This window comes from Eucalyptus grandis, chromosome 3, assembly GCF_016545825.1.
Source record: "Eucalyptus grandis isolate ANBG69807.140 chromosome 3, ASM1654582v1, whole genome shotgun sequence".
NCBI classification, from domain to species: Eukaryota; Viridiplantae; Streptophyta; class Magnoliopsida; order Myrtales; family Myrtaceae; genus Eucalyptus; species Eucalyptus grandis.
Window position 1 is genome coordinate 33372284 of NC_052614.1, and position 72089 is coordinate 33444372.

The window sequence follows — 72089 nt, forward strand, 5'->3', positions numbered from 1 at the left end:
TTGGGAATTGCTCGTAAGAGGGTGGCAGAAGAAACCCTTGCGAATATCCTAAGTGACCCTCGTGATTGGGGATTTAATCCGGTGGATGGAAATGATGATGATAAATTATATAGCGAATTTCAACCAAGAATGGGAGTTGCGGCAGAAAATCAAGGAAAAATGGGAGAGTTGTTTAGATCGAAGGAATAGAAGGATCTATACTCAAAATTGCTGAAGCGTGGGGTGATAAACCCTAGGAGTGTGGATTTTGACTTTCTGGATGCTGTAAATGTGAACTTAAGGGAAAAGTTCGGTCATCTTCAACTTGAGAAATTCTGCTCTGACACCAAAGAGGCCTATCCTCAACTAACTGCATATTTCTATTCAAATCTTAGTTTCTTGGATGCAAATAGATTCTCCTTCAGTGGCAAAGATCAAGACTTTGTTGTGGATATGGATATGCTGGCAGATGTGTTAGGAGTGGAGATAGGAAGATATCAACGGATAAAAGTTTCTATTGCTCGTACTACACTGGAACTTGTTAAGGACATGAGAACAGAGGGAAAGATTTCCTATTCAAGGATGAGTGCATTTAACTCTTGCTGCACAAAATTGTAATCAATTGCCTCAGACTGAAATCAACTTCCAAGACTAATGTCTCAAGTTCAGAGGCAAAGTTAATGTATGCTATCATCACTGGGAAAAGGTTCTCACTTCCTCACACTGTTATGTTCCATATGTATAGAGCTGTGATGAAGGACAAAGGACAACTTCCTTATCCAGGTCTTGTGTCGAAGTTATTCAGACATTTGAACATTTAGCCTCCGCAAATTCTTTGTGCTCGATTGTGCGATCATATGGTGGTAGGACTGAAAATGGTGACCAAGATGCGTCTGAAGGAACTAAGCAAGGTATTGGAGAAATTTAAGGAGAAGACTCCAGTCAAATCTCATCAATTCTCTTCTGCAGGAAAAAGGAAAGGGAAGGAGCCCATGGATGCTCCATCCAAGAGAAGAATAGCTCTCCTCGTTGAGGATGAAGATGATGAGGAAAACATCACTATCCATGCTTTGAAGAATCTCAGTCAATCTGTTCCAGAGAAAGAGTCAGAACAGCAGACAGAAGAAAGAGCAGAGAAAGAGGCAGAGGAAAAAGAAACAGAGGAAAGAGAAGAAGAAGAAGAAAGAGATGCTGAGCAAGAGAGAGTTGAAAAAGAAGAAGAAGAGAAAAGAGTTCAAGAAGAAGGAGAACATGAGGAGCACTCTCCACCTGAAGGCATGAACACAGGGGGAGACCAAGAGAAAAGAGGAATGTCCTCAAATCCTGCAACCAAAGTGAGGGAGTCGCCGATCCCCGCAGATCCAGAGGAGGTTTTTGCCTCTCGCCCCGAGGAAGGTCATGAGGTTTCTTCGCCAAATCTGCGTGATTATGCTGATCTACCATTGTCTGCATTTACTCCATCAGATCGTGCTAATGCCAGTACGCAGACCGACAATTCAGCAGACTTTCGCAGAGTGATGGATATTCTCTTGGAGATGCAAGGTCAGATATATGCATTGGGATGTGAAGTTCAGAACTTGCAGAATGCATGACAAGTCTCTTCGGGTTCATTAAATGATCAAATCCAAGCCCTTTCTCTTCAGATTCAGGCTAATGCTAAGGGTGAGGATGTTGCTTAGCTGAAGGAAGACTTTAAAAAGTTGGAAGGCATCGTTCAGTCGATGGGAGATTTCCAGCTTGTTCGTGTTCCCAAGAATCATTAACTTCATTTTTATCTCAATCTTTTTTATGCTGACAAAAAGAGGGAGAGTTGTGAGACTTGAAAAACTTTGAACTTAAAATTGTTGAACTTTTGGCTTGTTTGGTTTGTGGTTTGTTTTGACTTGACTTGTGTGTCTGGATGTGGACTAAATTTGGGATTTAGATTTGACTGCTTATTATTAACTATTATTGATATCTTATGGATGGCTTTACTGCATACTGGACTAACCTATTTTCTGTGGTTGCAGATTCTAGTGTTATTCATTTAACCATTTATCTATAAGATATGCATATGTGTTTGAGAATGTTTTGCAGGTCAAAGTTTTCCAAATCTGCAGGAAAGTTTTGTCACCATCAAAAAGGGGGAGATTGTTGGAGAAATCCTCTTGAAGTGTTTTGAAGTTGACAAAACGTTTCTATCGCCTAGTCGGAAGGCTTGCGACTCGCTATTTAAAGTCTGAAGACCTCCGGACAGCCAAACTCAAGACTCAAAGTCTATCCTCATTGACAGTTTCTAATCCATTGAAGAAATGCTATTCAAAACTGGATGTTTCATTAAGGATGTGGCCTTATCGACTGGAGAAGATCTCTTGGCTGGATATGACATAACGGAACCCTTTGTTTGATCATAATTGATTCAAGATTAAGGATCCGATGATTGGCAAAGTATACTTGGAAGGTTCTACTTATGGAAACCGAGATCCTGATTATATGGGCAAACATGATTGATGGGCTATCGACATGTTCCTTTAATAGCTCGAATGATCTTCCTAATTGATTCCGTCCAACGGGTAGATTGGAGGAATTCCTTTGGTAAGTGCCAACGGGTATGATGGCATGAAGGAGCATATAAGGAAGACGTTCCAATTGTTCGAGGGAGTGCACGATAGAAGAATTCCAAAGTCTAAAGCTCCTTGTCCTTAGTCAATTCATTTGTTGAGCAAAATCGTGTAAACAAAAGAGAGTCCATATTCATGAGAAACCTTGAGGAAGTGTGGTAGAACATCTACACTGTAGAATCAAGGAAAAGCTGTGCTGTAACTTCTCTTTTGTTCATAGTGAAATCCAGCCGGTGGGCTGTTAGTGCGGAAGAGTGGACGTAAGCTTGGAATAAGCCGAACCACTATAAATCTTGTGTTCATTTCTCTCTTCCCTAACCTTTACTTTACTTTGATCGAATTTTCCTTTCTATCGATTGCCTAGAATCGCTTCCGTATCTCGAGAATTTGTTTGTGCACCTATTCACCCCCTCTAGGTGCTTATACTAGCTATCTCATTCATAAGATAGTTCAGAATCTTCTACCTCATCTTCTTCCTCTAGTTTTAAGTCAGCCATGAGACAAATATTTGCTTCCTCTTCATCGCTTCACTCACAATCAGTGTCACTCCATGTTTAAGCTTTCGGCCTTGTTTTCTTCTTTTCAAACTTTCTTTTTATTTTTTTCTTGATAGATGGGCAATTTGGTTTTATGTGGCCTAGTTTTCTACATTCATAACTTATGATGTCCTTACCTTTGGATTTTTCTTGTTCCTATAAGGCTTCTTGTCATTTGAATGTTTAGATTATATTTTTCCTCTGTAGTTTCCTCATTTCCTCATGAAATTCTTGAACCTTTTTGTTAACAGTGCCATATCTTTATCACTTTCTTCTTCTTCTGAGGACATTTCTCCACCTACATCAACATAATTAGCTTAATATGCAATAATGTTCTTCCCTTTTGAGTTGCTTTCCTCATTTTGAAGCTCAACTTCATAGGACATGAAGGTTTTTATCAACTCATTTATTGTGATTGGTTGAATCCTCATTGTTTCTCCTAGTGAGGTCATCATGGTACTCCATTCTTTGGGTAAGACTCGCAATAGCTTGTTCACCTTTTCACCATTGATGTAAACTTTTCCTTGAAGAGCAAGACCATTCACTATCTTAGTGAATTGAGTGAACATTTATGTTATCGTTTCATCAGATTTCTTCTTGAATAGCTCGTAATTCCCAAGCTGGATGTTTAGCTTCATTTCTTTCATTCTTTTTGTTCTTTCAAATGTCATCATGATGTGATTCTAGATTTCCTTAACTATATCACAAGAAGAAATTCTTGTTAAACTCAGTTCATTACAAAGCATAATACATGAGATGTTTGGCTTTGGCATTAAGAGCAGCTCTTTTTCAAGCTTCTTCAATATTATTAATAGCTGCTGCTTCTCGATCGTCTAGGTGAGCAAGAGCTTGTGCAAGAGCTAGTACTTCTATACCATTTGCAGCCACATCTTACATATCTAGATTTGCAACTTCAATGAATGATTACATTCTTTGCTTCTAGTAGCCATAGTTACTTCCTTTAAAGTATGGTGGCTTATTGGGAGCTTGAGTGTCATTAATAAAGAAGCTGCCAAGGTTAGCTATAAGAGAAGATATTTATACTCATGAGAAATACACTTCAAATAAAGAGTAACAGAGCTTTGATACCAATTATTTGTGGCTAGTTATACAACCTAGAGGGAGTGAATAGGTTGTTTTCGAGATTTGACAATCTTTCGTGGAAATTAGCTAATCGCTAAGTAGAAAAATCGTGAAGCAACTTTATGCAAATATGAGTAAATAGATGCAAACAGTGGCACACAGAGAATTGTAGTGGTTTGGCTTTATCCACAAGCCTACGTCAACTCTTTAGACTAATAGCCTCAAGGCGGGCTAGACTCTACTAGTAATGTGCTTGGAAAGTTACAATTGGCTTGCACTTATCTTTTACAAGATAGATATCTTTATTAGGACTCAGCTGCAATTCTTACTCTTATACACTTAATCCTTTGCACAATTATTAAATAGCATGAATTTCAAATAGTATAACAAAGAGCGTACGGTTAAGAGAAACGACGGGAAGTAAGCTTCTTGGTTTTTAAGTAGCACATACTCTCTCATGGCTTTTGAGGTTTTCTCTATTATAGCAACCCTCAATCTATCCATTGTAAATGGATTGGAGAAGTAGATAGTTGTTAGAGAGTTTTTGTTGAGTTGCTGTTCATGGATGGAACTACCCATACATTTATTTTCTTTGAACATTTGTAGACTACCCAAAAATAACAATTGTTGTTGTTTTCTTGCTATAGTCTCCAGACAAACCTGTCTAACAACCTAGTTGCTTTGCTACATGTTTTATCTGGATTCTACTATTGTGCAAATCCAAGACCACAACGGCTACTTAGCTAACTCAATTAACATCTCCCCAATCTTTATAGCTTCGACACAAATATCATCAACTGCTGATCTTTTAGGTTTACTGGTACTGTTTTCTGTACCAAGACATTTTGCAAACTTCTTTCCAATGAATCACATCATGGATATTGCGTGGTCCTTTAGTCTAAATATTTGAATACACCATCATAAATATTATACTAATGATAGTTTGGACATCATCAAGATCACTTGAAGATATTTCTCCAACATATTTAAGAAAATCAAATCAAGTTTTCCTTACCAAATGGCCAAAAATATTCCAGTTCATTTTCATGTTTCATCCAAACATCCAAAAAAATATTTTTATTTTCCTGAAAAATTACTTCGTGAAATTTTTTTTTTTTTTTAAAAATTTCACATTTCCAGTAAATAAAGAGAGCTTTTAAGTAGGTTATGTTTTCCTTATTTAGGTGTCACTAAAAGGGACCTTTTGCCTCCCTAGTTATATCCTTGGTATTGTTGTTGTAATGCATTTAATTAGAATTCTCCTGAGGATTTATCTCCTACTATCTTCTCTTTGTTTTTAATCTTTCCTAATATTGATGAGGGGTCAAAATTTTATAGAGTAGTGTCTTGGAGTCACCAACCAAGGTGATGATTGGGTTAAAGGATAACTAGATTATGTGGTCTCTTCCTTCTATCCTTCATAGTGGGGTTTTTAACCTTACTAAGATTGGAAAATAATTTATTCTATTTATGGCTCGACATATCTCGACATGACATATCTTCTATTCTATCCAATCAAAATCCTGCTAGCACTTGAAATGACCCAATCTCGGGTATTGGGATTCTCAGCCATAAAATCTATCCAGAATTTTGTTTACGTTTGGTAGACATGATAAAAGTTGGGATATGATAAAATCTATCATATCCCGTGTTTAGTTCTTTTTCAAGATAGGATAAAGTCAGATATAAAGTAGATATAGCTCGTATAAAATAATCCTATGGGGAGATGAGATAAAAGTGGATAGACTTTATTATATCCATGGCATAAAATATATTTCTTTTGAATAACAAACTTCTTATATTAAAAAAATTAATATAATGAAATAGAAAATAATATTTGGATTCTAAATAAAAAGAAAATTCAATATAACAAAATAACGATGGACATTATTCATTTTTTATTTATATTTATTTTTAGTATATATTTGAATATCTTTCTGTTTGATAATATATATTATGCATACATGTATAGCATCTAAATTTATTTAGGTATATTAGTATAGTTTATTCTTTAATAAAATATTTATTATATAGGAATGATGGAAGGGAATAAAATAGAGAGGAAAAATAATTAAAAATAAGTTAATAAAAATAAAATAGCAGAAGCCCAATTTTAAATGAACAAATTCAAACTTAAAACGGATCCTTTTAATTCACTCAATCTCATTCTTTTATGTATCTCTTGTTCTTGTTGAAGCTTCACAACTCTTCCGTAATTCTTTATTCATGTCAAAGTTTCGCAAAAACGATAAGAGGGCCAAAGTTACTTCTCCTTCATAACTCTCTACTACATGTCAAAAGTCCACAAAAGCAACAAAAGTCTTCTTTCCAATAGCTCTGTGATTCATGTTGAATTTTCACTGAAGTGGTGAGAGTCAAAACATTATACTTTTCAGAAATATGAAGTTGGATAATTAAGTTTTCTCTCTTTTACTAGATTTGGCGTTCACTAACTGATCTACCTCGTTAGTGTTATTGTAGCCCGTTTACATTTCTTATTATCAAACTAGTTTAAGATGTAGATTGTACAATAATTATGAATTGATTGATGGAGGTTATCTCCGTCGATGCATTTGTGATTTTTTTTTCCATGAATCATGAGAAATGTTTACCATCTTTATTTTGCATTTTTAGGTTCATTTATGTTGATAAGCCATTTATACCAAATAATATATATAATAGGGTATGAAAATATTTAACTTTATTACTTTGATTCACCAAACAATGGATAAGATACAACAAAATCCACAGATTTTATACCTTATCTAATCCAATCCGATCCTATCCTTATAAATGAGAATAATCCCATACCGATTTGAGCAGCAAATGGAATAATAGATGAAATAAAAAAGGCAATATAAGGGTTCTCTTCTTTTTTTTTCGTTAAACAAACTTTCGTCCTTTCTATTTATCTATCCAAGCGGTGGAAGAGCAGTCGTCCCACTACCCAAAACCCATTCATCTTCTATTAGGGTTTGGGCGGGTCGAGTGCCCCTCTTCATCCCTAACTACGACTTGGAGAATCGCGCTAGACCAAATTTGAATCTTGGCTTCATAACAAACCACCTCACCCAGGGGACATGTATGAATCATGCGAAATGAATTGAACCAATACATGGGGACCACGCACGATGTTCCAGCATATAAGAGGAGAGCGGAGAAGAAGGAACCAATGCCCAAGCATATCAGAGAAAGATTCACTCCTTTTTTCCTCTCTTAAAATCGGAAAGTCACTTCTTTTTACAGCAAGCACGAGGATTTTGTTCCGGGAGAGACGCGTGAAAAGTTGCATACATCGAAGCAAGAAGTGCAATACAGTACAACGAAACGAAGCCACTTTTTCGGGTTCAACGAGGATGTGCTCGCGCAGAAAAACATGCGCATTTGCGCGCCTTGCGGGTGACACGCTTCGATACAGTTGGATGAATAAAAAGGCACGTCCCTCGGTTATCCTAAGTAACAAAGCACAAGAAAATTTAAGACCCCATGTTTTGCCATAGAAAGGAAAAAACATCTGCCTAGTGCTTGGCGAAAAGGATTAGACCAATTCGCTTTCTGATAATAAAAAAAAAAAGTTAAATACCCCATCTGATTATTCTATTTTCCTGATGGATACACAAAGCTCTATAAGGGACATGTGGGAAGTTGGGTTCCTTTGAGGTCCAGTATGGCAAAAAATAATTAAATAAATTATCAGGCAACAAATTGAGAAGATTACTCGATAAATGTTAAACTTATTGATTGAATGTTAATTCGATCGTAATTTTTTTTTGTCTATTTAATTTTAAACATTCATGTGAAAATTTAATGTGATCATTTCGGTTAATCTTCGTCAATGACATGCCGGTTTAGTTATTGCCGATTTTCCTTTGTGGCCCACCACCACATTAGCATTTCTGGCAAAATTTGACTGGAAGAACTAATTAGAATTTCATGGAAAGTTTATGACAAATTTGGTAAAATTGGAAAGTTTAAGATTGAATTAACATCCTTACAATAGATTTATAACTGATCAGACAATTTCCATGCAAGAAAATAGTAGTGTCTATATTGGCAAAGGAAAATAACATCTCAACTTGATCAATATTAGAAGAATTTATTGCATGGTCTATAAAATCAAAATCACATGAAAAATAAGTACAATCTGAATCATTAATTATGTGAGTCTCATCATGGGCTCTCATAAATAGCTGTTCAAATGGCTTTAATTTACATGGTCTGTAGATCATATGACGTATTTATTCCCGATATATGGAGTGAGCCCGAATTTTCTCGTTGACTTTGATTGCAAAATATGTTCATATATCACTGGCTAACATTTTTAAGCAAACATTGACCTACAAAGAAAACACAACAAAATCAAATTTAAACAACATGAAAACAATACTTAACGGTATGCTAATTACATATGTTAATCAGAACCAGGCGATTATCCGGAACCAATTCGATCTTCAGGGTTCAATGGCGCCGCACTTCGATTCAAAGATCGCAAAGTCCTGATTGCAACTGGTGTGGGGACGTCGATGGTACTTTTTGTCCCCACTCGAGAAGCGGCAATGAAGAAATCTCAGCTATATTCAACTGGCTCGACAGCCTGGAAACCCTTCTCCATGGAGGCCTTCACTGCATCCATCACCAGCTGAGTCATTCTACTTATCTTTGCCCACTCCCAATCCGGCTTCAAACCCTCCCCTCTGATTTTCGCAACCGACTTTGCAAATTCGTTCACCATAAGCACCTCCTGAGGAACCTCTGATCCGACACGGTGCTCCTGCGGCACGGGGGCCCACCGGCCGGGCTCCAGGTGGGCAAAATCCGACTCAGAAACCAAGCTGAAAGACCCGTAACTTTCTTGGAACGGGCTGACGAGGTCGTTGACCCGGAGAGCCCCTTTGGTTCCAAGGACGGTGAGGTCGAACGTCATGTGCGACAGGAAGGAGCAATAAAAAGTCGCCACTTTGCCATCTTCCCAGTATAATGAAGCTCCTGTAGACAGAATCACTCCTAAATCGTTGTAGACGGGCTTGTGCATGGCCACCACCGTTTTGGGGAGCTCATAGTCAGCTGCCCAGAGGATTGACCTGATGCAATACCATCCAATGTCTCCTAGGGCTCCAAGAGCATCCAAGTCGGGTTTGACCCTAATGTCATTCTTTAGAAAGTCTGGACCGGCATTGTAGCCAAGCACACTGTGTATCTGTTAAAAATTGAGGAAAAATAAGATAGTAATTACGAGTATGAAGACCATCTGAATAACTCTTCTTAGGGACATCGATCGAACATGATTACGTATGCATATTTACATCATAAGCAGGAGCAAGAAATGCAAATTGGAAATGGTTTTCTTGCTCGATGGGACCTTGAAATTTCAGAAGTACCATTGTATGTTAGACAAATCAATAGTTAAAGCAGAGACAATCCAAGCGTGTACAACTTAAATTGATAAAAGTGAAGTATCATCAAATATTTTATAGGTAATATATCGTTATGAAAAGTGAACTTGTATAAATTCTCAAATATCACGTCCTTGTTCATCTAAATCAATTATTACATATCAAGTGACATGCATATTGTTTGTTTTGATTTAAATAAATGAAACTCGATAGGTATCAAATTATTCCGGTGCCCCAAAAAACCTCTCCCATAGGACAAAATGTAATTTCTAGAGCAAGAAGATTCACAATCAAATAATTTCAGTCAACATCATAAAAAAGACAAAATAATTTCTGTTGACTCAACAACATATCCGTAGATTGGTTCCAGAAACGCGCTTTTTTTTTTTTTTATAATTTTTATCAATCTCTTTGTGGATGATGATGACTTGCACGTTGAGTCAAAAAATTAGTTTACAACACAAAAGATTATAGCGGATTCTCTTAATCGTAAAAAAGGGTTCTAGCAAATATAGTATTCCACATAAAGTGCTGGAACTATAAATTCGCATCCAAGTCAAAGATCAACATCAAACATTGATTTTCCTGGCTAAAACAACAAAACTGGCACACACCCGCTGTTCATCATGTGGGTTGAACCGGGATTTTTAGTAAAGTTAAGCGGAAATGAATCATTTCGATGACAAAAGCACCCGACTTTCTATACGCATCCAACCAGGGATGGCTTAGACTTAGGTTGTCCCGTCAGGCGCAGTTGCTTCTCTCTCCAAAAACCAATAATTAGCCAGTTTCGTCATGAACAGTCGTTCCAGAACGATCATAAGAAATGGAAAAATCAAAACTTAGAATTTAAAAAAGAAGGGCTAAACAAAAACAAAAGTAGACGTCGCTAACGAAGTAACCATCATACATGTCATATGCGTTTTCCCCAGAAAATTATTGTATACGCAAGATAAAATAATTCCACACACAAAACCAATCCAACATGCATGACCCAGAAGCGTGTTCAAGCACGTGTTCAAACAGTGTAAAGCACGTACCAACTTGAGTTGACCAAAGCACCTCTCGTCCCCGAGCGCCTCCTTCATCCGCCCCGTCCGCGGGTGGTGCACCCACACCGTCCCGTCCATGAACTGCACGCCGTTTGATTCGCAGGCCTCGAGGATCCGGTCGAGCTCCGCCACGTCCAGTGCGACTGGCTTCTCCAGCAGCACATGCTTCTTCTTCTCGGCGGCTGCCACCGCCCACTTCACGTGCAAGGTGGTCGGCAGGGGGATGTAGACAGCGTCGATGTCCGGGTCGTCGAGGACCTCCCGTACTCGCCATAGATCTTGACCGTCGAGGGAAGACTGTTGTCGGCCACGAATTTCTCGGCCTTCTCGACCGAGCGGCTGGCAACGGCACAGAGGGTGGTGTTCGACGACAGCGCAATGGCCCGGGAAAGCTGGCGCGCTATGTTGGCGCAGCCAAGAATGCCGAAACGCACCGCCGTTTGAGCCATGTTTTGCTGTGGGAGAAGTTGTGGGAGAGGAGAGCCGATGGTACTTATGGAGTTAGTTAGCCGACATCGTGAAAATTGATGATGGCTTCATATTATTTAATAAAGAAGGAGGAGCTTTGTGATGTACACACATATTATAACACAATTATGCTATGTTAATAAAAAAATTTGCACTTAAATTATAAAAAAAATGTAGCAGGAATGCATTGACCTATTGTACCAGTCCTTCAAATCGTGGGCTATGTTTTCCTTTAAACTGGATTGGAGGAAATTTTCTCCAACCGAACTCCTATTGGCAGATCGCAAACAGGCATGTCGCCAACACGTAAGTTCAATTGGAAAATCAATACGCGCCTGCACCCAAAAAAGACTAATGTCTAGTCATCCTCGCCCATTCTCCTGCTCTCAGGGTAGATAGGTTGCCATCTTAGAACTGGACCAAATTGAACTGATTTGGTTCCCAGGTGGGTCCAACAATCGATGGTGATGTCTTTTCCTGTTTCCTATTCCATGATGTTGCATAGTCTAAACTCTCTTTTTCTTTTTCTTTTTTAGTGTTTTGGATATTTAATCAATAAAAATCTTAGTGGAAAGATGCTAAATGTGTAATAACATATGACATCAAGTATAACAAAAAATGAATGATTTGAAAAAAAAAAATTCAAAAGATGATCACTTGTATCGATTAAAAAAATGAATGAATGGAAAATTTTAAATTGTTCACAAAATATTTAGACATAAATTGTTATTGATAATAAAAATATATTTCATTGGCTTATTGTTTCAAGTGATACAGGTGATCTGTTTTAAGATGATACTTTCTTTGAATTATTTATTTTCTGTAAAACAAACGGAACCGTGGATTCAGAAAAAAACAACACTGACATCAAGCTGTAACTGAATTAGAACATAACCTGAGTACATGGAACTTAGGAATTTCTTACCTAGCGAATGCTGGGGATAAACACGGTCGACGGACGGAACCAGGTGATCGCCTATGGTACCTTGCGGTTCCTCCTCCTTCTCTTTGTCCGAGCGCAGCCTCCTCACAGTTTTCACTCCACCTCTTGCTCCGATTTTCAGAGAATCTGTGCTAGTATGTCCTTATGAGAGAGCGAATGTGAGTGTTTACGTCTTAGAGAATATGTAAGCGTGCCTCTGAATGTGAATCCCCGAGTCCCTTTTCGAGCGGTCCTAAGATTGCTTTTAGGAAAGAAAAATTCAACCATAAATCATCTTGAAATCCTGACCTTAATTGCCTTTGATTTCCTTCTCTCTTTTGTTCTACTTGCGCACATGTTGTCGGTTTCTTTTGTGTCCACCAAATCTCTCGTTGCTTTTGTTTCTTTATGTGTCTTTTCTTCATTGACCGAGGCTCCGCTGGGGCACCAAGCCGAGCGGTTCTCCTTCCAACTGCCAAAAGAAAATCCCACGTTACCTAATAAAGGCCTCATTTCTCTCTTTCTCGTATTTTCTAATACAAAAAAGTATTTGAGCAAAAGTTTAGGTGTAAACAGAGAAAGAGATAAGGATCTATCCGCAGATGAAGCAAATTCGAGGGTGGCAGAGACGAGATAGGGAGGCCGGACGAGTCAACGGCTGCTCCACGAGATTAATCATTGGCGGGCGGTGCGAGAGTGAGGAGAGAGAAAGAGAAGGAGTGGAGAAGGAGAAGGAGATGGAGATGGAGTTCTTTTTAATGAGTAATTTTCTATGAGTGGGAAACTTATCTATTTCTACAAATTTTTAAAAAACAGATCAATCATGACCTATTGGTGGAAGATTTCTCCAACTGGGCTCCGGAAAAACCTAGCCCTCAAATTCTTACCGATGCTATATTTTTCTTTTCATCCCGATTGGAAGAAACTTCGTCCAACCAAGTCCTTATTAATGGGTTATAAATTAGGGACGTCATCAACATACAAACTAAAGTAATCACGAATATGGAAAAAAAATTGTTTAAAAAATCCTAAATCTATTACACTTTCACTTTTCCCAATTCGGTCCTAAAACTTTTAATTTCATCTATCAAGTAATAAATTTTTTTCAAATTTCATTGATTGAGTAAATATAATTAATTTTGGCAGGAAATCATTAACATAGATAAATTTTATTAATTTTAATTTTTTTTTTGTTTTTTCATCAATTTTTTTAATTTTCATTTTTTTAAAAGAAATTCAATTCAAAAGGACAACGAGGCCATTGACCAGGTGATGGCCACAAAGCCCTCGCCAGATCTGGGGAGGATCGCGAGCCCTTGCTATGGCCAACGGGGGCTTGCGATGCCCTTGCCAAATCTAGCAAGGCAAGGGCATGGTGGCCCTCTCTAATGCCCTCGCTAGCCACAACAATGGTGGGTGAGGGCATGGTGGCATTCGTTAGCCACAATAAGGGTGGGTGAGGGCTGCGGCACCTTCACTGTGGCTTACGAGGGCTCACAATGCCCTCGCCCAAGAGCCAACGAGGGTTCTTGGCCCTTGGTTAGTGGTCAGTAGAGGTCATTGGCCCTTTGCACCAAAAAAAGAAGAAAAGAATAAGAAAAGATAAATATTAAAAAGAATAACAAAAATTTTAAAAATATATATTAAAATATTATTAAAAACTGTTAATATTAGCGCCAACATGTCATATTAGATGATCGATGTTGATTGGACTGCCATGTTTGTGATTTTTATTAAAATTAGCTGGATGAACTTACTTGGTAAATTGAGATAAATGTGTGCTTAGTTCAATTTACCACGTCACAAAGTGCAAACAATTTCAGTTTGAGCCATTTAGTCAAGTTTTGCTTCACATTTGATATGCTCTATGGGTTGGTGGATTATCTTAAGACTTAGAAGTTTAACCTTGTTATTAGAAAAACGATCATCATTTATCAAAGTCACACGGATGGAAACTCGCACGTCAATTCTTAGCAAGTGTACGTTTCAATGATTCCGTCCTTTGGCGTGGGATTTGAGAGGACGAAAAAAGGGCACTTCAACGTTGAACAGTAGGCCTGCTTATTTTGGCGCAAACCCGAAGTGATAGGTTTGCTTGTTTTTGGCTTGAGACTATAAATTCATATCAAAGGAGGGAAAGTAGAAGCCTCTTATATGAAACCAACTGACAAGCTGGTTTAGACTTGAGCGTGTGATACTCCATTTCGAGTCCGGATGACACTGGCAGTGTTAGATTCAATGATTATTTGACGGGCAATTTTGTGAGGCTAAACAATGTGAAATTATTGGTGTAAGTGGGAGTTGAAAATTACTAAGATTATTTGAGTAACTTGAGTGTGATTATAATCTCCATAAGTTCCCACAATCTATAGTGGAATCTTGTTTTGTTCTCCCCATCAAGTAAGTCATACCGTCCAAATCATATAAATCCATCGTTCGATTTATTTCTTTGTTCTACTTGTTTTATTGTTAGATTGCTTATATTTGTAACGATCGGTATCAAAACCAAGCTTGGTTGACTTGAAACAAATCCATAGCAATAGAAGATGAAAAAGTGAAAAATCAACATATTTGAAGGGAATGATTTAGCTTTTAGAAAATGTAGATTGAGGATGACTTAATAAGTTAGACTTATACTACAAATTTCTACATTTATGCTTATTTAAGAAGGTGCCAAAGTTGATGAAGCAAACTGCTAGATAGACAAATGTTAGGTGTTATCAAGCTAATATTGTCTTTGTTATGTCGCATTTAATATTGTGAAAATAAAGATCGCTACTTGACTAATGAATGCCTTGTCAAACATGTATGAGAAGCCTTGCACAATCAACATAGATCAACTTTTTGCAATCCCTATTTCACTTAAAGATGGGCAAAGGTGTATTGGTTGCTCTGCATTTCTATGAATCTAAAGTAGTTGTTAGCTTATTGAATTCAGTTGAAATTGACTTTGACAATGATGAGTTGAACTTTACTAAAGATGACCCATCAAATGCTCTCTAGTGCTAATATGGCTAGGATAATGCATTTAGGGTGCATTTGATTTAGCATTTTGAAAGCTTATTAGGGAAATGCAAAGTATTTTACACTAAAGGATATTAGGGAAAATCCAAAGACTGGTTAATAAATTCTACTTTGTGAAGTAATTTTGAGAGAAATACTATTTGGTAGAAAATACATTCGAAAAGCCCATTTGATGATTAATCTAAGCTTTTTAATTTTTATTTATTTAAAATTAAAAGAAATAATGTTTGTGACTTTTTTAATTTATATTTGACAACAATTTAAAGATGTTGTGTAAACAATTTTATTAAAATTAAAATTTCCGTTTTTGCTAAAAAATATCAAATAAAAAAAATTCATGTGCTCTCTTTCTCAATAATGAGGAGATTACTTTCATTATATTAAATATGATAACATATGTTTGGAGGAAAGAAACTCATTATCCTTAAAAATTAGGGAAAAAGACTACCAAAAACCCTAAAATTTGCCTAAAGTGACAAATTTACCCTAATTTTTTTTAGACATGAAAAAACATGAACTTTGCCAATCGTGACACATTTACCCAAAACTTTTTTTCGTGACACAAAAAACCCTTAATTTCTATCCGTGTGACACATTTAACCAAAATTATAGGGCATTTTGGTCTTTTTACTTTTTAAATTTTCTTTTCTTTTTTTCTTCTTCTTCTCTCTTCCCTCCGCCAACCATGGCAGAACCAGTAGAGAGAAACCAGCTTCCGATGAGGGCTGCCCTCACTAATGTTGGGCGAGGTTCGCCCTTCCTTAGGTTGGCTAGGGCTGCCCTCGCCTGTGTCAAGTGAGGGTGGCCCTTGTCGGCATCGGGCGAGGATGGCCCTCGCTTGACATTGGCGAGGGGTGCCCTCGTCAGATCTGGCAAGGGAGGCCCTCGCCTGACCCAGTTGAGGGTTGCCCTCACAAATGTTGGGTGAGGGCAACCCTCGCCGGATGCCGACTTCCCTCTCGCCGGCTTCACCATGGCCGACGAGAGGGAAGAGAGAAGAAGAAAAAAAAAGAAAAAGGAAAAGGAAAAACATTAAAAAAAAAGACGAAAATGCCATTGGTGGGGTAAATATCTCACAATTTACAAAGTTTAGGATTTTTCATGTCACCAAAAAAAAAGTTGGGGGTAAAGTTGTCACTTTGGACAAAATTTGGGGTTTTTGGTGGTCTTTCCCTAAAAATTATAAACATCCTTAATTATTTCATAAATTCATAGCTATTTGATCACATAAATAAGCCATATCAAATGCTACATCATTATTTGAAGCATTATCTTCCTCATTTACATAATTGGAATCCGTTGTATGTAAATTGAGATCCAAATCTACTCTAGCAAAATGCACATCATTCACGGCATTTTTTTTCTATATAATTGTGCAAAGTCGTTGCTGCTATCACAATTTTCACTTGCTTTATAAATGAATAACTTGACATATGCTTTAGAATCTTCTACTTTTTCTTTAATACAATGAAAGCTTGCTCAATTTGTGATCATAGCGAGAAGTGGGCACAATTGAACACTTCTTTATAACCTATCGATTAAGGACTTCATTAAAATTTAGGCAAATGATATTCAACTTCTTTGTATGACTCCAAATAATGCGTGGGATTTAAAAATCCAACATTTACCAGATAATATTGACTTACACAAAAATGTTGTAAATTTTAATCAACATATAACACACGCATATATTAATGTGTAAAAACCATTAATTAATGAACCTTTCAGAGGATGAAAAAACTGCAAATCATATCTCCTAATGGCTTCATTAAAGATACGAGTATCATGAGCTGTTCCCTCTCAACCAGCCAAAACATAAGTAAATTCTATGTTAAAATTGCACACGGCTATAACATTTTGTGTCGGTGTTCCTTTTCGATCTATAAAACGAAGTTGATCACTCGAAAGTACAATCGCTAGAATATGAGTACCATCTATAGTTTCAAGACAATTCTAAAACAAGAACACAAATATTACTTGATTTATATTTAGTTTATCTTTTCTATTGTATAACCATAACTTACCTTAAAATGTAGAAAAAATCTTGTATCATTCTTGATTTTTTTTTGGAACTTTCCTAAATTGCCGATTGGATGGTTGAATCAAATCTACTCATATTTCACTTACTTTATCCAAAACTAAGGTAAATAACTTCCATACGGTTTCCCCAAAATGTTGAAAGCACGCTTGTGCTAATTTGTTACCTATATTATGTCTTAAGATATGAAGAAACAATCCTAGCATTTCTGTAATGTCATTATTCATAAATCCTTGCAAACCATATCAAGTTACTAAATCATGCATTAAATTTTTAAACATGATTCTATCCATCTAAGCATTTGATAAAAAAAAACTTTCAGGATTAGCATTCATACCCATTGACTTTCTTAACCATGCATTTGCTATATATTATAAGTTCATGCACGGTATTTTTTGACCATATGTTGCCTGATAAACTGCGTAAATATGTGCGGCTGCACAAAGTTGCCAATATTCCTCTTCCTATTTTTCATAGTTTTCCATTTCAAGAAAATCGTCCATAATTGGTTAAAGTAACAAAATAGAATTAGAATAAGAAATATAACAAATTATCTAGATCATCCATCGACAAAAAAACACTTATCAACATTATATATATGCAAACTCCATTCAATAAAAAGAATACCAATTAGAAATAGGTTGTGAAAAATGTCTTGCCAACTAGTACAAATAAGTAGTTCAAGTAGGTCTCACATTACAACAACGTTGCATATGAAAAAATTCAAATAAGTAGCTAAGATCCTAGTGATGATTACTCTGTGTGAACTTATACTTGAGTCATGTGACCTTTTTTTTTATCACCATCCAAGTCCATGAAGATTTGCCTATTGTCTTTCTTTTTAAAAAAATAATATAGTGCAAAAAAGTAACTTTTGATCTTACTTAATCTTAGATATAGCTTTCAACATCTTTATGAGTTCCTTGTAAGGATCACTCTCTCTAGCATAGCTCCTACTTTCAGTAGTTGAACAAATTCTCTCCATTTACATTGCTAGCTTATTAGCTATACTCAATTTCTTTTGTTTCTTTCCTTGAGATTGCCTCACCAAACTTTGCAATGTTCTTTTATCACATTGAGGTTGTTTATTAGTCTTTTCATCCACATTGCACTCTATATTATCATCAGTAAATTCTGCATAACCACCGATGTTAAATTATATAGCCATAACATCCTTATCAATACATAAGTCTTGTGCACGATTCCATGTGATGCTTTTAGTAGCAATAGTTTCTCTAAACATTCTATCTAATAGAACTTGAAGATCCAAATGTATGCCTTTTGTTTAAAAAGTTCTAACTTGAGGATTTTCCTGTTATAATAAACATTTTTGTGAGTTTTATAGAAAAAATATGAACTTAAAAAAAAATTAACAAAAGAATGGGAAAAAACCTAAATTTTCCTCTCCTACCAGTCATCATTTGTATCAATGGTATTCTTTTTTGGATCCCATTCTAATCATGTTTCCTTTAGGACTAATGTGCTCAATCTTTTCCAATCTTCCTTAAGATTATCTCACTTACTCTTGATTTGATCTTTATCATATTTTTTCTCCCTTAGGTCCTCAAACTTCTTAATTATAACTATTCATCCATTCCTTTTGTTGTTTGCAAGATTATTACCATTGTCAATTTGTTCAATGCACAACTTACAAAATTTTTCAACATTTCTAGGGTTTCAAAATACCTTTTTCCTTCAATGAACTTACCATCTACTAATAAATGCAACATAAACAAATACATTTTGAGTTTAAAGATAATAGACTTAAACGTTCACATGAGACAATATTTCCTAGATATCTCTTCTCAAACTCAAGAGGTTGCTTTGTATTGCAATAAATTGGAATTGTAATTGGCAAACATAAGAAAACAATTGCTCCTAACAACTTTTTGAATATGCATGTCTTGCATATGAAGAAAGCTAAAAGTAAAAAAAAAATTACCATCATACAAATGATAGAAAGTACAACTATATATAAAGCAGGACAATTGAAGATAGATGCAATCCACACTGAGCTGCTTTTTTTTTTTTTATGCATTCATAACCTCATGCTAAATTCAAGAGTGACCAGTCAAGAGACAATAACTTTTAAAGATGTCAATTTGAACTCACGAATCAACATTTGTCATGTAATAAGAGTGGTAAAAGTTCATTTGCCCCAAAATTTGGTATCTTATTCATCAAAAGGTATTAGCAAGACTAGGGTAATCTTCAGGATCCTTAACATTAAATAGAATCATAAAGAAATAACCTAGGCAAAGCTTTGTCAATCAAGGGTTTTGCAAACAAGAGTTGAATATCGGCTGGTTTTCTCATAGTAATTGCTTATGACAAAAACTGGACATACAAGTGTATTGTTTAGTCCCCACATAGATCAAATATTTCAATTGAAAGAAAAACTACATGTAAATAAGTGGCAAAATAAGCTTTTATCTACTCACTAGTAAGTAACAATGGAAAGAAAGATGATGTTTTACGGCATTTGCTATTAAAAATTAGTTGCAAATTGTTGTGAAACTGCACATTCAAGCCACGAATTGAGTGAACTAATATTCTATAATCAAACAAACCCTTCCTTAAAACGTATCAACATCAAAGCCTAGGGAAACAACTACTCTCAGAACAAAAGAAAAGGGACTTTGCAAAATTCAAATAATCCAAACCAAATGGAATCCAAGAAAAAGTCATTTTGCAGAAAGGGGAAATTAGAGAAACACAAAAACAAACTCGAGGATACTCTCGCATTCATATTACGTTACTCATCAAACCCATTGCATGAAATCTAGCAAACAAACCAATCGATAATGCTTGAACTCTCCCCTTCCATTTTAGCTCGTCATCCATTCCAAAAAGCGAAACTCGCTCGATACCCACAAAAAAGTCTCCAAATTCATCTCATGCAAGCATTGCATTAGCAATAAAAAGCAACATAGCTAATTCCTATCAACAAACGAATTCACAACCTAAAATCTAGTAAAAAAAAAAACCCCACAAAAGAATGAGAAAAATAATACCTAACCAAGATTGCACTACTAGTAAAACTCCTCGACTTTTGCATCATAGAGTAACAAAAGGGAGAGAAAAAAAATAAGACCCAGTAAACCTTTTGTCACGCCTCGAACCTCAAGCGCACGCACATCCCTCGGAGGTTGATAAAATTTGCAATGTCCCAAGACACGTCGCCGACCCTTTCATTTTATTGCACATGTGGAATCGTATAATAAATTTCCAGAAAACACATTACAAAACACTTTTCATTAACAAGCTGAGTTTATACACAACCCTAGACTATAAACAAAGGTCTACTCCAAAAAGAAGAGTCACCTAGCTAACTAGGCACATGACTTCTCAATTGAGACCTCTGAGACCTTTAGGAGATCTGGGTCTTCCACGACACCATCAGAGATGTCGGTGTCGAGGGGGCAAACCATCTCCTCACCCTTAATAGCGGGTGCGTCAAAACTATACAGGGAACCTTCCTATTCTCCGTTAGGCCCATGACGATACCATGCTCTGAATCAATGAGGTACAAACTCAAGTAAGCCCTCATCGACCAAGATCGTAGACACCACGAGCTCATGGAGCCAGGAAATCTCAAGGATGGGGAAAAAGGTACTCTACTCACCAAACCCCTTCGGTTGCCTAAAACGTACTGAAGGTACCGCCATCTATGGACCTGAAAAGAATTGAGCCCGCGACATGGTGAGACAATGTTTCAGCAAGTTCACCCCCATAAACCCCAATTAGAAATGAAATACACCTAGGGGTGTCCTAACCACACAACCACAGAGGCTTACCTCGCCTCAATTCCTCCCTACACGTCAACATAGTTCATATACTCAACCATATGCAGTAATAAAACTCAATCAATTGGAACGCCACATCTCAAATCTCAAACAACCATAGGAGTTCCAATTATAAGGCCAAATCATTATAACATGTCCCATATCATGCTACACAATTTTGTCCCATAATCCAAAGCGTCAATTTCACTTAATCATGCGTTCCAATTTTATCACGACCCAATGGCCACGGCCAACTTGACGTTCGGCGATCTTCTGGCATAACCATGCATCGTCTCACTCCATTGAGCATGGCAACGTCTCACCCCATTGAGCACAGCAATCCCGAAGGAGCATCGGTCCATAATCTACTATGACCGGCATTCGTTGACAAGGGCATCCCATATAGAGGCAACGTCCACCCAACTCATCTTGGGAACAAGTTCTCATAACCATTCAAGCACCCATTTAATCTCAGCCAAAACATCGTATTTTGCACTCAAATGTCCTAATTAAAATAACATACTTGGCCTAATTTATTCGTATTGAAAACACACGGTACAAATAATTGTGTGTGGGTACACGATCAATTTAAACCAGAAAAATTGATACAATTCCTTTTAAAATCCTACTATTTGGTATAATATCTAAAACTATTTCGGTATCAAAACCCAACACCCGGTAATTTCTAAATAATTACCAAAATTTCCAAATTTTGAATTAAATACTCAAAATTTCAATCACAACTCAATTTGCACAATTTAACACTTAATTGCATAAATTAAGCACATTACTGCAATTAGCACGAATTTCGATCACCGGCTATCCCGGTATAATTTTCGAAAAATAATAAATAATTAAATAAATAGCAAAAATAATTATATAAATACCAATAAATCCAATAAATGCTAACCTAGGCCAAAAATGCTAATCTAACCACCTAAACGGGCCTAGAAAAATAATGTATCTATCCACATAAATAGTACAATCTATCTAGCTCTTAATTAATCTATTCTAACCACCTAACATGCATAATTAAATAATTAAATTACTAATCTAAACTAACTAACCACATAACCTCATCTTAGGCTAAGCTAATTATCTACTAAGCGTCATTAACTCCATAAGCATAGTTTAGCAAGTAAACTCACCGGTTTAGCGGGCCGGTGAGTCCACGGCTACGACGACGCGGAGGTGAGCAACAAACAAGCCTGTGGGGGCACCAACGGAGGTCTGGACAGGCCTTAAAATTAGCCTAGAAGTCCAAAAACCCTTGCCGGCCTTCAATTCTGTCCAAGGACTAAATGAGTTGGCCGAGCAGTTGGTTAGCGCGGAAACAACAAGGCGGGCGGCTAGGTAGCTGCAGCGGTTGAAGGTAGTGGTTTTGGCTGGCTGGACAATGACCAGGCGAGCTATGATGGCTAGAAGGGAGCTTAGGACAGTAGCTAGGCTCGTGGGGACGTGCGGACAAGCAGGACACGAGCAGGGGTAGGCGAGCGGTTCTAACGAGCTCGGGTGGTAGTGACGGTGCTTGGATGGTGGCTAGGGGCTGTCGACCGCAAGGGGGAGGAGTGCTAGCTGTTCTCTGGTTCTTTGAGCTCTCTAAACCCACAAAAATGGAGAAAGAAGCTGCAAAAGGAAGAAGGTGGCTATTGCAAGAGGGGGCCACAAAAATATCCAAAGCTCTCAAGTTCATGCCCCACGACCCTTGGCTGTCATCCTCATCCAACTAGCAGCATCCAAGCTTCCTTAGCAAGCTTCCAATGAGTCCAAATGTTGCCCACCCCTTGGTCTACGAATTTGGACAATTGCCCCTCAATTTCAATTCAATTTTTCTCCAATTGAGCTCAATTTGGTCCCCATAAAATCAGCCAAGGTGTCATCGTCCATCTGATAATTTTTTCTCATCAATTGAACCAACTTGATAGCCAAAATTACGACAAAAAACAGCCTTATAATTTTTCCGGTCCAAAATAGCCTTATTTTGAATTTTCGCCGAAATCTTGGGTTTGTAGAAAAATCTTCGAAAGATGAACTGACGTTCCAAAAATGAATCGTGACATGACATAACTTTCAATTTCTAAAATCAGGTTTAAATTCATAGTTAATTTCAACCGAGCACGATTTTAACGTGACCTAACCTATCGGATAGCTTTTAAGAATTTTTAATGAATTGACTCGTGGTCGATTATTTTCGAGCAACATTGTGCATCTTTGACTCATTGACGACTTTCGATTATCGTGAAAATCTCAAGATTTTAAATACGAGCACAAGGTACATAAATGACAGAAAAATCGATCTAGTGTCGTTTGATGAGAATTTTGCAATTAGGTACAATTACCCACATTTTAATCACATACCTTAGTTGAACCAACCTATTTCTAACCTCTGATCAATTTTGACAGTGCGATATTGACTCTTGCAGATTAGCATGGTCGAACAGTCGATTTCTGGTCAAATTCTCAAGCTTATTGCGTTAAAATCCCTTAACGGCTTCACCAGATAAATTAGTTATCTCATGAGTGATCAGCTCAGAGAAAAGAACTATAGGTGCGTCGATGAAAAGCCTAACTCTTTCAATTGAAAACTGAATTAAAAAAATCAAGATGTCACACCTTTCGTCAGAAACTTGAAAATGCAATCCTAGAATAGTGCAAATACTTGAAGTTTCTCCAACCCATTTGATGGCACATGATGTAAAAAACTTGAATATGCGTCAAAGGGATGGAAAAGAAACCCAAAAAGCAAAAATACAAGAGGAAGGGGCATACCGGTGGTGAACTTGTAGAGGAGTAATTGCAAGCACGAGGGGACTTTGGGAGGATCCGCAAGGGAGCAAGGGAGAGCAAGCGTGAGAGGTGGTGAGCAAGATGTGAATAAGGGGGAGCAAGCGTAAATTGTTTTATGGAGGAGCCGCAAGAGAGAAGGGAGATAAACGAACCTTGGGTTTTGTTCTTTTAAAAAGGGCTAAACTTGGATTTCTAATGAGGACATAAAAGGAACTCCACAAAATTTCAATAATAGAGTCCTTTAGTATTTTGAAAATGTTGAAAGCTCAATGCTAGTCCCTATTAGCATTGAGCTTTCAGCCTTTTTAATGCCAACTTTCAACCTAAAACTCCGTAGGGAATGGTTGCCAAACACCCCAATTTTTTCTCAATGGGCTTTCAAAATACTAGACCAAACCCACCTTTAATATGGTGAGCTACTTAAATAGATCCCAATTAACTATGAATGGATGTTTGACACTTGAAGAAGTGTGAAGGTAATATTGTTGATTATTCTATTCTTAGAGTATTTGGTTTCCTATATTTTGTTGGAATGAGTAATGGCATGCTTGATGGAAGAGAAGTGCATATTTTAAAACTAAAAGGTGAGCAATGCTACCAATTGTGGTTCCGATGATTAAATTTACCTATTGTCAGTAGAAAAGTTACATTTTACTACTTTCTAATACATCTGGGTAAGATCAATTTATTGTGGTAGTTTTTATATGGATCTAGATAGTTCGACTCAATGTAGAGTTGCAATTGGAAACTCTTGATATAATGGGTACTTGTAAGGTAATTGGCTCATATGGCGCTCACAACGAGATAGAGCTTATGGAGCCAATAATTGTTGTAGCTACTTTGCTTGATAAGGTGCATGTTTGATCTCTTGAAAAGTATGGATGTAAAGCTAGTTTGGCTTTATCTGTGATAAAATTATGTATGAGAATCTTTGGCTAGTGCAAATAAAGATCATGTCTTGATACAATCCATGGTTTTGGCGAAGTTCAAGTGTGACTTGGGCTTTTGTATTCCTTTGTGAGATTGAATGTTTGTTTTGCAAGGATTTCTAGGTAGTAATTGAAGATTGTTGGGAATACAAGCAATCAAATATTGGGGAGTTACTTGGTGTAATTGAAGATTATGAATCACTAAGAGTTTTTTACTTGAGTGTGGTAGTAATGTTTGATATATCGTGTGATTTATAATAGAACCCTAAAATATTCTCCCCCTAAAGTAGGTCCCACAAATTAAATCAAGTAAATCCGACATGCAATCTGTTTTTTTTTTTTTGTTATGTTTACTATCATGTTTGATTGCTTGTATTCCCAACAATGCCTCTTTCCCTCCCTCCCTCCCTCTTGAGTCTATTAAAAAGACCTTTGCCAATGATGATGTTAATGAAGTTGGTAAAACCTGGAGCTGAGTACTTATCGCATCAACAATTATTTCAGAGTTTGACCGTTGACAAAGCATGACTAGACCATTGACTTGTCCTCTATGGCCTATGCTATGGAAATTTCCACATCCTAAGCATGACCCAGAGAGAGAGAGAGAGAGAGAGAGAGAGAGAGAGAGTAGTGTTAGTGGAGGTAGAGCTGGCTATATAGGGCAAGCAAGGATGGCTAACCTTTGGTGGTGATGACTATGAAGAGCGCGGAAAGGACACTAAAAGTGTCATAAGTTATGTACGACACGAACTTTAGTTCTCAAAGTTTTTGCCAAATCACTTAAGTACTAAATCAGAGAAAAAAATAATCACTTAAGTGCCGATGGCGAGAAATTCCAGCCAAAATTAATGTGGCTTTTTTTAATTATAATGTAAATATGAATCGACACTTTTATAGAAAAAAACATCTATGTGAAATTTCATGTAGACATTTCTCCTCCTCTCCCTCCACGTCATTTTATTCTTTTTTCTATTTTTTTCTTTCCTTTTCTCTTTCTGCACCCTCATTACTCATGTGTTTTCTTCTTGTTGTGGCCAACCCCATATGCCAACAACCTTCACTAACTCACCATTCTTGTGGCCAATCACAGGATCGTCACCACCAAAACATTATGTCGATCACCATTTTCGTTGGCTAATAGGGATCCAAAAATAATGGCCTCAAATGATGGGCATCATCAAAAAATGGGCAGGGACTCTGATGTAGGTACTCATTCGTGGCTAGCGCCGAGAATCAAAGGCAATGTCATAAAACCATAGAGAATAACGGATTCAAACATAGTTTTAGGTATCAAGGAAGAAATCATAATCAATCCTAACTCTGAACATCGACTTTATGAAAATAACTTTGTTAGCTCTGTCAGGCAAATAGTCGAACACATGTTATCACGATTTGCTCATGAAACCCTAGAATGGTCATCCTCAAGCAAGACTACTAAAGAAGCGCCAAACCCTCACCAAGGAAACCAACAACCAACGCATATTCAAGTGCTCCAAGATCGAGCAAAAGCAAATCTAGAAACTTTGCGGGCAAGAGAAGCATGAGCTCGAGGCCAAATCCCACCATAATCCTCCTCCTTCGATGTTGCCTCCATGCTCAATCCTTCCTCCTCCTTCATGTGATGTTGCAGAGCTCATATGCAAAAATGAAAAGGAGAGGGAGGGAGGGAGGGAGGGAGGGGGAGGAGAGGGGAATGATGTCATTCAACACGAAATTTCGCCATGTTATTCTGGCAAACGACATCGTTTTGGGTTGGACAAGTAGATGAAACTGGTTAAACAACGTCATTTTGTGCTTATTATGCTGATTCAGACCTCCAGTAAGCCACGTTGGCTAAAGATATTAATAAAAAAAAAAAGGCCACATCAAATTTCTAGTCAATAGATCAGAGTTGGCATTGAAAAGATCATTTTTTCAAAACTTTAGTGATTCAAAAAAAGACTTTTAGCATTAAAGTGAGCGTCGTACATAATTTATGATACTTCTAGTGTCCTTCTCCAGAAGGGCTAGTGTTTCTCTCTTTCTATATAAAAAGAACATGTGTTTTAGCTATTAGGGTTTTTACATGCATTTGATTTTCATGTGGATTTGGATAAATTAAATGGACATGTCTATCTTCTAATGGAGATTTTAAGCTAAAGTTGGACATACATCACTCACTTTACTATCAAAACTTTTCGCTTAATCACTTTAGTGCTGTATTAGAGAAGAAAACGATCACTTAAGTGCTTTTGGTGACAAAATTTGACCCAAAGTCTTATGCGACTCGTAACATCCTTGATTCCAGGCCATAACAATAAGGTATGAGAGCCAATCATGGGAATCAATGACATAAATCTTGGATGGACCAAGGCATGGCATGTTCGTCCATGGACCCGGTCCACTGACCGAGACCCGGTTAAGGCAAATAACCAAGACTAACCACAAAGTTTATTTTAAGACATCCAATGGACCAATTCTAATTGAAAATGGTCATGAACAAATTTAAGAAGGCTACTGACTTAGTCACCCTCATTTGGTTAAAATTTAGTACATTTTGGCATGAATCTCGATTCTCATAGAACCGTCGATCGTGTACAAATATGAATGACTTCCCTAATTATGCGACACACTATGTTAGTCTCATGATTGCCTTGGATGAATTTTAACACAAATCAATTAATGCGGGGATAAGTCATTGGACAAGTGTCAAGAGGTAATTAGGGGTTCTAGAATCTTCCATAACCTTTGACCATAGTCCATCCTTATCTATTATGTGCCCCATGCCATTTGCAAGAAGAAGGAGAAAACTTGCATGTCAAGTAGTTGGCAAAAATATGCCTTTGGATCTTAGTTCATAAATGACATGGATGAATCACCTACTTAGTCATCCTCTAGAATCTTAGATGAATCTTTGGGCATGATGGCCTAGATTATAGCCTTGATGAATAAGGCAAGAACCAACCAATTAGAAAAAGACATTAGGCATTAAAGGGGCTTATGTGTCCCTTAGGCGCCATAGACAACAATGAGCCTAGAGTGAGCCTTGGAAGATAAGTAAATAGGTGGATCAATCAAAATTAAACACAAATAAGCATAGGTGCCAACTAAGGAAGCTAGATAGACCAACTCATATTTTAGGCTTAATCATGAGTTTGCATAAAATCTAAGAGGAAGAGGCCTATAAATAGGAGAAGGAATCCTCACATTTTAAGAGTTAACCATTCTCTCCTTTCCTCTCCCTTTCTCTCCTCTCTTTCATGCCTTCCTCACCAACCCACCTTAGGAGCTGTCTGGTCACCAAAGGAGCATCTTGGAGTGAGGTTCAAAAAATGTAAGCAGACCTCTCTAACTCTTCAATAGGGTGATGCGCTACGTGTATCGATTTAGGATCTTGTCATCGCTTGCTTGTTTTTACTTGTATATTGTGTTTGTTGTGTGTTGTCAATTACTTGTCTTTGCACCAAGTAAATCATGGTCTTGCGTGAGTGTCAAGCACACCTAGATGGTAAGGGAAGGTCTCGGCAAATTGGATGTGTGTCGAGGTGGGTGCACGGCCCACACTTGATCTCGAGACAACATTGAAGCGTGTTGTTACTTGGGACAAGTATCGAGTTGATGCCCAAGCCAACGCGAATGATTCCAAGTTAAGACCATGAGCTCGAATCGCATTCGGCATGAGTCTAGTAATAGGGCACAAAAGTCATTGATTCACTTTGTATGGCACACATTCAAGCCTTTCATTCGGCTAATAATTCAAGATAAAAATGGATTAATTGATGTTTGAATGCATGGATACACGATAGACTTTTACTGTCGACACTGGGATATGCTAGATCGTTGCTTGGGGTAAAGCCTTGGATGCCATCCCGATATTGAGATTGTGGACGATGTCGGCCTGCGTGAGGTCGATGCCTGGGGATTGCCCTGGATGCCGTCCTGATAATGAGATCAAGACGATGCCGGTTGCCAAGGGAGGGACCAATGCCTGGTTGATACCGGAAGAGTCGATGGATTTCGACTAATTGAACTGATTGAAATAAACTGGAAGTCCACATGTGGTTCATGACTAATGCATGTGTGATGCTTGAATTGATGCTTACGTTGATACCGAAATTGAGGCTTGCAAAAGTTGGGTTTGTTTGATATGCATTGTTGAGTCCTTGCATCAATTTGAGCATACGTTTGCAGCGGGTCACTTAGTGCTTGAATGAGTTTTATGTGATGCACGCATCCCTCTTAGTGACTGGAATGATCGTAAGCCACGGATCTTTGGAGGTCCTATTTTTAAGCACTAACTCCTTGTCTTTGATGCTTGAAAGCACATAACTAATTGAGAGCCCTTCATATGCATAAGCAAGGCAAGGCACAAACCTTGTTATTAATTTTTCATCGACAAGTGGGTGATGATCTTGTTTCCGAGGATTGATGGCAGGACGTCCTCCTATAGGAGAATTAGGGATTTCTACTTACTGAGTCATCAACTCACTTTTGTTGTTTTCACCATTTCATGTGTGGAATGGGTGAACCAACCTTACCCCGCGTCTATCCTGGTCTTCCAATTGATATGATTACTACCATAACAAATGTAGTAGACTTAAAAGAGGACGTCACTTACTAGAAGTATATTATCACTATATGGGTCCAAGAAGGGTTAGACATCTTAGTTCCCCATGTGTAGGAGGTTGGGTGCCTCATTTTTTATGGGGACATTTTAGGTCCCATCCGAGGCCTCATCCTTCTAGTGGGTCTTATGGGAGCATGTAGAAGAAGGGCTTAGGATGGATGCCATTTTTGGAGGAGCTTGATAGAGAAACTAGGCTACCCCAGTTTTTTAATCGTCAATGTGTGGTAATGAAAATAAGTAGCCCAAGACTAAAATGGGCATGTACGCATAATAACTTTTGATATGCTTTATATATATATATATATATATTGTTTTTGTTTGCTTGGCTTGTATACATGTTGCCTGACTTCCATGTTTGTTGTGTACGGGGATTATTTTTAATTTGCTTCCGCATGTCCTTAATCAAAAATAAGATATTTTTGGGATGATCAACGTGCTTGGGATGTCGATGCTGACTCGTCGGGTCACGCTCTCGTAACAGAGGTGGGGCGGAAGTGTGACACAACTTTTTTAATTAACTATTAGAATAATGATATTAAAAGTGCTATAACTTTTATACAACCCACTTTAACATTTCGTTGGATCACTTCATTGCCTCATTGAAGAAAAAACCATTATTTAAGTGCTTCCGGTGATAAATTCTGGTAAAAAGTTTTACATTCCGTTGGATTGTTTTTAATACCTACGAGACTTTTCTCTAAAAAAAAGGAAACAAAGTCCAATGTTGATGATAAGATAGCCCTTCATGGCAAAACGACACCGCATCTTCATAAGTCGATATCTCTTTTTCTGTTCCCTTTTGTCTTGGTCTTTCTCTGTCTCTCAAGACAACCCTCACTGAAACAAAACACAATCTCTCTTCCTCCCTTCCCATCCCAAGGCAACCTTTATGATCATCAAGTAAAGCTCAAGCTTCCCAGAACAAATTTTGACCACTTAAGTCGAAGGTGAAATGGCTCGCTACGATCTGGTAATAGTGGTGCTCCCACCGGATAGCCACTTGTTCCAGGTGGAGTACGCCCTCGAAGCCATTTGCGAGGGCGTTCCGTGGCTCCAACGTGATCTTCCTTGGCATTGTAAGAAATCCGTCGCTAAGCTCTAGGACTCCAACTTTATATAAATTTGAGTAATATTCACCTTCCTCTTGACTTGTTATCGCGAACTTCAGCCACTTGTCTTGCTCAACTCTCAATTACAAAATTCAGCACTTGATTCTGCATCAAAATGCTTCAATCTGAATTAGGGTTTGAAGAAGCGGGAAAGATTAAGTTGATTCATTCCCATTTATATTTGACTCCTATGTTAAAATATTCACATTGGGTTTCCAGCATTCCAAATCAGAGTTGGTTTCAAATGATCATTTTTTACTAAAGTGATATTGAAGTGATCTATTAAGTAATTTTGACATTAAAATGAGTGTCGTTCAAAAGTTATAACATTTTTAATATTCCTTTTTCATCAAATGTTAATGCCTATGAGGATTTTTTTATAAGAAAAGAAAGTCCATGTGAAAAAAATCAAATTTTATTTTGAAATATTAAATAAATAATAGATAAATACAAGCATATGTTTTCCGCAAACACTTGTCTCTCGGTGAGTTGGGCTAGTGTCCCCAAGGAGAGAGAAAACTGAACTGAAACTTCTCACACGTAGAGAGAGAGAGAGAGAGAGAGACAGTCACTGATGCTCTACGAATGGGAAAAATTAAGCAGTAAAATCTGCAGCAACGACAGAGCGAGCACGAGGCACGCTTAATCCGAATTAAAGTTTGAAGAGGAGAAGAGTTGAAAAAATATCTCCAATTAATTTTAATTTTCAAATTATGTTTAGTATAATATTTACTATGAGATTGTATAATGACTATGTTGTGATTCAGGTGGTAAAGATCGCAATATTTCTCGATACAATTTTTTCATAAATAGCACCAACAAACCGAAAGATCAATTATTGTCAATGTTTGTATTGACGTTGCATACATTAGGTCATTGGTTTTGTGGCAACAACGTTCATTTGATAATGCTTGTTGGTTCAACAAACTAATTGTTGTGGAAGTGGATATGTGCAACAGTAGAATCCAGATGATAATAGAAAACTAGATGCTAGGTTGTCTGACAAGTCTGTCAGAAGCTGTAGTGAAGGGACAACAAAATAAGTTATTTTTAGGTAGTCTGCGAATGTTTAAAAAAAAAAGGATCGTATTGGCAGTTCTATATTTTGAAAGCAACATCAATAGTATCTCTAATGGCTCTTTGTTTGTCCAATCTACCTCTAACAAATAGATTTGAAGATGAGTATAAAAGATAAGATCTCGAAAGCCAAAAGTAAGACACGTGCAAATATAGAGACTGAAAATTTGCTATACACTACATTCCATGCAAAACGTCCTCTTTTGATTGTTGCTTTGAGTGTTGTATTTGTGTTGTTTGCGAAAGATTAAGTGTATAAGAGTAAGAGCGGTAACTGAGTCTTAATAGTGTGATCTATTGTGTAAAAGGATCTGTGTTTGCTAATTGCAACTTTCTAAACAAATTAATAGTACAATCCAGCTCAACTTGTGATTGTTAATTGAGGAGTGGACGTAGGTTTAGAGATAAATGTGAACCACTATACATCTTTGTGTGTTACTGTTTCTCTCTTATTATTTCTACAAGCACACAATCCGCATGAGTTTTGAAGCATCACATTGACCAAACTTTTACTTAGTATCGGCTGATTTTCCACTAAGATTGTCAAAGTTTTAAATCAACCTTTTCCCACTTTAGGTTGTAATGTTAGCCTCCAATAAGAAGAAACGGCTTTATTTGTTTGAATTGGGGTTTAAATTTGGGGCAAACTTGTTGAAGTATGCTGACTTAGAGTGCTGACAAGCCATGTCATTTCAGAAAAATGATAAGATATTGCTACATTGGACTTCTAGCATCTCAATTTAATGATGGCATTTAAATGCTCTTTTTTTTTTTTTAATAATCAGAGCAGCACTAAAGTGATCTGATGAAATATTTTGATACTAAAGTGAACATTGTATGGAATTTGTAGCACCTTTAGTGTCTTTTCCCTTATAATATTCTATTTTATTCTTTCCCTTCGACATTTTCCTTAGTGATCTATACAAACCCTGAGTCAAGTACCCCGATGATTAGAAATCAAGGTTAAGCAATTTATCCCTTTCGGAGAAAATTCAGACACGTACAGTACCAATGGCAATCTTCCTTCTCAAGAAGAATAAATTCCGAAGTGCCCAGCCACATCCTACGAACCTTGCATTAAATCAATACTTTTTTTTAATAGAGGCAAAAGCATACAGCCATCAGAAAATGCAAAGTTCAGTGACACAAACTCATAGACAACGTATTTAAATTTGGAGCATAAAAATTTGATGATTCCACGGACATCCATTCATCCCTTTATTTCTCTTTTCAAGGGTGAAATTAAGATCCCTTCACTGTATTCATCTCGGGAATGTCTTGTCTTTCCGAATTCAGAGAGAGAGAGAGAGAGAGAGAGAGAGAGAGGGGGAGAGTTTTTTTAAGAAGTCAACGCCCACATAGAAACTTATTTGCATACACGGAATGAATACTATTCAAGTCTTTTCAGAAGGTGAGTTGCAGCAGAGTCCTAGCTGGCTTTAACGGATGATAAGACCCAGCAAGGCAAGCACATGCATAATTCAGGACGCATTTGTTATTGATTTTGTTTTCGGGATAATTTTTTATAAAAAATTACTTTTTTAATTTTATTCCCGAGAATAATTTCTGAAAAAACGCACTTGGTAACTGTTCAAAATTTTTATTCTTGGAATAGAAATATGTTTGATATGATTCTTAAATTTTTTTTTGTTTCTTTTAATTTTTTAATACTTTTATTATATTTTTTTCTTCTTTTTTTCCTCTTTTTCTTTTTTTTTTTCTCTTATTCTTCCTCCTTCTTGGTAGCCAGTCACCGGCCACCACCGTGGCAGGCGATCGGTTGGGTGACGTCCGACAAGCTCGCTAGAGCCTCGCCAAGCTAGGGTAGTGTGCGATGAGCTGACTGAGGCTTGCCTTGCCCTCCCCAGACTTGGGCGAGGTCAGCCTCGCCTTGCCATGGCAAAGCTAAGGTCAACGAGCCTCACCATGGCTTGGTGTCACCATGGGCTGGTGACGTTTCGGCAAGGTCACCAGCCAAAAGGAAGGGAAGAAGAGGAGGAAAAAGAAGAAGAGAAAATAGAAGAAAAAGAAGAGAAAAGAAAAAAATTAGAATTGATTATAAGAATTGTTTCCGGGAACAAAAAGTAACTTTTTTTTACTTTTGATTTTATTCTCGAAAATAAAAAATTTACCAAACTAATTTATATTATTTGTTTACTCTCAAGAATAAAAAAATAGAATTGGTTGTTATTTGGAGTGTTACCAAACAAGCCATTAATTGCGGGGAGAGATATCTTAATTCCTATCTGATTTGTGGGAGCTAAACTCGCATGCGTCATTGAATGCGATGGGCTCCATTGAAATCCATTACTTTAACACTACATGTGAGTTGGGTTCATATGAACCGAACACGTGCAATAAATGCTTGATGGGAGGGTCCAAGACAAGCCTAAAAATTCAACTCTCTGATGGACTTATGGCTCGCCTTGGCGCCGAAATTTGCGCTGTAAAAAGCCATGTAACAAGGATCTTGTCGCTCTTTGCTTCATAGAAAACCCTTAAAAACCGGCGACTTTGCACTCCATTTGGTTTCATGTTATTTTCAGAGACTTAGAAAAATGTCCACTTATTATTATTATTATTATTATTATTATTATTATTATTAGTGAATGAAAAATGTCCCCCCAAACCACTCTTTCAAGCGGTCTGTTTGAGTTCTGGGATTTGTCCATTCTGAATTTCTTCACTGCACTAATTTGGTGTGCACATGTTTATATTCCATTGTCCTGCTTGCTGCATGTTCCCTTCACTAAAGTTATCTTACTCTTTTATGGACAAAGTACACTACGCAAGGCTGTTGAAGTATAAAGTGTCTAGTTTTGGCTTATCAATTCCTTAAAGTGCAACTAAATTTAGAAAATGCCCCACAAGTATTACAACATTCATACGACATTAACGTGAGTACCATGACTTCTAAAAGATCTTGAGTGCCATTGCTTTCCTTGATCAATTTAATGTCATAACATTTAAAAAAACATTTACTACAAGTACTGAAAATCCAACTTAGCATGACACTTATGGTGAATATTTTTTTAGAAGTTATGGGAGTCAAGTGCTTGATTAAAAAAAATGATATTCAAGTGAACATTTTTAGAAGTCATGGTGCTCAAGTGAATGTTTTCTAAAAAGTATTACAATCAAGTGAATTTCGTATGAAAGTTATGACACTTATGGTGTCATCACCCCCCACTGAAGTTCCTTTTGGTTATCATTTCTAATTTATGGTTTTCATATTATATGGAAGGCAACTATTTAGAATTTGAGATGTCATCTTTGCGGCTTCTTTTGGATGGAATTCATTCCTTTGCTAGCTAGTCTGGGCTCAAACCTAACCTCAACAAAAGCGAAATCTTTCTTTCGAGTGGCCCTGAATCTCTAAGGAATGCTCTGGTGCGTACCTCTGGATTTCAGCTGGGCTCTCTCCCTTTTAGATACCTTGGTGTACCTATTATCTCTTCCAGATTGGGCAAGGAGGCATGTGTTTCCCTAGTGAATACTATTACTTCTCGTCTTCAATCCTGGACAAACCGGTTTCTTTCTTTGGCTGGCAGATTGCAGCTAATCAAATATGTCCTTCATTCTATCCAGGTTTATTGGTCTAGTGTTTTTATCCTTCCCGCCTCAGTCACTAATCGAATTGAACAGATTTTCCGGCAATTTCTTTGGAAAGGCCCGAGCTTAGGGGCTGGAGGTGCAAAGGTGGCATGGGTGGATGTCTGTTTACCTAAGGAGGAATGCGGTTTGGGTATTAGATCCCTTCGGATGAGCAATATTGCTATCATGCTCAAGCACCTATGGCTCCTTTTCACCGATAAGGAGTCGCTTTGGTCTAAATGGATTCATTCCATCTTCTTAAAACATAAAAATTTCTGGATTGTCCCAAGACCTACCTATTGCTCTTGGGCTTGGAAGAAGTTGCTTGGCCTTCGTGACTTGATCCACCATCATTTTAAATGGCAAGTTGGTAATGGGCTATCTGTCTCTTTCTGGTTTGATCACTGGCACCCTCGTGGTCCCCTCTACAAGCTGTTCTCTAACCGTGAAATGTACTGCTCTAGTATATCAAGGCTTGCTACGGTTGCTACTACCTTTTCTGCCTTTCCCCTATCTTCTGCTATTGCCTCCTCTATTAGTAACTGGAATGATCCCCTTCCAACCCTCAATAAGGCCAGTGACCGTCTTCTATGTCTTGGTCATTCCTCAGGAGTGTTTTCTACTGCCTCAGCTTGGAGCCTTCTAAGGCCGAGGGATGTTGTGGTCCCCTGGTCGAGATTTATTTGGAACCCCTCCTTACCTCCTCGATATCAAACCCATCTATGGTTAATCTCCCGCAATCGTCTGCCAACCCAGGTATTGCTATTAGCTCACGAGAGAATCCCTAATGTTACTTGTGCCTTCTGTTCTTCTACACCAGACTCGGTCGATCACCTTTTTTTCGGATGTTCTATCACTAATCACCTTGCATCCTTTTGGGCGGCTAAGTGTAACTTACCTTGGAGGAATCATGCTTGGAACAACAATCTTGTATGGGTTATTGAGCACCTTTCTGATGCATCCTTCCACCAATCCTTGGCTCGCTTTGCCTTTGGTGCCTTATGCTATCTCATCTGGAAAGTAAGAAATAGCATTATCTTCCGCAATGAAAGATTATACCTCCCGGCTTTAAAGGACCTCCTTCGTAAAGCTGTCAATGATAAGGCTTTATCATTTCCCAAGGTCCCGGACAATCCCCGTAATAGAAGGCTTCAACTTAGTTGGGGCATCCCCCCTTCCATCTTTGATTGATTTTGCTTATTGGCGCCTGTTGCGGCCTGGTTTCCCTTCTTAGTACCTCTCCTCTTTTTCTCCTCTTTATTTCTTTTCCCGTGCGGGCCTTTGTGTTGTGTGCTCTTTGCCCTTGGCCGCTGTTTGGCCATCTTTGCTGCTGCTTTTATCTGCATTGTATCTCTCTTGCAGCTCCCCCCCTTCTTTCCTTTCCCTTGGCCCGGCCCCTCCCACTCGTTTGGATTTGTTGTCCTTCGAGTGTGAGTTGGCGCCGGGTCCCCTTCCTTTCTTTGTACTTCTGTATAGCTTTTTGTGCAAAAGTCTATATACCTATTACCTTTTACCAAAAAAAAACTATTTAGAATTTGAGGGATCAAAATATTCAAGACCCAATTGCATTTTGATTATATGGTTTTGAACTTTGTGTTTTGGTGTGGTTTATATTCCCCATCAATAGGAAGACATGGGGTCCTACTCTGCTGGATGAGGAATGTAATAGAGAAATGCGATGTGTTAATTATATTAGAATCCTCTACTGGATGTAATCTTAGTTTAAGGGTCGACCATGATAAAACCTTGTGTATCGAATTTCTTTTTTCTCGTTTTTATTTTCTATTTCCTTGTTGTGCACTGAATTCAAACACTTCGAAGTGAACTTTTCTTATTTTATCACTTATAGAGTTGATGATAACATAAATTATATATTTAACAAAAAGGTAAGTCTGAAAATCATGCTTAATGTAACTCAAGCCAATAAAAAAGAGAGCAACCAATCTTGAGAAAAATGGTCATTTTTTTTAATTATAATTATAAGAGAATAAACTAAAAACATGCGAGTCGCACAAAATGTTTGAATATGGACAAGCATAGTTTACTCTAAATATCTATATATGTATATGTGGATATATAGAGTGATGATAAATGCGAATTAAAAAAAGGGCAGGCTTTTTCCACTCTTCGGATTAAGAAATGGTATTTTCAGAAAAATTTCATACCGCATCTCAAGCATGTGATGGGAGATCAATTGTTCGTTGACTTGTTAATTTAAATTCGTGATTGTGATGGAATATATCCAAAATACTAAATTGGCGTCTCTTTATCTGTCACTGAAAACGTTTGTTTTAGTTAGTGCAAAAATGGTCAAACAAATGTTTATCGAAAACCCGTTCCATGGTTTTGTCACGAGCGTTGACCTTCGGCAGAACAGCTGTCACTCTGGATTTTCACGTTATCATTTTTATTTAAATGAGATTCTGCTAATTGGGCGCGGCCACAAAGGACAAACTTGGTACAGTATTGCTAATACTGAATAGGCAACTTTGATCAACCATGCTATGATGGAACGCCTTCATTTCTGGTTTTTTTTTTTTTTTTTTTTTTTTTAAGTTTTATGAGTTTGCTTTCCTGTGATTTTTTAGATTCCCTTTCATATATCAGTTTAGCAATGAATGTAAATTTCTTTTTTACCAAAAAAGAAATTGGCAACTTTGGTCACTTCGTGAGCTGTCCATCCTTCACACAATAAATGAGGGAGCAATTACTTCTTCCATTCAACAACAAAATCAATTGATGGCCATTGTTCTATCTTCGTTAAGAAATCGATAAGATTTAATCATTAATTTTCAATTATCATCAATAACTTTCCATTTCTATTTTCAGCATTTGACATGAAAAGCAGCTAAAATTCAGTACTTAAAAACCATGCACTTAAAATTCTAGATCTTGTGATAAAGTCACTTATTTTGGTCTGAGAAGTCGTTGATGGTAATTTAAATCTCACTAATGGTATAGTTGAAATCGATAAACAATATTTGTTGAGAAAACCCTTAAGATTTCGAATAATGACAAAATCGTCTCATGTGATTTACTATTCGATGGATGTAGCTGTTATTTCTATTCAGGTATCTATTGATGACTCAACACCATTGAATCTATCCTTGACAATATGCAAAAGAACTTGAATGACTAGAAAGATCTTAAAGGTGAAAAAGTCAAAGAGAACGGGACTTTCCTGAAGATTTGAAAGATCAATAGGCGAACAGATCTAGGGGTCCAATTCACATGTGTGTTTGGGAGAAATCATTGGAGTTTGTTAAACTCAAGAATTGTCAATTGGATCCGAGGAAAGCCGATGGAAGCTACAGCTTATACCAAACTTAGAATAACACTTCTACAAGAGTGATATAATGAAGACCTAGACATTCCCTGTTCATTGTTGAGCATTCAAGGAACCAAATAGCCAATCATAAGTTTGGAATTCCAGATTAATTTGCTTTGAACAAATCTATTTTTAATCATGTTGGGGTATAACAATGCAACCTAAAGTGGAGTGAATAGGTTGTTTGTTAATACTTTGATTGTTTGTGGAAATTGTTAACAACTTTGCAAAGATTGAGTCAAGTAGATATTACAATCAGTGTGAATCAAGTTGTGTGTTAATGCAAGTAAGAGTAAAAAAATAGAAGCACACAACAATATATATTGGTTTGGCTTTATCTCCAAGCCTACGTCCACTATCTATACTAACAGCCACAAGTAAGGGTTGGATTACATTAGTAATTTGCTAGGCAAGTTAAAACTAGCATACGCTGATCCTATCACACAATAGATCACACTATCAAAAATCAGATGTTGCTATCACTTTGTACACTTGATCTTTTACATGATTACAGACCAGCAAAAATGGGAGAAGGATACTAGAAGTGCTATAGTACTCGCTTTAATGCAAAAAATTCTTTTCAAATCACTTAAGTACTACTTTAAAAAAAAAAATGAACACTTAAGTGCCAACTCTGATCTGGGTTGCTGAAAATCTAATGTGACCATATTTTATTAATTTCTCAATCCTACGTAGCTTGTTGACATGCCCACTGAGCAAATGACCCCAAAAAAATGCTGTCTAAAATTTGTAAATAGTGATCGTTTGAGTGTCAAATTTTATTTAAAGTGATTACTTAAGTGCCAATCGTTATAAAAAAAAAAATCATTTTAGTGCCAAGCAGATCACATGGACTGGATTTTTTAAATAATATACCAAGTCATATAAAAATTTTAATTATAAAAGCCACATATTATCTTTGGTCGGAATTTCTCACCGTTAGCACTTCAGTGATTGTTTTTTCCTCGATTTGGTACTTAAGTGATCTGGCAAAAAATTTTGGTATTAAAGTGAGTGTTATACACAACTTTCGATACTTCAAGTGTTCTTCTACCTAGCAAAAACCCTACAGTGAAGAACTTTCAGAGAATGAAACACTTTCATAGCATGCAAATTTCTGAATTCTATGTATTGGGCGTCAAACATTTTGGCTTCAACGATCTTCTCTTACATACTCATCCTTAATCTTCCTATTGGAGATGTTCCAGAGAAGCAAAGAGCTATTTGAGATCCGTTAGTGCTATTGTCTAGACATAGAATTGCCCATGCGATTCTTTCCCTTAAACATTTGCAAGCTAGCCCCAAATAGCTTTTGTTGTCATTCCATCGCCAATGGCTCTAACATATTTGATGGAAAGCTTATTTCCAACTGTGCTTTTCCAAGCGACAATAGTTATATTGAACTTCTGCAACAATCATTCAATATGGTCATTGCTCTAACATCACCATCGACATGATATCTCCAGCGTTGGCACAAACGTTGTTCACTGATCTTTTAGCCCGTTGGTGTTGTTTATAGAAAATTGCATTAGGACACTTTGTGATTTCACACAATGAATACCACGTAGTGCTTGATAGTTGTCATAACATTTGCATTAATCATAATATGTGTATATATATATAAAGGATAGTTTGGAAATTATCAAAATCACTTCAAGATGTTTCTCCAACTGTCTTCCCATTTTTTTATGATAACAAAACTATTCAGCATATTTGATTAGTTGATAATTGATAAAGATGCAATGAAATAAAGATCTGCATTAGTGTTGATCTATCAAGAAAGTTACACTTGCAGATGTTGAAATCTCCATAAAATTTTCAAGAAATGAGGAGACTAAATTCGAAGGATCTTGTGGAAATATGAATGAATTTCTTAGATTCATAGTCTTATGATGATTCATAGGATATAAGATAAGTGAGAAATCGTCAAAAGATAGGTATTGAAAGACAACATGATATCAATTAGAAAACATTATCAATAATGCCCATGACTCTCTCCGTATAACTCCATGTAACTCTCCTTACCTTACTCCCTCTATCTCGATGCTAATGGTATCAGACATAAGTCCAGATATTATAATCACATCAAGTGTCTATATCTCTTGCGCTTTTTTCATCAGCAAAAAGATAATGATAACAATAGTGAGGCAATGTGCAAAAAGATGAACTTCGTTTAATCAAAAGCACAGGAGTACATCGAACATCAACATGAGCACAAAGGATAACAACATTTAAGAGGTGTGAGTGCATTTTCTTTGTTGGGAGGAGGGAGGGGTTCTTGTGTCTCGATGTTGTAACTCATTCACCTTACCCTAATGTCGAGAATGATCACCGATTGGGTTTCAAAAATGAATTTGCAGGTTTAATTCAGTTATACAAGGGATGAAAGTGTGTATGATTGATAAACGAATGCTCTTCATCACTTACAGGCACTCAAATTCTCATTTGAGTTCATCTATAATAAGACCCTCGAAGATTGATTCAAATGAGAAAAAAAAATTTCTTTTCAATTTCCTCACCTTATATGCTATCTTTGCCTCCATTCTGCCGCAATGTGGGATGGTTCTTAACAGAATTAACTTGGAAAGAAATTCTTATAATATTTCAGGCTAAAAAAGGTTAAGCAATGGTTTACTCACACTGTTAATGATAAAGAAATGAAATACCTCCCCTCATATTGGTCTGTGTACCTTTCACGAGAAAACCCTTTACCTTGAGAAATGAAAATTTTCCACTCATCTCTTGGTGTATAAACAAGGGAATGTGTATAGAATAGGGGTTGCCTTTCATTGTCTTGATACATCTCATTTAATATTCTCAAACATTTCACAACATTCATTGAATTGTCCATTTTGACAAATTCCATATAGAACTGGGGAAAACAAGCAAAATTTTATGAAAAATCCTTCTTCAAAAGATATGATCATTTATGAACTTATTGTCTTCAAGTGTGATAATGTTTTTGACTTCAGAACAAATAATTTATAATACTAAAAAATATCATTAAAAGCATGCAGAACATAGTTTTGAGTATACATTTAAAGAATTATTCATGCAAAAAGTGTCAAGCATGGAGGGCTAACAATATAATTTAGAAGGCGGTGAATAGGTTTTTTAAAAACTTTGACAGTTTGCAAAAAGTGCTAACAACTTTGTTAAGATCAGGTCAAGCAAATATTTCAATCATCGTGAATTAAGTTGTATGCTAACGCAAGTAAGAGCAAGGGAACAATCAACACATACCAATGCTATCACATAATAGATCACACAATTATAAGCCAGCAAGAACACAATAGTGAAGATCGGAAGAGAATGAAATGCATTTTGCTAGGAACGCTAAAGTAGCGGATGTTAAGATTTTGGTTTTTGTGCTTCTAATATATGGCCTTCGAGATCTTCTCTTTTATAGAAGCATCTTCAATCTTCCCGTTGGGGATGTCTTAGAAAAATAAGGAGTCGCTAGAGGTCCGTGGGTGCTGCTATCCATAGATAGAACAAACTCTTCAGTCCTTTATCTTAGAACATTTGCAAGCTATCTTGAAATAGGGTTTGCTATTCTCCCATCACTTATGGCATTGATAGTTCTGTCAGAAAGCCTGTTTCTGTTACTCTAAGTCTTCCAGTTGTTCTGTTGCGCATCTCTAGGCGACAACGGCTGTATTGGACTTCTACAACAATTATCCAAAAGGTTGTTGCTCTAACATCACCAATGACATGATATTTCTAGCATTCGCACGAACATCATCTTCAATTGATCTTTAAGTCCGTTGGTGTTGTTTTATGACAGAACAGATTTGTGATAATTTTCCTTTTCGGATATCACTTCTATCTTTTATATATTAACACGAACTTCTGCAAATATCATAGTTGTTATTATCCTAAGGATAGTTTTGGGACCACAAAATTCTTTGAGATGTTTCCCCAACAATCTTGTCTTTTTTTTTTTCTTTTTTTTTTATGATGACAAAACTAATTTGCAGATGTGAGAAATTGATGTTTGATAGAATTGCAGTAAAAGTAAAGAACTGCATTAGTGTTGATCTATTGAAGAGTTTAAGCATTGCGGATATTGTATGTAATATATGTTCATGCACAACAACACACTACTTCACAAATAGTTATTTTTTAAAAAGGAAATTAGTAAGTCTTTTTTATCAAACGAATATTGGCAGAACCTACAAAATGGACGGAACCATCCTATGAATACATAGCCTGCTTTATGATTTTATATCTGACAGTTTGATTCATTGGGTGTTGCAACAAATTTTCATGGGATTAATTTAAAAAAATTATGACGGAAAACAAATTCAAGGAATTTTTATGGGCTTGATAGAGAGATTCGAGGTTATTAAGAAACAACTTAAGATTTCTACAAGATAATCAATCAAACAAAGAAATTACAAAGAAAGAGAGTTGCTAAACGTACATTCGTGCGAGCACCCCTCTCCTCTTAAAATCACTTGACGTTCTTTTTGGCTAGTGATGTGGTATAGATGAAGCACACTAGCATAAGTATGAAGTAATAGTAATGGTGCCTTTCGGACTACAAATTCCCTTTCCCGAACGATTGACAACTAGCTACAGTAGACAGTATAATTAATTTTCTACAACTTAGTGATTTTGATATGTGAATTCTTTCGCTCATTTCATATAAATTACAGATGACAAATTTTAGTGATTGCCTGAACTTTCGAGCTTCCTATAGTGCCCTCACTCGCATTGCTTCGGGCCACGCATCCCGTGGCGACCCTTGCGGCTGTTGCTGCTGCATTGGAGGAGGAGGACGGGTGAGCGCTGTTGAGACTCATCCCGCACAGCCTGTTGCTGTTTCAACAAGGAAGAAAAGAAATGAAGATGCTGCTGTTGTAACAAAGACGAGAAGAAATGAAGTGAGCAAATCATCAGCTATGTCAGCTATGCGTATGCCTGTGTTGATGGAGCCATGTAGGGGACGAGCTACATTGGCCTGTGTTGTGGTGGGCTGAGGTGGGGGGTCAGGGCTTCAGTTAGTGAAGCAAGAGAGAGACTGGCCTTGTTCTATTGATTAGTAAAAGAGAAAAATTGAATTCATGGAATCTCAGTCGCGTGGCCTTTTCTCATTTTTCGGGAGCAAACCTTGTGAACGGCAGCCCAATGGGCTCGCTCAAGCCCGTCCATTATCGGAGCCCTGAGGGACGACACTGCTCAACACATTAGTGAGATCCGCGTCAAATGTTAATGAAGCAGAACAATAAATTATCAATCTTGAAAAAAGAGAAGCCATAATGACAAATGAATGAATCTCAATGTCAACTACTAACAATAGAAATTTGGCTTTTGGACCCAGGCATGGAAAAAGGTTCACGCACCTAACAAAAATCCACATTTACACTTGAATTGAGTCTTAATTTGACGGCTTTATGGATTAAAGGCAAGCTGGATCATCAAAAAATTTACAAACGAAATGAAGTTGGATGATGTATAGTATCTGAATTTTTGCTCCTAAAAGCCTGCTTTGCATTTTAAGATATTTAGGAATGAATTTGTCAACATCGTCACAATCATACCCGTGACACAAATTATTTATACTCATATTCTCGCCTTCTTATTTCTTATTATATTTTCTCGAATTTAGGCGTTGAAGTTTTTGGATCATTGATCATACATCAAGAACAAGTGTGGACGAGAATGTCAGGCTTACCTAAGCCTCGAAGGCTCAAACGACTCAGCCAATAGTATACAAAGCTTGCGGCTCAGCCATGGCGGAGCGCAAGGATGATTATGTGAGCCTTCCTCTTGTGATGGTGTGGCCAAGGATGGCACGGGTACATGAAGACATGCCACAGATCACTCGCTTTCCTTTCCTTAGTCACAATTTGAATTACATTAGAAAAAGGAAATCTTTAGATACCATCTAATCATTTTATTAATTTTACTGTTTTCTGCCATTTCTTTTCACACGTAACTCAGTGCTCTTTCGCTACTAATTTAGAAAAGAGGACTTTGTTCCACATTAACATGAAAGGTTTGTCATAAATAGACAATCTACATGCCCAATTTCGAGGAATGGGTATCTGGGATACTTGGAACCCGGGTTTGGAAGAGCACAATCCCCTTCCAGTATCGAATTGAGCGGACTGATATACTTTCAGAATCGAGAGCAAAAGTATCGGTTTACGAAAAGTTCGAATCAGGAACCTATCTGACTTGTTTTGGAGACGGCTCGAAATAGAGCTACTGACCCTATTCCGACCTAGTCAGTTTGAAATGGACATGGTGCTCGCCGCTAATGTGTGCATGTATTATTTGACTCTTATGCGTAAATTACGATATTTTCTTAATCAAATTGCAGTCCAGTATAATTTTGTGTCAACTTTCTATGAGGAGGGACTAAGGCCCAATATAATGTCCTAAGCATGGGTAAGACGATGCTCACGTAAGGCCGTTTCAATTTATTCTGAAAATTTCAGATTTACATCTTCAAAGGAGTGAGCAACGGGGCTAGTTCCTTTCAAGAATCTGCTCGAACAGGCCTTACCCAGCCAATTCAATACCAGTTCAAAAGGGGACCAGTCTAGTTTCGAATTTCAAAATAAGGAATTGGCCTAAATGGGTTCGGTTTGAACTGACTGATTCTATCAAGAACCTAGAGCCTACAAAGCCAGTTCTAGGATAGAACATGGAAGCTACAAGACCAATTTAAAGGTAGAACTTGGAAACAAGCTGGTTGATGCCTAATCTAAGTATGATATTTAACTCTTTTATAAAAATTGCGGAAATTCTAATTCCAAAAACTAGAAACTGATCATGACATGCTAGGTTCCAAGTTCTATAACTTATCCACCCTAGAATCGATCAACCTTATTTCTTCTTTGCTTGATGTCGGACGGAAGTGATTTATGTGTTGTGGAAAGCTCTTGGTGTCTAGATTTTAAAGAGGCATCGAATTATACTTATCAGTTATTAATTTTTTACGTTGAATTGAGTGTTAATTTGATGACTACATGTTAAATTCAAGTCAATCATCAATAATATATATAAGAAAAAGTAAAGTCAGGAAACTTTTAGTATTGTTTACATCTGTATCTTTGGCCCCAAAGGTCTCCTTTGCATTTTACAAAGTCAATGAATGAGTTCGTCCATATCGTCGAAATGCAACCCTTAACCCTAAAACAGTCGTAATTTTTTTTTTTTTGGGTCCGAAATATAACGATTTGCATTAACTATTCCCAGCTCTAAGACCGAGAGTCAGGAGATTACATCCAGCGGTAACAAAATTACCGGAGATTATGGCATCAGCCATTACAAGATCTTGAAGCATGAAAGGTGGGAAAACATTCTAGTTACGGCCCAGGCCTGTCCGACCATGGGCTTTTGCGGCCCAATCAGCAACCCCGTTCGCTCCCCTTCTGCAATGTTGAAGACGCAAATTAGGGTAAACGCCAATCAAGGTGTGCAGTTCAGTAAAGAGAACCCGTTCTTCCCATGGTGGTTGCTGTGTGCCGTGGAGAGTGTCAATCAAGCGCTGGCAGTCAGATTCGATCAAAATAGGAGCCGTATTCAGTCCAAGGTGCAGCAGGTGATGCAAGGTTAGGGTGAGTGCCTACACTTCCGATTGAAAGGCTGAGGTTGCAGGGAATCGATTCGTGTATACATCGATGAGAAGGCCCTGAAAGTTTCTGCTGATACATGACATAGTCCCTTCTCGAGCTCCTGGATGATAAGATTCATCAATATTGCATTTCAGGTACCCACGGGGAGGAGGTTCCCACGTCTGCCCTGTTTTGACAGTAGTAGTCCCAGCGTTGGGGTGGCTCTGCAGAATAGCTTGGTGGACTTGATCGTGAGATATGGCGTCAGCAACTACCTGCACTGGATTAGGGGGAGTCCTGCGGAAGATCCAGTTGTTGCGTGCACACCAGATCCGCCATAGAACTTGCGCAATCAGTTCGAGCCGAGGTAAGAGTCTTACATTGAGTGCCCTGTCTGTGAGCCAGTCATCAAAACGATGAATGGTGTATGGTGAGAGTGAGATATTCAGCTGCGGGTTGTTCCATATTGTTGTTGTCTAAGAGCAGAAGAAGAAAATATGTTCGAGTGTTTCTGGAAAACCCTGATCACATAACCTGCATATATAGGGTCAGTTATAATGTGACGGTGAAGTAAATTGGCCTTTGTTGCTAGGGCGTTGTGACAAGCGGACCATAGAAAACTGCAAATCTTTGGTTCTACTGGTAGTAGCCATATTCTGCGCCATAGTTTGCGTGAGAACTGATGTGAGGTAGAGGCTACTTGTGCATTTGTTGTCTCTTGGATTTTGCTGATAATGTTTTTATAGTTGCTTTTCACTGAGTAATTGCCATTCCGTTGCATAGGCTGATCGAATAGGTATGGATGTGATTTCCTCAACTGCTACTTCATCAAACATTTGATAGAGAAGTGGAAGTTTCCAGTGTTGATTGGCCTGATCGATGAGGTCAGCCACCATTGTTGGTTCATCTCTAGCTGCTGGTCCATGTATAATTCCCAAAGATAGCCATCTATCCTCCCTAATCCGAATGCTCTTACCATTCCCAACCGACCAACGAACATTAGGTAGTACATTCTCTCTACCGAGAAGAATACTTTGCCATCCCTAGGAAGGGCGAGAACCCTTATCTGCTAAGTGGAACGGTTTGGATGGAAAGTACAGACCTTTGAAAACCTGACTGCACAACAAGTTCGGATCATTAAGTAGCCGCCAAGCCTGTTTTCCTAGCATTGCCTTATTAAAGGCCATCAAGTCTCGGAATCCCAGCCCTCCATCATCCTTGCCCTTTTTAAGTAGATCCCATTTCTACTAATGAACCCCGTACTGTGATCAATTGTCCACCAGAAAGCAGATATTTTCTTTTCTATCAGCTTGCAAAGAGATAAAGGAAGTTTAAATATGAACATAGCATATTGGGGAATTGATTGAACCACTGACTTGATTAAGATTTCCTTGCCTCCCTTAGATAGTAACCGTTCTTTCCAGCCCGCAAGTTTCGCATTTATTCGACCTAATATCTAGGCAAACATCTCTTTTTTTTTATCTTCCCCACTCAGAAGGAATCCCTAGATACTTCCCATATCGCTGCAACACCGGCATTCTGAATACACCAGCTAAATTCTCCTGAAGAGTCAATGGGGAATTTTTACTAAAATACAAGCCAGATTTGTTTCGATTAATCACCTGGCTCGTTGCTATACAGTATTGGTTGAGAATGTTAGCTAGATTCTAGCATTCCGATATAGTGCCGTGTAAAAAGAAAACTGAGTCGTCAGCGAAAAAAAGATGGGAAAGGGTTGGACAAAACCTGTTGAGCTGCATACCTCTTAGATGACCCATCTATATTGCTTGGTGGATAAGAGTCGAGAGAAGATTTGCCACTAAGATAAAGATGTAAGGTGAAAGAGGGTCACCCTGGCGTAAACCGCGAGATGGCTGAAAGTATGATCGTTGTTCTCCATTCAATTTGACACTTAAAGTAGACGTGGTAATGCATTGCATGATCAGCCGAACCCATTTTGGATGAAATCCCAACTTCAGTAGATAGTCCTGCAGGAAATCCCATTCAACCTTATCGTATGCTTTTTGCATGTCCGTCTTAAGTAGAACATTGAAACGACGCTTCCTTTGTCTTATGCGAAACTGATGAAGAACCTCCTGGACAATTAGTACATTCTCCTGAATCTGTCGCCCGCTCACAAAGGCAGCTTGCTCTGCTGAAATGAGATCATCAAGCCAAGGTTTAAGGCGATTTGCCAGAACCTTAGATATAACTTTATAGGCATAATTGCAGAGGCTGATCGGTCGAAATTGATCTAGACTCTCAGGGTAAGTCGTTTTCGGGATTAATGCAATTACCTTCTGATTAAAATCGCGAGGCATTTCCCCCGAACTGAAAAAATCTCTAACCAGTGTGATCAAGTCATCCTTGATTATGTTCCAATGTGTTTGGTAAAAGAGCCCATTCAATCCATCTGGACCTGGAGCCTTCGTTTTCCCCAGTTGGAACGTTGCCCATTGTACCTCCTCGTCAGTGACCGTTGCTATTAGACTCACATTCATTTCCGCAGTAACAACTTGCACACATTGGTCCAGAATGAGACGATAGTCATGTTGACCCACCGAAGTATATAAGTTTGAGAAGTAGGACAAAGTCATCTCTGTTAAGGCCTTATGATCCCTAACCCAGCGTTGGTCGTCATCTTTTAACATTCCTATTCTATTCCATTGCCAACGTTGGATAGTGGTCGCGTGAAAGAATTTGGTATTCTTATCTCCGTAGGATAACCAATTAAGTCTAGATCTCATGGCCCAATATTGCTCTTCCTGCTGCCACATTTGTTTAATCTCCTTACGCAAATAAGAAAGGTTCTCTTTATCTGTCCCTGTTATGTTTGGTTGATTTGTCAGGTTCTAAAGTTGTTGCTGCAATGCTTGCATTCTAAGATGACCATGCTTGAATGTAGATCTGCTCCACCTTTCCAAGGCTAAAGACAACCGTTTCTGTTTTTGAACAAAGCTGGGATTTCTGACCTTTGCAAGGCTAAAACAGTCGTAATTGTCTTCCCACGCTTTGCACTTTTGATTGCATTTTCTCGTATTAGCAAGGATGTCTACGAGATTGTCAGAGCAGCCGAATCCGTCATTTCATTCGTGGGCCCTAGTCAAGCTTAGCTAACAGCCATTGGACCAAGGCAAGGCAAGGCCTACCTTAGTCTTGAAGACCCAAACGACTCAGCCAAGTAGGCTCCCCACAGCTTGAAGCTCGGCCATGGCCGAACCGGAGAGACGCTCATGTGATGGTAGTGGTAGCGGCACCCGGAGTGGCATTAGAAATTTCAGGTAATGGAAAGTAATCGACAAGGGAATTGGTGGGCTGATTTCATGGGACTAAGAAGGAAAGACGAGGTATGATTTCCATCATTCCTCATTCCATGACCCGATCACATACGTTCACATACACGCACACCCCCAACCCAATCGTGTGTATGAGTGAGAGAGAGAGAGAGAGAGAGAGAGAGAGAGAGAGAGAGGCCACGGGAGGGGGAGAGGAAAAAAGTGCAGACGGATAGAATGCGGGAGCGGACGGCGCATTTTAAGTAGGATTTAAGCTAAGGATACTCAGAGAAGTCGATTAGCAAAGAGCCCAAGACCACGCATCATGAAACCATAGGAATCTCAAGAAGCCGGCGCACTGCTTTACAATTCAGGGAAAACAGAGCTGTCCAACCTTTGCGGAGGCCTACACCATGTCACAGGAGACTTCTAGAAACCTTCAGTCCATTTTGCCACTACTTATAGCATTGTGATTTGTTCGCTCTCGCTCAAACTTACGAGCGTTAACTATTGATAACGCGTAGCAAAAGGCGATACCTTCACTTGAAAAGATCGCCAAGAGGGAGTTTAAATCCAAACCCGTCAACATATCTAGTTGGACCAAGTTTCCATAAGCTTACCTTCATTCGGAGAGATCGCTAAGCGGGGATTCAAGTCTGAGTCTATTAACATATTCAATTGGACCAAGTTTCGTAAGAAACTCAAGTCAACGAGTTATAACACAATTATGATATATTAACTACTCAACATTATACAAATTCTCCGATGTCGAACTTTTCTAACATAACTTATGCATATATCCTAACAATCTCTACTCCATGTGTGAGCTCTGGTATTATATTATCTCTCTCATAATTCAAGTATGCTTCTATATCAATTTACTTAAACTTAAATTTCCTAATGCCCAACTTCATTCTTGATCTCTTTCTTCGAACCGAACCATGAAAGTTTGCCATTGGGCTCACGTTGCTACACCACGACACTTACCTATCTAGAAAGTCACATTGGTTACTAAATTCATTCCTTGATATATTCGCCAAACACCAATACACATTGGGAGTGGACTATCAATTAACCATCGGCTTTGATACTAGATGTTAACATTCAATGCACAAACACAACGAAATAAAAAGTAAAGGCCAAATAGAGAAATTGATCTACAAAATTTATCTTAGTTCACACTTAAATTGGGTTACATCTAATATAAAATTTATCATAACTAGCATATCACACCACTCTATACAACCCTCAATTACAAGAGAAATTTTATATTTACCCAATAACTATTCATGAGCCTAAACCTACTTTATCAATAAAATATGGGCTCAAACTAAAAAACCCTCTAGCAATTCAAACTCAAAGGTGTTACTCCGCCAGGACGGCACTTCAACCTATGCTATAGCAGGAACTCCATGTCTTTTGTTTATGGGGAATATGAATCACACCTCAACAAGAACATTGAGATTCAATCTAAAGTTTGATTTGCCATCTATTCAATTTTTGACATATCCACGGTTTTGCTTTGTTGTTTACCTGAATTTTTCAAATAAAGCTATTTTTCTTAGAAATATATATATATATATATATATATATATTGGGAGTTTCGATAGTTATGTATCCACTGATGCCAAAAACGACGTCATTTTGCCATCTAAAATTGTTGGAAATATGACATAACATTATTTTATTAATAAAATTGTTTACATGGCTTGCTAGAATGTTCACTTAGCAATTCTTGTCCCAAAACGACGTCATTTTGCCATCTAATTTTTAATATAAATATTAATTAAATTAAATTAAAAAGGCTGAATTTAAATAATAATAAAAAAGAAAGGGAAATTAGCTAGGGCCTCCACATCTCTCACCGCCACCGACTCACCATCGTTGGAAAGGGTTGGTGATTGTGGGTTGAGATTGGCTAGAGTCACCGAGCCCCGGCCAATGGTCGGCAGCCCTAGCCGATTGTAGGTGAAGGTTGCGACTCCTCACCCCAAATCTAGGCAAGGGCGTGCACGCCCTCACATGTAGTTAGCTAGGTCGGTGGCACTGGCCAATTGTCACCCCATTGTCATCGGCCCTTTCTGGTGATGGTCGGGTGGTAACGGCAAGGGCCATGGAGGCCCTCATTAATTTCCCTTTTAAAAAAAAAAAATATAGTTTTTAATTAATTTATTTAATATTTATATTAAAAATCAAATTTAGATCAAAATGACATAGTTTTGGGGGAAAATTGTCCAAAAAGTCCTTAACTTATTGCACTTTTGCCAATTCAGTTTTAAACCTTTTAACTTTACCAATTCAGTCTTAAACATTTTTACTTCTTGCAAATTGAGTCCATTCGGCTAATTTTTATTGGAAAATACTGACGTTGACAATTTTAATATATTTTTCTTTTCTTTTCTTTCTTTTCTTTTTGGCTCTCTTCTTTGCCTTTTCCGGTGGCCGGCCACCGGCCACAACCAGTAGGCTAGCCTCGCCCGCCCCAGACAAGGCCTGACTGGGTGAGGAAGAGTCTTTTGGCTTTCTTCTTTGCCTTTTCCGGTGGCCGGCTACCGACCACAACTAGTAGGCTGGCCTCGCCCGCCACAGACAAGCTTGACCGAGTGAGGAAGAGCCCCCAATGAAGGGAGCCCTCGCCCAGGTGTGGCTCGGCCAGAGTCGCCTAGGCAAGGCCAACCTATGCCTAGGCCAGGGCAACCTCGCCGGCTGTCGGTTGGGCAATGGCGATGTTGGGCGAGGGCCGGCCTCGCTAGAAGGGGAGCCCTCGCCGAGGCTCGCCCTCACCCAGGCGAGTGTCCACCTAGCCCAAACCAAATTTGGCGAGGTTGATCCTCACCCAGGCCAGGGTGGGCTCGCCGGGTGTCGACTGGCCAAGGGTGAGGATCGCCCTCGCCAGATATGGTTTGGGCGAGGTCGACACTCACCTAGGAGAGGGTGAGCCCCGGCGAGGGCTCCCCTCACCAGATCTAATGAGGCCGACCCTTGCCCAAGCCAAGGCGGCCTTACCCGGTGTCACCATCCCTCGGCCGATGCCTGGCGAGGCCGCCCTGGCTTGGGCAAGGGTTGGCCTCACCAAGGTGACCCTTGCTAGGCCGCGCTTGGGTGAGGGCTCTACTTGCCGGGGCTCACCCTCACCCGACCAAGCCTCGCTTGTGGCGAGCGAGGCCAACTAGTTGGCTGTGGCCGATGGCTGGTCGTCGCCTGTGGCCGATGGCCAGACAATAGAAAAGGCCAAGAAGAAAATAAAGAACAGAAAAAAAGGGGGGGGGGAACATAAAAAAAATATATTAAAATATTATTAAAAATTGTCCACGTCAAGTCTTGTCGGCGTCCACGTCAGTATTTTCCAACCAAAATTAGCCGGATGGACTTAATTGGCAAGAAGTGAAAATGTTTAGGACTAAATTTGTAAAAGTAAAAGATTTATGACTGAATTGACAAAAGTGCAATAGATTTAGAACTTTTTGGACAATTTTCCCTAGTTTTGGGCTTATCTAGCCACGTCAATACCACGAGGATACCACCCGCGAGGGTGGCTCCGCGACTTCCACGCTGGAGGCCAGAGTTCGAAGCCCCTGCGACGCAAGTTGCAGGGAGGCAAGTGGAGACACTTGGCGACTTACCCGGGGTACGTGGGTGGTGGTTTCCTAAGTGCCTCCCCAGGAGTTTACTCCCAGCTGTCGGCTGTGCGGGGTTCCCTGGGTCACAAAAAAAAATAAAAATACCACAAGGATAATTTTTTCTTTTAAAGAAATGCTACAACTTTTATAATTCTCGCCAAAAAGTACCACGCTAATTGTTTGACCGAAAATTCTTGTTGTTGATACTTATGTATTCATTTCTTCTCCAATTTTGGTACTTAAGTGTACCTTTTAGAAGTTTTGGCACTTGGGTGTCTGCACCTCATTTTTTTATTAGAGACTATTTGTTTTATAGAGATGAATACACGAAAGAGAGAAAATATATTTGTACATCTTCCACAATCCCTTCAAACCCCTCCTACCAAACCAGGAAATTTGAGGCCGTAGTCCCTCCAAATTCCATGATCTCGATCCCTCTTATCAACGAGAAGTTCCTTTATATAATCGTTTCCTCTTCATCCCTAATTCCTAATTTAGAATTTGATATCTCAGCAATCCTATGTGGCATTATCGACACTGACATTGACAATTTTATATATTTCTTAAATCTTTATGAATTTTTCCTTTTATTCTTTTATTTTTTCCTTTTTTCCCTTTTTTGTTTCCTTTTCACTTAAGAAAGAGAAAAAAGAAGGAAAATTCAGGATTTTTTTTTAAATTGTCCACATCAAAATCAGCTACGCCACGTGGGATGGCTGATGGCCGATTGACATTCACGTCAACAAATCGTAGATAAAATCAGCTTAAAAAGTACTAAATTAACAAATTATTGAAAATATTTAAAACTAATTTGACATAATTGAAAAGTTTTAATAATTTGTCATGGTACAATATGTTTTTGATTTTTTGGACAATTATCCCGAAATTGTTATGTGAATATGTTTTTTATTTACCTAATGATAAAATTAATAAATCTTAAAAACAAGCAATGCCAAAAGTCATTTTATGTAATGCGCATGAACGATTTTTATGATTTTCCTTTTATGATATAGACATAAAATCTAAATGATTAAAAGTCTAATGTCCTGCAAAGACAGAAATAGTGAACAAAAGTTCATGCAAAGAAACGAAACTCCGCAAAGTGTGAACCGCATGACAACTCGATGTTTGCTAATTCAAGTGACATCCGCAAATTCTAACGAAGGAAAGTGTTAAGACCCTGGAGCAGTACAAAGCCTGCTCATCAAAGAACAAATGAAAGGATCCAAATAAAGCGATGTTACATCGAAAATCGAATTAAAGCGGCTTAAAATTATTTGTGAACGAGTTGACCTTTGTATCAAACCTCGACATGCTCTGTCTTTTTACTTTAAAATTAAGGGATCAATGCATTAAAAGTCTTAAAACCTATCATGAAAGTACAATTGAGTTCTTAAACTTTTAAAAAGTACAATTAAGTGCTAAAATATATCACGAAAGTTTAATTGAGTCCTAAAACTGTCAAAAAACACAAACAAATTTTGAACTTATTAAATTGATTCAATTAAGTCTTCTGTTGATTGCATTTTTAAAAAAATTTAAGACTCAATTTAATTTTTGTAATAAGTTTTATAACTTGATTACATTATTTGAAATTTTTAAAACTCAATTGCATTTTTATGACAAGTTTTAGAATTTTCAATATACTTATCCCTAAAATTAAAGTTCAACCTAATCAGGCCCCTGATGGACCACATAACAAATGTCTATAGATAGGTGAATCGAAGAACCATGGATTAATCAAGCCACTGGCCCGACTGAAAACCGGTCTGATTAGTTGGAGCAAAGCTAAATTGGCAGAGGCCGCCCTCTCTGCGGGGTGCAAGTTGTGGCCTCATGGAGGAGGGACGGTTTAGAAGTAGAAAAGACAGAGAAGTGATAAAAGGAAAGAAGACCTGCTCTAGCTGATTTGTCAATGATTTGTCAATATCTCAAGGGAATGATTTAGGGTTTTAAATGACTCCAATCCACGTCCAAAATTACGTACTTATTTAAAGACAAATAATTTTACAGTTATAGATGGAAAACCTCAGGACATTAGCTGACCAGGGCTTCGTATCCACATTTTATCCCTCAGAAAGAACCTTTACTCTCACTGAACCCCCTTTCCATGCACTCCCTTCCATCATACTAAGTCACCATTTCTCGTCCCCTCCTCCATCTGACAACACTTTTTGCCACTCCCAATCACAAAATCCAGGTTATACAGCACCAGAACCAACGCCACCGAGCAAAGAAACACGAGAACCGGCCCGAAGATCCAGAGCAGAAGAGGGATCGCTGTGTAGAAAAGCCGGTTCCCCATGGTGTTGAGGACAAACCCTTTCTCCAGGAGCTCGGCGATGTACCGTGGAGTGACTATGGACGCCATCTCAGGGTCCACTTGCTGCATCGGAGTGTTGATGAGAATGTTGACCTGGTTGATGAACCGAATGGAGAGGGAGTGGCAGAGGAAGGAGAAGAGAAAGATGGTGAGGAGGGTGACGTACTTCATGGCCAACATGAACTCGCCGTGCCCACCATACACCGAGTCGTTCAGGGGCTTCTTCACGCTGTAGGTGCTGCTTATCACTGCTGCAAGGCCCGAGCAGAGGAGGATCGACGTGGTGGCCATCAGGGTCGACCCCATGATGGTGTTCCGGAGGGTTTGTACCGCCAAGATGTTCTTCTTGTCATTGTCCTACAAATTCATCAGATATGAACCTTCAACTTGTTTCTTTCTTTTTCCCATTTTCATAATGGTACTATAGAGAAATCCCAAAAATAAAATTGTCAATACAAGTCCTATACTCTGGGAAATTCAACAAATAGCTTCCTGTACTTGGGATTTGATAGTGTTACACATTCCACCTAATATATGTCAAAATTCACGTACTACCAATTGGAGAATATCCTAGTCAGGGTAGAGGATAAAACCATGTGACGTTTTCCCTCGTGTGGACAGAATATGTGGCAACTTCTAGAACACGCATTATATTTGGTAGACATTCCCCGGTGGTTTCGTTTATTTGTCTAGTTATCTTGGTCAATCCCGCAAGCGGGAGTTGGAAGGTGGCTATTCCTATTCGAAGAATATTCTGAAAATATAATGTTTTCATTGGGGAGTTCATACAAAACTATCAAAACTATATTATCCTCGAAAACTCATTTAGAGTATGCTAATGTCTGCACCTTTAAGTGTTCGCTTCCTATAGCTGAGAAGCGGCGCTATAGTAATGCTGCATTTTAATTGTGTTGTAATTCATTCGCTTAGTGATGCGTGGCTTCAAAGCCACGGTAATTCAAAATTAGGTGGTCGGACCTCTTTTTGGGAGTAGTTTTAATTCACAATTAGGTGGTAGAGGCCGACAATGAAGGAAGATGCAGGAGCAAGAGTATAGGAAAAAAGTTAGGTTGTCTTTTTGTGCATTTTTCTCTACAAGTTAGGGCACTTAGCCTTTTAGAAGGTAAATTTACCGAGGGAATGTCTACAATACACGGTTTTAATCCAATACAATTTGAAGGATTTTTTGTAGATATATTGATCAGGGCTTAACAGAAGAACTTTATAAATTTCCAAAAAGTTGAAGATGCTGATTAAGAAACTCCCATACTACTGTGAGGGCGCTGCGATTATGAAGATATTACTAATTACTTTATAAAAACTGCACTATCCCTTTTTTCATAACTATGATTATTGTGAAAGGATGCACGAAACAGGCTCTAATCACGTTTCAATTGTTAAATGTGTTTTGTTTCATACGGTCGTCCGACCGTATCATTTTATCAGTGACGTCAGAGCGAAGCATAGATTCACACCCTAATATATAAAGCAAAGCTAGGACGTGGAAACTCCGCATCGTCACGGGGCCATCACTTTAGCTTATGAGATCGTTTCATTATGCTTTGATGATTCTGAAACGCACTTCACTCACCGATCTGACTATACATTCTAAAACATTGGGCTGTGGATGATCACATGGAAAGCACTAACAAATATCAGATTTTATGCTCTGAAATGGCGGAGTACAACAACATCATGCCGGTCGCTGAAAAGTGCTTCCACAAGCAGGATAAAATCGTAGTTCTGCATATATCTTCAAAGTTCTCGAACTAGCTATTGTTATCCTTCTCATTGATCAGATTAACTTATGATTTATTTATTTTTTTGCCTTCTCTATGCTAGAAGAAAATTAGGCACCACATATTTTGATGGAGACACAAACTACAATCTTGGACAATGTTTCACCAAGCACTTGTTCGTGTCAACTTGAATGGTAGCATTAGATCAAGAACTCTATCCCTATCCGCATTTTTTCTCTTCCATTTTCAAACACTTGTGAAGTAGTGGCTTTGTAATCAATCGAAACCAAATGAACCCACTGAAACGAAGAGTTCTTCTATCGTTGAGTCTAGCATATAAATGATGCTTATCTAAGGGTGCAATTGTTTCGTGAAAATGAATGATTTGGAAAATATTTTATTAAATTGATAATTCACATTATTTATATAAATGAATGAACAAAAAATATTTTAATTGTTCATGAAAATGTCTAGACATAAATTTCGTTGTTTACTAATTATTTCAAGCGATCACTAAAAAAGTATTTTTTTTTTCAAATAATTCATTTTTCGTGAACAAGCGGAGCATAAAATACTTGGGAAGTTAATGTATGGGAATATTCCCTCAATGGCATTTCATATACTTTCTAGAACCTTACTCTTAATAAAAATTAAAAAAAAAAAATCGGAGTGTTTGTTGTGTTCATTTCTCGTGAAAGAAAATGGAGAGAAAAGGTTTGCATGAGACCTATGTGTGATTCAATCATTCTATATAAAGATTCATATACTTACTACACGGACAGTCATAACAACATATGTGGATGGAAAACTGCTTCTCTAACTAAAAATAGACAGAATAAGAATTCCTCAACATCACTGCTGACTGTCGCGTTGTGAAGTTTAGGTGGTTGATGAATCAAGAAAGATAATTTCGAAGAAGAAGAAGATCTGGGTGAGCTGTGTGGCAGTGGTAATAGGTATACTCGCCCAAGTATGTGTGCGTAAAGTGTATACATGACGAAAAGAAGTGTTAGAGAAGAAGTACCTTCATCATGGCGGAAACCCAGAAGCGTCGTCCCCTTGTGTTTGTGCCTATGATAGTGGTGAGCGGTTCGGTCCGGACCTTATGCCATAGCCAAGCGTGATAGCCCAAGCTTATCATAAACCCTAATGGCACGAGTATGGCGTCAAGATAACACTTTCTCCATTCCATCTCTCTCTCTCTCTCTCTCTCTCTCTCTCTCTCTCTCACTCTCTCTGTGTCTCTCTCTCTCTCTCTCTCTCTCTGTGATAGTAATGTCGTCTGATGCGCGCGCGCACCCCTTTGGTCTTCCTATCGCGCTCTCTTATAGGACTTTTCGAGTTGTGCGTATTGCATCATCAGCAAGCAGATATATATATATAAATGAGAATGAACGTGGACTCGTTCCAATTCATAGTTCAGTGAACGAACAAAAGAGGCTGCAAGAAAGGAAAAGCAAAAAGTATTATATCCTTTTTATAGCATAATAAATCTTAAACGAGCATGAGCCTAATATTTTCGTTGTGAGTTTTGTCCCATTTGGCCACTCACAATCTTTAATTTTATCTTTTATGGGTCAGAATCCACTACCCATTTATCCGTCCCTCTCTACTAGTACATACCACCAAGTATATTTTTTACGTTACTTTGTTTAGGTGCTGTGATAATAATCTATAGGGACAATTTTATTCTCCACTCGGAATCCGAAAGCTTGCAGAAAAAGGTATATACGATAGAACAAATGCTATTCATGACATGAATAAGTGCGCTGAAATGCAGGAATAGATAAGAGGAATATCCGGGCGTGTTAATCCGCCACTGATCTTATACAAGTTAATTGCGTGTCATCCTAAGTAACCATTTGTTCGAACCCCATTAAAAGTTAGGACCTTACTTCCCCATATTCACGGATCATTATAAAATGTTTATCGTTTTTTACTAGCATAAATGGCGTTTCATGGACCTCCAGGTAGCCGGATCTCGCTGGACAGGTGGAGAGTATAACCACAGTGGAGGTTTTAAAGATTGTTTATGAAAAGCTCGGATCTTTCAAAAATAAAAGATGGAGTCACCATCAACCATTGAAAATAACTATGACGATTGGACATTTAGGTGCATGTGTAAAGGCATTGGTCATTTGGGGGAGAAGTACACTATCAGTGTTATAAGTTGTGTACGGCACTCACTTTGGTACCAAAAATTTTAATCGGTCACTTAAGTGCCAAATCAGAGGAAAAACGATCACTTTGGTGCTACTGGCGAGAGATTCCGACCAAAATGATTACGTGGCTTTTATATTTAAAATAAAAAAATCGACATGACTTGAGAAACGACGTCATTTTCCATCCTCCTTAAGAAAACGATGTTGTTTTGCCGTCCTAAGTGAATGGCCTCACAAAAACGACACCGCACAACTCATTTTGGGATTTTTTTTTATTTGGATATTGAAATTAGGGTTCCGATCCTCGTCGGCCGCTGACTTAGCTCGCTCAGCCGCTGTCACTTGCCGACGTGAGGTTCACACTTGAGCGAGATCATGGCCTTCAACTTGGCCGCCGAGTGGCCAAGTCGGGGTCGAGGTCGGGGTCGTGGTCGGAGCCACGACCGTCGAGCACAGGGGCCGTCAAGGACAACGACTGGCCCATCACCAGCAAAGGCGGAGGTGAGGGATGTGGGCGGTTGAAGGGGGAGGAGGAGGGAAAACCATCGTACTTTTTAAAACAACACCGAGGAGTGGCCAAGATTATCCGGCAGGTCGAACCGAAACCAGTTGTTATTGATGAAAATGGCATCCATATCCTTGTCAAAGAGCTCCCGTGGGACTGGCCTGTCGAACTCATTGAACTGGAGGTCCAAGAACTTGAGTACTGGGAGCTTCAGCACGACCCTCGGGAACTTCCCGGCGAACCGGTTGTTGCTTAGATCCAGCTTGAAGAGCCTCTTCAAGTTCCAAAACTTCTGTGGCACATTGCTGCAAAAGCAGTTGGAGTTGAGGTGGAAGAGTGCGAGGTTGGCGAGCAGGCCGAGCTCCTCGAGGAGGTACCCGGCAATGTCATCGTGGTTCAGGTCAACGCCAGCAACAGTGCAGATGCTAGGGTCGTTGGGGGCGGGGGAGCAGAAGACATTGGAGTAGCCGCTAACGTTGGGACGGACCCAGTTGGCGGTGAAGTTGTTGGGGTCGGAGAGGATGGCCTGCTTCAGGGCCTAGAGGGCAACGTAAGCGTTGCGGAGGCGTGGGCTCTCGAAGGAGGCGGAAGGGTCGATGGCGGCTTGCTTGCCGCAGTTGCCGAACTCATCAAGGTAGTGGAGGAGGCGGTGATGCTCGGTGGCACCATGGGCGACGGTGGAGAGGACGGCAAGGGAGGAAAAGAGGATGAAGAGGGCGGCGGTGGCCGAGATTATCCGGCAGATTTAGGGTTTTGGGTTTTCAATTGGGGGAGAGACACCAAACGACGTTGTTTTGTGGTTTACATGCTGACTGTACTCTTCGATGAGCCACATCAGCGTAAAAAATTTATAAAAAAGTGTCAAGTCGGATTTCTGGTCAATCTGATCGGAGTTGGCACTAAAATGATCGTTTTTCAAACTTTTTGGCACTTAAGTGATCCGACGGAAACTTTTGGCACCAAAGTGAGCGTCATACACAACTTATGACACTTATGGCACTGATAGTGTACTTCTCCCGTCATTTGGGAAACACTAGAGAAATTGTGGTGCAGGTTTCAAATATACATGGAGAGGGGTTAGGGTCCCCATGATAACCTTTCGGTACCACAATTTTCAATTAAATCCTATGAATTCAAATTTAAAAATAATTTCCTAAAATTATGGATACAACTTTAACTTTTCCAGCGAAAGTTTTTCATCATTTTCCGCTCTGGCATGATTGCCTGTGCCGCGTGTATTTATGTTTTGAAAATATGTAATGAATTTCAAAAGTATGCACGAGTCCTAATTTGCGTTGTGTGTGTATGTGCATTTGACTAATGACGTGTTATTACGTATGAATGCTTAGTTTGGAAATTGACGCAGCCATGTTATCATTTGGCTTACTTATATAGGGATATCGTTGTTCTTTCGACCATATATAATATTGGTTTTGAAAGCTAATGATATTGTTAAGGAAAATAACTATGTGTTTCAAAAAAGGATTATTATTAAATCATGACATTGAAGAATCAAAACAAATATGATGACTGCCCAGAGAAATCATAAATTATACCAGGTTTACTTTACGGGAACAGCAACTAGTGAAGACATATTTTCGTACATTTCAAGATAATCTCGACATAACGAGGGCTTTTTTATCACGAAAAGCCTGATTTAAAGCCAGCAGAGTAACGGCTATTTTATTTAATTTTATAACCTAATTCTTGTATTATGCCAATACTAATTCTATTTAAAGTGTTTGGAATCCTTACTTGTCGATATGTTATTTACCTTGAATCTATGCCTTCTTGAGATCGCCTGAATTTCCTCAAGTATAAAATCAAGATGATTAGCTCCAAGAATTGAGAGAATGTAGTTGAAAGTGAAATAGGAGCAAATCTATTTATAGGGAAATTTTTTACACTCGGGCAACCCTTCGAATGCCAAATAATCCTCCATGAGACTAAACCGGTTCTTTGAAAGGTCCAAATAGTTCTTCAAAAGACTAAATTAGTCATTTCAAATGTCCAAATCTTTGTGCGAAAGGCCAAAGTGGTCATTCGATGTGGAAAAAGTGGAAAAATGTCCACGAAAAGCTCATGACCCAGATTCTTTTAGAACACAGTTCAAGTTTCTGAAAGGTGCCTAGATCAGATTTGCAAAATCTAGGTTGAGTTGGGTGAAGAGTTAATCTGATCAGCGTGATTTTCATAACGTCATAAAGTTCATGACCTGATCTTCAAGGGGGAATTAATTGATTTGGTCAAATCATAAAGTTGCTGACTCCCTGCGATTCGACAGCCATGATCAAAGATAGAATATCTTGAAATACACGATGTTCGATTTTGGCAAATTGGGTACAGCCGCTTCTCTCCGTGGTTTTGCCCGATAAGAGTTTCACTACGAGGACGCAAACCGGGAACAACGATAAGGAGCCAGCAACACGAGTTAGCACTTTGCGGAAGGGACAACTGCATATGGCACGGTAATGCTCCGGCTGCGGCTGGGTATAGAACGGACGGACGGATATTATCATTTCGTCCCACGTTTTCGACTTTAAGAACAACAACGCTAAATATTATTTATATAATTTGAATTGCAGCATATGATATATGGGCGTGCAGGTTATTGAGACAAAATTTGGGGAGATAAACGTCAGCAATTGATAGTGAAAGTCTTTTCACGTCGTTTTTTTTTTTTTTTTCAAACAAATTTCCTTCCCAAGAAGATGGTGGAAGTCTGACAAGGCCAAGAGCAAAGCAAACCTTGCCTGACGTTCATTTTTCTGGAAAGAGCCAAGACCTTCGACTTTTCGAGAGCCTGGGAATTTCCCATTTCAATTTTGCCGCAGCGCTAACGCGACCTTCGAAAACGATCATCCTCCTCAGCTTTGATCTATTTGGAATTTTGCTTTAGCTGAGAAGCTTGAAGTTCACTTAGTTTCAAACGCCTCTCATCTGCAAAAATATAATGGACGAAACATTCATAGATGTATGCACTAATATAGTTTCATGATTCAGGGATCATATTTTATCAATGCAGTTTTATTGTATTTGTAAAAGGGTAATATCTAATCCAAAAGTTAAAGTTGATGGATGAAAGATGACTACGTGCAGATAAAAAACATATAAATCCTATAATCGAGCAATGTGCGATACTTCAATATCTTATTTCACGTGCACACAAAATAAATTAATTGCACTGTCAAGGGATTTCTAGCTCAAGAACTGGAGGTGGATTGTTCAACTCCCATCAACTAAGTCAAATTGCTCTGGGTTAGGATGTTTGCACAAGTAAAAACTTAAAATTAACCGATTTATAAGGCTTGTGGGTTTTCCATGTGCTTTCAGACAACCTCGCCTCAACGTTCGTGCCCCTGAAGAAGAAGAAGAAGAAGAAGAATAAGAAGAAGAAGAAGAAGAATAATAATAATAATAATAATAATAATAATAATAATAATAAGAGTCAATACCATGATAAACCCTAAATTGGTATACTTATAACAAATTTAATCTTTGTTATTTTCTATTAAATTTTATCGTCAAATTATTGAATTGGATAACACGTGATAGTTAAACGTGTGTACTAATTTAGGTTTTACTCTTTATTTGTTATAGGTATACCAATTTTGCAGTTTTCGTAGTATTAATTCAATCTAACAAAAATTAATGAGGGTAAATTTGCCATAAATATATCAATTTGGAATAAATTTTCCATAAATGTACTGGTTTAGATTTTTTTTAAACAAAAAATTAATTTGGAGTACATTGTCACAGGTCTACTAATTTAGGGCTTCTTATGAAATTAGTTCAAAAAAACAAGGCGTACACTTATATTATTGAGCAATATAGAATAATTGAGGAGGAGTGACAACAAACGGTTTCTAGAAAGGAAATTCTATCCATGTTCCTATAATTTGACTAGTGGAAGATGAATCTGATTCTATTGCCAAACACATGATCTACTGTCTGCCGGAAAATTCCAATTTTCCATCTGAGGATAAAGATTAGGAAGGTTGTGGTTACGGTTCATCGTGCACTGTCGACAAAAATTAATTTAGGCCATTGTAATTTAAATTCCACAGATATTCAAAATATAGTCAACTGAAGGTGCAAATGCAATGATTATACGCTAACGACTGATCCGAAAAGGAGTCTAAGAAATTCAACATTTGATCCTACAATCTGGCCAAAAAAGGCATCGAATTTGTGTCTAGAAAACTTTGGTTTATATAAAAATAGTTAAAAGTTAAATTAGTCTCCAGCTTAGACAAGTTGACCTTTTACTTCCTTTAAATCAAGTGACTTTGATGTGACGAAAAGTATGAGGTTGCAAAATCATTCTTTAGCAGCTAGAAACTTTAAAAATGCATAGTACAACGACCATCATTTCGTCCATTGCACAGTAGGGAATAATTGTTTCGATGTTCATTCTTGCCAAACTGCTGAAAAGAAGAGCAAGACGTCCCACAAAAAAAGGAAAGAAAAAAAGGGTCTGTATCGGTAATAGGAAAGAAAGAAACTTCATAAAAGCCAAAATAGGAATAAATAGATATGTCCAGATATTTTATTCTATGGATAAAGGATCCAATAGATAGAAAAAGCACCGAAAAGATTAATTAGTGAGATTCTAGGCCAATATAATAAGAACTGCTTACTTACATATGTCATAATAGAAGAAAAATGTTAGGAATTCATTTATGTAATAAAGTCGATCCCCTAAAGTATTGAGCAGCGATGTAGTATCAGATTCCAAATACAAGTAAGTCATTTCTTTATTAGGCAGAAAACACTTATGCTATTCTTATCATAGTGTTTGAGATGGGTGAGACTTTCCCATTGATTTTAGGTTTTGCTTTTGTATAAGTCTTTCATATCGAGGGTTTTTTTTTTATTTTTTTTTACTTAAGATTCAGATCCTCTCTATTTGAGAGGTAAAATAACATCTTCAGCAATTCCTTGAAAAATCACATATCACAAATTGTAAATACGTTGCCAGAATCCACGTGGGCCAAACGCCTACAGGAGCACAAGGTGGTGACCATGATGGTATGGCATTTTAACCCACCTGGCATCTGGTCCTATATTTACCGTCAGTGCTTTGTTTCGATGCCATTTATAACTATATTGTCGAGAGTCGTTTCCTTGGGTCACTTTGGCCGTCGGCCGGGAGTTTCGGACCGTAGCATCGTTTAAAATAAGTTCAGGACATGACTCGCAACAGTTCAAATAACACACTTTGGCTGATGCATTTCTCCAATACTCTTTGTAAGGATCCAATTCGATTCACGTAATTAGCTAAGCCCTCAGAAAGGCATAATCGTAACAATGATCATTTAGGTTGGATCTCCCTTGCAAATCACTTGGAAAAGTATCCATTGTTTGTTCCCCGCTATTATTGTCAAAACGATTTGCTCCCTTATAAAGTTAAAAGGAGGAAGTAGAAAGAAAGAGAAGTTGAACATGTCCAACTTCATCATTGCTCGTCATGAGTCGGCATTCTCGTGGTTGGCATCATTCTATCGTGTAAAGCCATGCAATAAAAAGTGGGATGCAATGAAGGGAAGTCCATGGAAGCTGGTGTTGTAAAGCAAAAGTTTTGCAGAGTCATCCTTCAATTGGGCAACCTTGGAGTCCACAATACTTTGGGTTCGTTTCCCATCATGCATCCCTACTTTCATTAAAAAAAAATGATATATATATATATATAGTCAACATCATGGACTCAGAATGCTAGTGGGATTTGGGTGTGACCAATACCTAGTAGTGCTCCATTACGTGGTTGCACCGTTGGAATCTCATTTTATCGGCTTTGTTAGAAACCACTACGGTTGTGTAGTGCCTCAATTTACCTAACAAGGAGCGACATGTCCCGGGTAGTGGTCGGCTCTCTATGGAGGATCATGACGCAAAAGAATAAGCTTTTACTAAAAATAATTGCTCAATAACCTATTTCGAGCCCCACGTTGTCTCTTATCTGCTCACACATCTCGAGGACCTTCACAAAAAGTCAGCATCTCTCCCATTTAAAAAACATCCAAGACACGTTTGTCCGGCAAGAGTTCAGCCGGTAACGGACCCAGATTGGGCTTGGACATTGCTTCTCCTCAACGCTCCCCACGAATTAAGGTTTGGAGTTTCCACCACGTCTATCCAGAACCTAGTATTCTAGAGGTGCGGCACAGTCAAAATAGATCGATGACAGTTAAATTGAGCTTTATAGGGGATTGACATATACACAGTAGAAGCCGATCGACCTGAACAACATAGAGATCATTTATGTTAGTCAAACAGGATGAGACTCCTAGCATTGGATAATTATGATTGATTGGTTATACTACATCATATCGATTATACCGCATCAACTGTCGGATGAAAGTGTATCCGTTCATATAATTTATTTTCTTGAGTGTAAGCATTGCATGTCAACAACATGGCCAATGGAGCCCATTGAAAGTAGGTTAAACGTCAGGCTTGCCCTAATAACGATCTCCTTGGCAAATGGGTCCCCCTTCCTTGGGCCTGCTTTTGTGACATTAATTGGACTGAATCGATGCCCAAGCCTCCCCTCCCCCACCAATCAGCTCAGAAATCTAGGCACGTGACCTAGCCCTTGATTTCCTCTTTCGAGAGCCATGGCATTAATCGTCTTTGCTCCTATTTAAGAAAAAAATCATTTAAAACTAGGGATTATTTTGTAAAACTAGCTGAATTTTTTAAGGCTCACGCTATCTCCATCCTCTTGTTGGCCCTTCACACCTCTTGTCACATTAAATTGACTGGATTATCCTTTAAAAGTTCCACTCTTAATTTAAGATTACTTATTACCTTTTTATTTTATTTTCTTTTGTTTCAATTTTACTTAAAGATAGAACTATCCACGTCCCTTCTAAACCACTTTTTTCACCCTTGCCACTTCTTCCACACTTACTACATCACGGCATTTCCTTCATGTATGTCTTCTTTTGAAGTGTCTCCATTGTTGTAAACTAAGCAAGCACTAATTATACATCAGAGTAACGAAATGTTAGCTCTCTTCACAAATTATTACTTTATTTCCCTACATTATCCTCCTATCGTAAATTTTGAGTTCGATATTTTGATTGATGTATGCATTATACAAAATTTACTTATTTTTCATTGCACTATTTTTTATAGTGCATGTATAAGACAATATTGTTTTTTTCTTAAATGTTTCTATTGATGATGAAACTGCAAAAGGAGAACATCAATCAATTATGTTTACAAATTCATTTCAAACTTTACCAAGTAAATATTTATGGCAAGATGATCTTTTAAGTATTGTTCAAGGTTATGTTGTCTCTATAAAAAGGTCAAATAGAGACAAATATGTTCTTTTTTATTGCGATAGGAGAGGTAGTTATCATGATCGACATAATATTTCTATTGCAAATTGAGAAGAAAGACCATATCTCATTAAATTGACTATCCTCTTGAAGTTTGTTGCTATAAATTGAAAATGTATTAGGGTCATTCCAAATACCTAATGCATTACACATTAATTAATTAAAAATTTGACAAGTAGATTCATTGAATAAAATGACAATTATGCAGTTAAAAATACACTATCTATAACATAATGACGCATACTAAAGTTATAATTAAACAAAATGCATACTAAAATTGGTTGATGGTTCTTTTCACACTTAACTATGCTTAGGCAATTTTTCAATAATAGTTTCCTTGTGAAAAAAAAAGAAAAAGAAATATACAACTTGTTAAAGAAATAATTAGATTTTTTTTTTGTCAAGTAATTATTAGCTATATACCAATTATTTTTTTGGAAAAATAAAAAAGAAGAAAAAAGGCAAGCAATAATTTTAAATCAATAATAGACCCCACATTTTAATAAATGTTATTTGAGTTATGTATGGGTAATTTCGTCTCTACAAAAATTGAAACAAAAGAAAAAGATGAAAAAGGTAAGAAGTCATATTAAATTAAGAATGTGACCTAAAAAAGATAATGTAGTCAATTCAACATTAAAAAAAAAAAAAAAAAAAAAAGGTGTTAGAAGCCAATAAGGAGGTGGAAATAGCGCGAGCCTTATATAAGTGATAATCTTGTCTTTTGAACATAGATGAAAAAGTTGTTTGAAGACAATTACAAATTGATAATTGCATATTACCAATCTCTTTCCAAGCAAACAAAGATGATCACTATCGTCAAGTTTTATCGGTATATTTTGGCAAGATTCTAGCTATCATCAATTTTAAAAAAAATAATTGAGTATCCCCTCTCTTACTTACTAGATTAAGTGATCTTTTTGACAATTGAATCATTTAGTCAATTATATTAAAGGTCATCAAACAAGCTTAATTTCATTAAGTTTTGAACTTTTATTTTTCGGTATTTAATTGGATATTTAAATAGGGTGTTAGTCTTTTATTTATGATGATGCCAACACTAACTCATTACTTCATGCTAAGCAAGAACTCCACACCTCCAATAAGATTGTTTTCATGGTATTAGTCAGTAAATTAGATTTTGGTGTCTTACAAAAGTAAGAAATCATAAACTAAAAATAAAAATAAAGGAATAAATCCAAATTCAGTCTTTTAACTTATTTGGCTTTTGCAATTGGGCCCTTGGACTTTTGGCGCAAATCGATTCCCATAACTGGAATTTTTCCAATGGGAGTCTTTTTTTTCCAGTTTTTACGGTTAATTACCACAGCTTGGCTGTTTGATACGTCTATATTAAAACAAAAGGGAGGAACATATTTCAAAATTATTTAATTAGGGTCTTAACCAAAGAAGGGCATATCGTTAGACCCAAATTAAATATATAAATGATAGGCACATCATTAAGAAAGGATAGTACTTTTTCTGTTATTTTCGTTAATTGGACTGAGTTCTAAAAGTTTGAAAGTACTTGTCTCCCTTTCATTTAGCAGCCTTGGAAATAAGCATATTAAACAAGCACATTAACATTATTAAGTGCAATAATTGGAGAAAGGACTTACTAGCACAAAAAGAAAGTTTGAGGACTAACTAGCACAAAAAGGAAATTTGACGACTCACAAGTTAGAGGACTAAATTTTGATAACTATAAGAGATTTACAAATTAGAAATTTAACATTACAATCATACTATAATAGTTCAAGAATAGTTACAATACTTGTTGGCCGTTGCTCAAGATAGACCTAAAGAAATATATTGCGTTCTTCGCCCTCACGCCCATTAATCGTAACGTCCAACACTACATCAAAACATGGCTATTGCTGTACTCTTCTTTAAGGATCCTAATCTGACTTCCACTTTGACTTTGCTTGTTTTTTTTTTTTTTTTTTAGGCCTTTCATCTTGTCTAGATTTATGCTATCCAATCATCATCCTGAAAAATTGAAGTATCTTATATAGTGAAAAATTCAAAAGTTCGATTGATTATTGTAGTGCATAAGACCATGACACCTTTTTGGTCATACGGTCTTCAATACTTCAGAAATTTTAAAATGTTCATAGTTTTTTTTTTTTTTTTTTTTTTTTGCCCCATTTGTGAATACGCACGCATTTGTTAGTAATAAAAATTGACTACATTGTTAATTACAGCAGACATGGCTCCCACCAGCGAATCAGCAACTGAAAATTAACATCGACACGTCGATTCTGGAAGGAGCGACCACGGGTTTGATTTCCGGTGTGCCACGAGATGGCATAGGGACCCTTCTCGATGGCTTTACCAAGACGATTTCAGGATCATTGGCAATTCTGGTGGAGACGAGCGCCCTGATCGAAACCCTTGATCGATTCAAGTCGAGGAGAGAGGGTGTAATTGAGGTAGAGTCTGATTGTGAAGAGCTTGTCTGAGTGCTTCAAGAAGAGATGCACGTGCAGTGGGAGATAGAGTGCTTAGTAGCGGAGGCCTAAGCTATTTTGACCCATCTCCCTCGCTTCTCCCTGGCCCACTGTAGTCGGAGTGTAAATCGAGTAGCGAGTGGCTTGCTAAAGGCCCAGCGCCAAAATATCATATCCCTTTCATGGTTACCCCCCACACTCCTCCCTAGGGATTTGCTTTGTTTGGCTACTCCTGGTTTCGGGCTCTTTGCCTATGAACCTTTGATCTTCAATGATATCAGTCTCGTTTTCGACCCAAAAAAGACTAGACCAGAATTGGCAAAATAACTAGGTTAACTTCATGACCAACTGAGCCATATCTCAAGACAAAATATGCATTAAGAAATAATAATGTTGTTTTTTGATAGATTTGGGAGGAAGTACAACTCAAGTACCAAAACTTAGTACTTTACCAACCAAAAAAAAAGTACCAAGACTTGGTATGAATGAATACATAAATGCAAAAACTTCCCAAATGTACACTTAATTGTCACTTTAAAAAAAGAAAAACACCTAAGTACCAACTCCGACGAGATTTCTCAAATATTCAAGCATTATTTTATTAATAAAACTGCCTATGTGGCTTGTCAGAATGTTCATTCAGCAATCATTGTCGTATTTTCCCCTTTAATTTGATTTTTAATATAAATATTAATTAAATTAAATTAAGATTAATTTATATTATATTATATTATATTATATTATATTATATTATATTATATTATATTATATTAAAAAATAAAATTGGATCAAAATGACATCATTTTTTGCTTATCTAGCCACATCAGCACCACGTAGATAAAAATTATTTAAAAGAAATGCCATATCATTTAAAATTCTCATCGAAAAATGCCACGTCAGATTATCGCCATTGCCATTTAAGTGTTCATTTCTTCTCCTATTTTAGCACTTAAGTGTATCATATTAGATCGAGTGAAATTGAGTAATATAAAAGAAGATTGAATAATCTAATAAAAACCTTTGTAGGTAAATATTTACTCTTTCAATATCTATTTTAGTTGTAGGTTAGCTCACGAATTCTAATAAATGAATTGTCCCTGGTTATTAGGATTTATTTTTCAATAGAATCTTACGTATTCATAGATTTCATCATTCCCCATCGCTTCACAATTAAATTAATGGTTAGGTTTGTACTTTTTGAAAATTTTGGCTTATGTATCTACCCGTGCCAAGTTTGACACTTGGGGTGTCTGCACCTAGATAGATACGCGGTCCCCAATCATTGTCCTGTCTTTGACTAGTAATGGCACTCTTCCGTGATTTCAGTTTCACAAGCCTCTCGACGTGTCGAATCTTTTTTGCCGTTCTAATGTCATGAACCGGTCTTTTTCGTTGTTTCAATAACCTTACGCACACGTTACCAACACGCCCAATACTTAGGAAAATAGATTCTCAAGAGAACGACGTCTTATGATTTCGACTTCCCTGTCCAGCAATTCGTAACATTTCGACCCATTGGTTGAAGGACCCAGGACACTACTCATCGAAAACTACATGCAAATGCAGCTCTCTCGTCCCCTCGGATTGCCATCAGATGGTATTCTGGACAAACTCAAAAAAGCCGATTGAGTCCACCTTTTCGTTTCGAGAAATTTCTTCTCCATGACTTGGTCCGACACGTTATGCCGTGTGGGAACTGTTCTTTGCACCTCGAGTTTCGAGAATTGCATGGTCAATCGCGAGCATAAGTGCCGGCGCCATCTCTCGGTTTCATAGTTGAATGCTTTATCTGAAGGCAAAGATTATTTTGTGCAGATTTAAATTAAACATACAATTGGTTATTTATTTATTTATGTTTTCGCCGAATCCTACTGTTGTCAACATCCAATTTGGTCAACCATGACAATAACATGTGTATTAAAAGAAAATCAATTTGGAAAAAAGTGCTTTTCTTAACCATCGGCATCAAATCCCTGAGAAAAATAGGGTATCCTTGAGGGAAATGTAGGAGTAGTGCCAAAAGTGAATCACGGAAGAAAGGACTCACTGAGCTGGGATCACTAACTAATACTAATTTAATACTAATAAAATAAAAAAGAACTGTCATTCTGTATACTTTCCCCGATTCTTGTGCTACCGTGGGCTTTACGTAATCGATCGGATCGTATAGATATTCCTTCAACACAACATAGGCCATCGAAAGGATCTTTCAGAAAATGGATTCCTATCCAAAGAGTGCATAACCGCATGGATAATAAGCTTATATTAATCCATACTAGCATTCATTCCTAGATTCCCGTCACTAAGGATTGATTGTCCCAAGTAAACTATACATTGTCCATTATATATAAGTCAATTACACAGAAGTGCATCGAAGTGTGGACGGTGTTGTCTTTTATTTGAGGGAAATATGTCCAACCATTCTGTACAGTATTAGCACAAATATGGCAAAATCTCCTATAGATTTATTCAAATTAGATTGATACTCTAGATTCCTAGGATGACTGTTAAATCTCACAGTACATAATCGATTAGACCCAATATTTTGAAATTATAAAGACACTGGTCAATAAGTAAGAAATTTGAATATTATTTCATCTGTCATTTAGTGGTTATATTAATATTATTGGTATTATTCATTTGTGGCGCATTAAGATGTATGCATCGCGAAAGAAAATACTGTTGGAAAAATATTATATTGCATGAAAATAATAATAATTATTGAAAATACATTGAAAAAGATTAGATGATAAAAACAAATGTTTGAGGTGTGCAAGCATCGTCT

General features: G+C 37.8%; 2 protein-coding genes and 1 long non-coding RNA gene across 3 annotated transcripts; 1 reads left to right on the forward strand and 2 right to left on the reverse strand.

Moving 5' to 3' along the window:
• Positions 1-8325: 8325 nt before the first annotated feature.
• On the reverse strand, positions 8326-11149 carry LOC104437267 (uncharacterized oxidoreductase At4g09670). Its single transcript, XM_010050182.3, is given in 3 exon segments — positions 8326-9395; positions 10632-10906; positions 10909-11149. Coding segments are annotated over 3 exon segments (1089 nt in total). The 5' UTR covers positions 11093-11149; the 3' UTR covers positions 8326-8765.
• Positions 11150-45723: 34574 nt separating this feature from the next.
• LOC108958374 lies at positions 45724-46645 on the forward strand. The gene is made up of 2 exons (XR_001985531.2): positions 45724-45884; positions 46037-46645. It is a non-coding gene; the product is annotated as an uncharacterized LOC108958374 (long non-coding RNA).
• An 8050-nt stretch (positions 46646-54695) lies between these two features.
• LOC104437268 lies at positions 54696-58131 on the reverse strand. The gene is made up of 2 exons (XM_010050184.3): positions 57863-58131; positions 54696-55456 (listed from the first exon to the last, which is right to left on the reverse strand). The coding sequence occupies exons 1-2, from the start codon at positions 58028-58030 to the stop codon at positions 54902-54904; spliced, it is 723 nt and encodes a 240-aa protein (XP_010048486.2). The 5' UTR covers positions 58031-58131; the 3' UTR covers positions 54696-54901.
• Between the last annotated feature and the right edge of the window lie 13958 nt (positions 58132-72089).

What these genes read in the sequence shown, in the direction of transcription:
- LOC104437268 (XM_010050184.3), bottom strand. Translation starts at nt 58,030, where the DNA reads ATGGAATGGAGAAAGTGTTATCTTGACGCCATACTCGTGCCATTAGGG. An exon ending in GGGTTTCCGCCATGATGAAG is followed by an intron (nt 55,457 to 57,862) that starts GTACTTCTTCTC and finishes ATGAATTTGTAG; the next exon opens with GACAATGACAAGAAGAACAT.